The sequence below is a fragment of the Trachurus trachurus genome (genome assembly GCF_905171665.1).
Source record: "Trachurus trachurus genome assembly, chromosome: 11".
Taxonomy (NCBI): Eukaryota; Metazoa; Chordata; class Actinopteri; order Carangiformes; family Carangidae; genus Trachurus; species Trachurus trachurus.
Window position 1 is genome coordinate 30,045,277 of NC_139904.1, and position 72,089 is coordinate 30,117,365.

Sequence of the window (72,089 nt, forward strand, 5' to 3'; positions counted from 1 at the left end):
GAGCTTGCTATTTGATAAAACTCAACTCATGAATGTTAAAATAATGACCAAAACAACAAATATTAATTCATCAGCCATATATTTTGCTCTTTAATATGGCAGGAAGTTCCCACAGGCAGTCCCAAAGCAAACAGAATTTGAACTGTGACATTCACGTAGCAGGTCTGATCTAAACTGTAAGACTAGATGGCTCTTTAGCTGCTGAGCTAATGTTTGCTAATATTGTAGTTGACACAGACTGACAGGTCAGCCTGCTGCTGATGCAGGAACATCTTCATGTGCTCTGGATTGTTTTTTCACAAGCAGTACACACACAGATCAGCCTCAAGTCAGCACACAGTCAAACATGGCTGACTCTATACTATGATCAGTCTCTTTATGTCGACATTACAGCTGAGACAAGCTTTACTTTCCACACAGCACCGTTATGGAGGTACATGTTGTTGTAGCTGCAGGCAGTCTGACTGAATATCAGTCAATATCAGAATTACACAACTGTGACTTCATGACATTAGATCGGTAATCAATAACAGCAACAGTCTGCTGAATGTACAGATGGGAAACACTGAGTTTGTAAAGGTACAACTGATGGATTCCAACTGTTGTTTCCTATCAGCAAAATGAACCTGAAAATGAACCTGAATCTTGTTTATAGGACATTCATGCAGCATGCTAGTAGGCAGGCCAGCTCTTTCCACCACATCCACTGGATTAATTAAATCCTCTGTATTGCGGAAATTCATTGGCGCTGTCCTCACATCTCCTATATTTGGTTGAATTTCTGCTAAACGAGGCCCGTAAATAAAGCTCCTATGGTCACACGTTGGTACAGTGAACAAAAAAAAATAAATAAAAAATAAAACATAATACAGAAATGGACACACATAACAAATAAAAACTTTGCAAAGACAACATATGAACAAAATAAAAAAAATAATTGAAAATAAAGATTTTGATTTTTTTGTTTGTTTGTTTTTTTCATATCCGAAAAGGATTCGGAAGAAGTAAAACTTATTTACTCCCACCCCTTATTCAGAAATGATCTATCAAGTTATCTAGTCATTATAGTCTATACAATAAATTAATTTATGAGTTATTTAACTGGATTTATTCTAATATATTATTATATTTATATACATATAGACTTATTCCAACATATGATTACTAATCTTTATCTCTCTATATAGTCATATACATATAAAAACATATACAAACACATTCATACAAAGTAATACGAACAGAGCAACAAATAAACTAAGTCGGTAAATAATACCCAAATAAATAATAATAAGCACCTTGTGGTTGTCAGACACCCTCATTTCTGTACATACTGAAAATAATTTCTTTGCATTTCTTTTTAAACTAGATTATGTTATGTCAAATCAGACAAGTTATCACCACACACATTTAGTTCTATTAAACAGGCAAATGCGTACATACATACACAGGCCTGTTTGGTCCATAAAGCTACAATTGTACATATGGAATTAGTATGTTATTGGAACATTTGGTAGTAGGGTCTGAACCGGCACCGCCCACCACAGCCCAGCTCTGCACAACATCTGTCAACATGGTCCACTGTAGGGAAGTCAGGGCGTGCTGCTGCTGCACGTGGGGCCTTTTTTTTCTTTGTGTGTGTGTCGAGACAGTTTTTAGCAGGCAGAGCAGCCTACTACTACGTGTTGGTTACGCTGCTGCTTTCTGTGGCCGGCCGGGCCGGTTGAGGTCGAGAGAGGGGGAACTGTTCCGTTCTGGTTGGCGGTTGTATGGTGGGAGTGGTGGTGGTGGTGGTGGTGGTGGTTGGGGGGGAGGAGGGGGGGTCTCTGGTCTGCCTGTGGCTGGCTGTCTGGAGGGAGGGAGGCAAGGGGACCTGTGGTTGTGGTCGTATGTTGGGATTTATTGGCTGGGTTTACACACATATGCACACAGATGCAAAAAAAAGGGTAGACATCAACCTTTAAGATCTGGACGCTGGTATTTTTAGTCAGGTACACACACTGAACATTAAAGGGCCTCTTCTCTTTAAAGGGATAGTTCAACATTTTGGCAAATTGGCCCATTGCCATAATCCCAGTCTCAGGAGTAGGTTTGTTACCTTTAATTGTCGGTGCAAGCTGTTTTTAGAATGGCGGAGCAGAGCCGTGAGCTGATCAGAGCTATACGCTACAGAGTCTGATGGAATTTCTTGGTTTCTCTCATCAAACTCATGAAATTCACAATCCAACAACTCCAAAACACTCTGGTGGACAAGTTGTGACCTGCACATTCACCACGCTATGAGATAATAACACAACGTTATGAGACAGAGTTGTTTTTGAGGTAAATTAATTAATTCAAAACCGCTGATGCGTGTTCCCGTCGGGCAGTTTTTCAGCAAGCAGTCTCTGCATTTGTCTCTAAAACAATTCTGTGTGGTAACGTTGTGTTATTATCTCATAGCGTGGTGAATGTGCAGCTCACAACTTGTCCACCAGAGCGTTGTGGAGTTGTTGGATTGTGTACTTGATAAGTTTGATGAGAGAAACCAAGAAATCCCATTAGCCTCGATAGCGTTGCTCTAAGCAGCTTGCACTCTGCTCCGCCGTTCTAAAAACAGCTTGCACCGACAATTAAAGGTAACGAACCTACTCCAAGGACTATAGGGATCATGGCAACGGGCCAATTTGCCAAAATGTTGGACTATCCCTTTAAGATACTCTGTAGAGTTGATACTTGATTCATTTAATGTGTTGTCAGTTACTCAATTACATATTACATGGTAATGCTTGTGTAATATCTATTAACATAATCTAATGGATTACAAAAAAACAAAAACAAAAAAATTGTTGTAGATAATTTTGAATTTCTTTAAAATCGATCACTGAAAACACCTTATTCTAAGGAGGAGCCTGGCTCAGCATCAGATGTCATTCATCTACTTAGAAGGTGAATTATAGATGATATGATCTATGATATATAATACACAATCTGTTTTGTAAACGCACTCACGCAATCACTACCTGCTCTTTGCAAGAAATCACGTTAACCACTTACAAATATCCCCCAGACAACGTAACTGTAATCTCAGTGGATATTTTGAAATGTAATGTGGTTTTATAGTTACTTATATTTTTTTGTAATCTGATTACAGTACATAATCCCGATTGCAGGATTGAAGTCTGGTTCTGTCCTACCCTGTTTTAATGGAGCCACATTCTAAACAGACAGTTGTAATCCAGTGGAGAGATCATAGAGTGCCACAGGGTGACGGGACCACCCTGTGCTGTCACAGGCTCTCTGGACCATATGTGAATCCCTGGACTGCTGGGATGCTGCGGACGGAGGACACTGTCTGTGTTTTCTCTCCTCTGACAGGTGGCACGTTGCCCAGAAACTCCCTCTGTGGCACTGCAGGGCGAAGCCACCATACTGTCCTGAGCTGGGATGCTGCTGCTTGTGCTGCTGACACTCCACCCCCAACCGATCAGGGTCAGACCAGAGTATCTGCCATTATTGGCCTTTTAGGTGAAATCAAATATTGATAGGTCACTGTCGTTAGCCTCCAGTTTGATGGAGAGTCTTCTCTGAGTGCAGCAGGTCTGTTAGACGTCTATGGAGAGAGACCAGTTCATTGTGTTGATGTTAACTGAACTGTCCTTAAAAGCTGCACAAAACAATTTGCCTACAATAAATATCTCATACCTTAAAGGGATAGTTCACCCAATTTTAGATTAGGGGTCTCGGCGTAGCAGTGCATGGTTGCAAATGGATACCAACTGTCTTCGTAACAAAAAGACACACCAAAAAACATCCAAATACCTCCATGCTGCTCGTATGTAATGTCCGTCTTGTATTGAAGCCCCGAAATGCGAAATTGTCCCGAAAAAAATGAAATAAGTCTATATTTCAAGCTTGTTTTGTAGCGGAAGCTCCTCTTCCCAGTTCGTCCAAATTTGACGAACCGGGAAGAGAAGCTTCGAGAAGCTTCCGTCGGGATGTTAATTGCAGCAGGCCAACAAGGTAGCAGCAGCTGAGAATTTCTAATAGAGACTGGCTCTGGTAGCAGGCTGCCGGGTTCACACCGGACGCCGAAGCGCCGCGAACAGCGCGGAACGGAGACCGCTTCCCTTCTGTGCTCAAGTACCGGTTGTGTAGTTCAGACCAGAAGCGACTCACGCCCTGCAGCGATCGGTTCGGCGCCTGGTCAGTTTTGTACGCGAGCCGTTAGCAATCGCGTCAATCTTGGCAGGAAGTCACACATGAAACAACGAGAGAATCCGGTCAATTGTCAAAATAAAGCACTTTTCAAAATAAAATACAGCGATTGACAAATGCGATCATATTTGTGTGCGTTTTATAGCTTATGTCAGACTCGAGAGAGATGAAAACACACACACACTTCTCAGCTCAACATTGAGCATGACTTGAGAGTGGCAGTTTCAAGCCTGCAACCCCGTTTTGAGAGGATGTGCAGTGCAAAACAGGCACATTGCAGCCACTAATACAGGGACAGTTCACTTGTTTATGTTTTTGTTTTTTGCACAGATTGCAAATGAAACACTGTTTCATTATTTGACTACTGTAGCCTACTTTTACTTTTCGTTTTTGATCTGCACTTTTATTTTCTCTTTTTGAACTTTGTGTTATTTCATGTTTTTGATTTTGACTCATTATGAAATATGACTGATAGGCTACTTGGTGCTAGTAAGTTCAATTAATTTGGAGTAATTTGTCAAGATTTTTGTTGGGGCGACGGGAGGAAGTGTGGCTTGAAAATCCCCACTTGGGGAATGTGGGGAATGACGAAAAAAGTTTGAGAACCACTGCATTAGATGTTGTAGCATCTTAGATTGTGTTTAGTTTTCCAGTGCGTAGCAGGCGGCTGAACAAACCAACACCACAACTTATGTGTATTTATGTTTGGCATTCTTTACGCCATAGAAAGCGATATAAAAACTAAATGCAGGTTTTGAACCATCTACCCTATCAACTATTACCTTCCACTTACATCAGGACATGAAATCATAATACAGAGGTGGACAAAACTGTTGCTAAATTGTCACTGAAACAACTTGAAACTGACAAAAGTAATAATAATAAATAAAAATGTGGTGAAAATTAACTGACACAAATCAGACATTGCTTTTGAATTGTGGTTCAACAGAATTATTTTAAAAAACAAAGTAATGAAACTGGCCTAGACAAAAATGATGGCACCCTTAAGTTAAACTTAAAGGTAGGGTTGGGGATCTTATACTGTGACATTTTTTACTGAATTGCTTGAAATCTTTAATGCTTTTTCACAATAATACATAGGCCTACACTTTACCTGTAAATCAGTGTTTACGGTGTGTGTGTAAAGTGTGACCTTCCACCAGTGGTGATTTCTACATACACAGTACTGTCTTTTGTCATATAGCAGTTTTATTCAATACCGAGTGATGGGATGGAAGATAAACAAGATTATAGTTAGGTAGCATCCTTTGTTTGTAGGCTGATTATTGCACAAGTAGTGAAAAAATTCAGACAAAACACTTTTGTAGATTTGAAGAAAAGCAGTAGCCTAGTTTGTGATTATTTCTTCATTTCAGCGCAGGTTTGTGTTTAGAGGTTATAGCTGTTCTACAAAACCAAACAAAAAGAAAAGAGAGAGAGAGGAAAAAGAGAGATTTATTCTGCATCTGCAGCTTTAAAAATAGCACATCATTTCTATTCAGCTACTGCTAAATGTTAATGTATTGTGTAGCTCGAGGTGCAAAATGAAAATCGCAGTGCTGGGTTTAGAGAAAAGAGGTCAGTATTATCTTTTTTGTTTTCGTCCCGTCTCGCCCTGCATTCCTAACAAATAGAAATATTCCCGTTAAGGAAATGTGTTTGGTGGCGCGATGTTCGCGGCGTGACAAGGCCATGCAGACGAGCTCCAGCTGCACCCAGGCCCGACTCCCCTGTGAAAGAGCTCAACACTGGCAGCTCTGTCACCTACAGAATGGGCTGACAAGTGCAGAGAGATTTACTGAGCCAATATTAGTCCAGTCAGAACGTACGACAACAAACCCAAATATGTTGAAAGCAATAACCACCTTTATTTTCAGCAGATTCAGGCCTCGGTAAATATCATTTGTCATCAATGGGAAGGTGTGTGAGACGTTTTTATAGGTTATAAAAATACACTCAATCTTGATGTTAAACATCAATATTTGCCGTGAACGACCAAGGAATATCCTGTAAGTCACATTAAAGGATTGTCTTGAAGTGATAACATTCAGGCCACCGTAATGGCAGCATTTGCAGATGCATAGTGTTGCAGGTTCTTGTAATATATAATCTAAGAACCACTTCAAAATCAGAACTAATCCCCCTCCTGGTCCTGATCGCAGCCATTAACCATGTTTATTTTGTTCTTATTAAAAGTCAAATCCATTGTGGGGAAATTCTTGGGGAAGTTTCCAAAAAAACTCAGAATTATTGTTTTTTTTTTCTTTTCTTTTGGCATTCAAATCCTGACAGCAGTGTGTTCTTATTAACAGCCAAAAAATACTAGTTTGATAAGTCAGTAATAGTTTTCCCATTTGTTGTAGCTGCAGATACCTCACCTCACTATTTACAGTGCAAACACTTATCCGGTTAATCATGAAAATAATTGATTACTGTCAATGAATTGATAAAGAAATTAATATCAAACACACGTTTATAAAGGATAGTGACTGGTGATTTACAATGACCGCTCATGAGATCTCAGCAGGGTTTTGGGAGCATCTGTGGCAGATCCAGGGTCAGTTTTTCATGATGCTGTTGACATAGGCTGTGTTCGAAACCACATACTCCATACTACATACTTCCATACTGCATACTTCCATACTCCATACTACATACTAATCGATCATACAGTATGCAGAGCGTTCACACTGCTGCGTACTATGATAACCCACAATGCATTTCGCTCCTGCCCGAGCCGAAATCAGCCGCCCTGAAGCTGATTTCACTTAAGCTCTAAACTCTGTAAATATATAACTTCAGCAACATTTGAAACATTTTCAGGCGAGAAAGTACTACTTCGTATCCCCATGGTGTTGAAAAAATGACAAAATAACACCTATTTACAATTTTAGTCGGACGAAGTCGGACTTCTCTGGCGTTAGTAAAACCAGCCGTAGTGAGCACTGTACTTCCGGTTTCTGTGTCAAAATAAAGCACCCGTTGCAATTGACCATAAAGAAAGCCGTTACAATGACGTCAGTGCTCTTACTTTATAAACAGGAAGTGAACCTGTCCCCACTGTGGCTAGCTTGGAAACGCCGTTTGGACCGACCTCGTGCTCCTCCTTCTCCGTTCTTTTTTTTTTTTTTTTTCGCGGCAAGGAAGAGGCGGTCCTTGACGTCACGTTGCGTTGCATCTTGGGTAGTTTGAGTATGAGTAGTGACCTCATGATGTATACTCAACATTTCGGCCGAATCTAGTATGCATCCGGGAACTTCTCTCCTACTGCAAATCGCATACTGCGCAGTGTGAACATACTGCATACTCAAATCGTTAGTATGAGTAGTACGAGTAGTAGGAGAAGTATGCGGTTTCGAACACAGCCATAGTTGATGCATAATGTCCCATACTACACCAGTCCCTCAGCCTATGAAACATATAGGCTGGAACATTATAAAGGTTTTGAACATCATACCAAAAGATAACTTTTCATACATAGACAGTGATGATGGTACAGTGTTTAAGACTTGGTGGGAATATTTGACCACTTTCCTGTATTTTTCTGCTCATTAGCACAAACAGCTCTTGCAGATGTAAGCACACACAAGATATAAACTGATCAGGCATAACACTATGACTGTGACAGGTGAAGTCAATAACACTGTGACACTTCATCATGGCTGATGGGTGGAGTTGGGGCATAACGTCCCACACCACCAGTCCCTCACCAGTGAAAAGAACTGAAACTATGACATGTTGAAAAACACATTGAAAGGTTTTGTACAAAAAGATAACTTTTCATATGTATTGGAATATTACACCACTTTTCAATCTGAAATCATGAAGCACAACCGGGTGGACTTTTATTAGCTCAAAACACCAGAAACATATTTACACAATGTGGATGTACATGTAAACACTTACTTTATTTTCTTCTATATCTTTCCATTCATTAGCACAAACAGCTAGCTTGTTACAGACCTTAAAGGAGACATACTATGCTCCTTTTCCACAAATTAAAATAGTTCCCAGGTGTCTTAAAGACATGTCTGTGACATGCTGTGGTCAAAATCCCCCAAGGATCAAACATCACAGCTCTTTTCCTCCTCTCTAAACAGCCCTGTTCAGAACGGCTGCTTTCAGTGTCTGTCCCTTTAAATGCAAACGAACCACTGCTTGCCCCGCCCCTTCTACTGGTACCAGGTAGGGGTGGTGTTATGCAAATTTGAAACCTTGTTACATAAAACATCTGAGGGAACAGCTCATAAAACCACATGGATTTCAACCTAGAGAGCCTGAAAATTACAGATTTCTTTTTCAGTTCTCACATTTTTGGTGCCAGAAGGCAAGACAAACACCCAAATGTATGTTAAAAAGTGATATTTCCATAATATGTCCCCTTTAAAAACTCCAACACTGATCAATTTTCTATATGTCACAGTTTTGTTTTTCGTTTTCCTCACTTGGCTGGAGGAGTTATTATGAAGGCATTTGTTTTAACTGACCTTCTGCAAGACTAAACTTGTGATTGGAAACAGCACTTAGTAGGTTATTGCAAAATCACAGCTATGTATTTGTATTACTTGATCTCTCAACATCAACAATAACAAGTAAGTCTGGAGCTGTTTGAGTGGTAACGGTCTCAATGCCCTTTATTGATGAAACAGTCCATCAACATCTTCAATCCAAGCTAGCTTCCACATTCCAAATTTCAAATTAAGAGTCTTCATACAGAAGGGCTCTGTGTTGCCTGGTGGAGGATGGACACCCCGGGCTCTCTTCCATTCCCCTCTCCGCTTCCTCACTTTTTTTTTTTTTTTTTTCACGGCCGGCCAGATGAGCGGCCGACCGCCTGCCTTCATCCCACCGGCTGGTATTCCCTCAAAGCTCCACATGTCTGCGAGCTTTCAGCCTGCCGAGAGAGAGAGAGAAAAAAGAAAAAGAAAAAAAAGGAAAGTCAGTTGGCGGAGGGGGGGGAAAACCCGTGGCATAAAAGAGCGGAGCAGTGATGTCAGAGTTGCCTGGACTCGTTTCAGCCGGACCCCTGGCAGGAGCATGAACACTGGCACTGTGGTGTGTGGACATTCTCCAGAGCTGCTCTTAAAGGGATAGTTCACCCAAAATTGAAATTTCACTCATTATCTACTCACCCTCATGTGGACTAAGGGCTGGGAGAAGTTTCAGAGTCCTCCGTGGCTTCTCTGAGTTACAGGGGGTCTCGGCGTAGCAGTGCATGTCCATATAACGGTTGCAAATGGATACCAACTGTCTTCGTAACAAAAAGACACACCAAAAAACATCCAAATACCTCCATGCTGCTCGTATGTAATGTCCGATATTTCAAGCTTGTTTGTAGCGGAAGCTTCTCGAAGCTCCTCTTCACGGTTCGTCCAAATTTGACGAACTGGGAAGAGGAGCTTTGAGAAGCTTCCGCTACAAAACAAGCTTGAAAAATAGACTTATTTAATTTTTTTCGGGATAATTTTGCATTTCGGGGCTTCAATACAAATCGGTCATTACATACGAGCAGCATGGAGGTATTTGGATGTTTTTTGGTGTGTCTTTTTGTTGGTATCCATTTGCAACAGTTACTGTATATTGACATGCACTGCTACGCCGAGACCCCCTGTAACTCAGAGAAGCCACGGAGGACTCTGAAACTTCTCCCAGCCCTTAGTCCACATGAGGGTGAGTAGATAATGAGTGAAATTTCAATTTTGGGTGAACTATCTCTTTAAAAACTGAACGCCTGAGCCTCTCTCTCTCTTTCTCTTTTTTCTTTTTTTTTTCCACGCCGGTCCTTATATGTTTTCAAATTTTCCAGGGTTTTCTCAGAAAGCAGCGGCCGTAGCGCTCCGCCTATGATGGAAAAATGAGACCTGAATGGGTAAACTGTGTTTTAAAAATATGAAGTAACCCCCTCCGCCCCCCCCTCCACCCCAGCTCCGCCCCCCTGCCCCAGCTCCCAGTCAAATGAAACCAGCGACCACTCACCCTGCCCCTCTCTACCTCTCACCGCTTTGCCAGCTGTGCAGCCCCGACACCGCTGCCAAAAGCAACACAAGCTTACGTCAACTTCCAAATAAGGAGCTGCTACTTCACTTTGACCTGAACGAGGGAGTGTGTGTGTGTGTGTGTGTGTGTGTGTGTGTGTGTGTGTGTGTGTGTGTGTGTGTGTGTGTGTGTGTGTGAAAGAGGTGGAGATAGACAGGGAGAGAGAGAGAGTGTCCCCTCCTCCTCATTCATACGCATAATATACTCAGCTACCTGTTTGCAGCCCAGTGCACGTAGAGCCGAGACTCGATTACCCCTCTCTCTACACTGTCACTCTCATTCATCCTTTCTCTCTCTCTCTCTCCTTCCCTTCACCTCTCTCTGCCTGTCCCCGCTCTCCCATCTTCCTTCCAGTCATTCACAAGCGGAGGACAGCACCACCTGCTACCAGGTAAAAAAAAAAAAAAAAAGAAAGAAAAAGAAAAAGCCAATGATATGTTTTTGTCATCATCTGCCGTGATTTTGATGTGTGTGTGTGAGGTGATGTCAGTGACGTGATGTGAGGATTGGAAAAGGGGGGTGGAGGGGGGGGTGTCCTCTCCTCTCCTCTTCATTCAGGTCTTTGTTAGTGCAGAAGGCTGTTACATCAATGAACCAGTGGATGATGGAGGAACAATTTGTGGAATCAGGCAGCGAGACGTTTGAAAAGAACTGAATGTTTTCGCCTTTTTTGAAACATTATGCAGCTTCTGCAGCGAGGGTGCTTGTGTGTGTGTGTGTGTGTGTGTCTGTGTGTGAATGAAGCAGAGCAGAGGGAGCGTGCACATACTGTAGTGAGCGGTTTTCGTGGGCTGTGTGTATGTTTTAAAGCTCGCAGCTTCAGACCGGGAAGTGAATGGAGCTCCCTGTGTCATGCATCCCATGCAGCCTCCTAATGCCTGGCATGTCCTCGTCCTTACTGTGGACTAGGGAGTTGTTCCCAAGGGGACACACACACATATACACACACACAGAGGGATGGCTGTGCATGCGCTGACTCCCAGAGGGCTCTCCTCCTCCTCCTCCTCCGTCCCCCCGGAGACGGAGAGCCTCCATCAGGCTGCTGATGAAGCTGCTGCTCTGTGACTTGACAGCATCACTAATGCTCAGCTGATACACTGACTTTTGGGAACAACAACAACAGATGAGCACATTGACACTGTTGCTCAGGTCGCATCAGGATCTCGGTTTGTTTTTTTTTTGTCAGTGAAGTTCCCACTTTTTCGCCTCTCAGCGTTCAGATGTATTGAATTTCCATTGTTTATTGTTTAAGAAATGACTTGCGTGCGTTATTTTACACAATAAATCCCTCGTGTTTGTGTTTAGGCTGCTCTTCTAAAACAAAAGACAGGTCTGAAATCGCATTGGCGGCGAGAATACAGTAACGTAGCGTGGTGTTTTCACGGAGATGGGTCCGGTGTTCTTTGTCATCCCTCATGTCTGCATGTTCCTCCCCGATTCCCCCCACCACCCTGTACCAACGGAGGAGTATCATTCAAGACTCCCAAAGTATTGATTTTCTTTCGAGATGTGTACCATTCCCCCTGCAAAAAAAAAAAAAAAAAAAAAGCCGTAGCTTCTAGGAGGGAGGCACCTTCGCCTGCTTCGTTCTCCCTCTCCCTCTCTCGCGCTCTCGCTCTGTAGTCGGTGAGGATGCTGGAAGATAAATTTAGCCCTCCAGCTCTCCTTCCATCTGCTACCACATGGTTTAGGGCCGTTACCATAGGAACCACCGCTGGGTGCCCATTAGTGTGAGAAGAGGAAATTGACAAGATTTTTAAAAAGCCATTTATACAATATTCTCCTTCTGTGTTGTGTGTGAATGGATGCAGCGTTTCTCAAATTTATAGAAGGCGTTGTGATTAACTGGAGGTGCAGTGATTGTACCTGTATAACTGTACTGTGTCCACACCGCATATATTTGCAGATACAGACAGTAAATGTTTACATTGCACATGTTGCTCCTATTGCTGCCCAGTGCTTGATGAGTTTGTTCCTTATAGGTTAACGATCATGGCATGATTTTTATTAGCAGGTTAGGATAAGTTCAATCCCTCAAACTAACCATAGCTTCATTCCATTAAAGTGTTGATTCAGTGACTCTGCTAGTGTGCCCTCTGACTCACTGCCATAGCTTCCTGGAAGACTTTAATGGAAAAAACAGTGATTTTTTTTTTCTTTTTATATGTGAAAGGTGCACGGATTTGATGCAGCAGAAATAGATTTTTTTTCACATGGTTCTTTATTGTTCCACTTCCATGACTCACAATGCAAATGCATACAGTTAGAATGTGTTAGTAGCAGCAATGTAGCCCCATACAAGAGTCAAGCACTATAAAACATAGTAGAGTAGAATTCATAAGACACTTTCATGTGTAAAACATGAGGACCCATATTTGAGTCTTTTTTCATGTTTTATTAAGTCATTTAAGTGATGATCCATAAAGATATAAGATAATAAATATGTGTGTGTGAGGACCAAAAAACCCCATCTCCATGTTGATATTCAGTTCATGCTACATATGCAGTGATTTGTCCTAGCAAACTGCAGTCTGACTGGAACACTGAGAACATTGCACCTAGACATGTGATTTATAGCAAAGGGATGGGAGGAAGCAGAATCCATGTAGAGAGAGAAGAAAAAATGCCTGTAGCTTCATTTGCACCATGAGAGGTGCAAATCAACAGTCTTTAGTTCGCTCTGGAGCGAGTGTGATGCATCGCATGAGTTTAAAAATATCATGTGATTTTAAGGTACCAAGTGCTCAAGCTGAAATTTCACTCCAGTCTCACAGCCTGAGCTCTTATTTTCAGCCAGTCTATCCTGTAAAAGCTCTTAGTCCAGCTACACCTTACCTGTATGACCTACATTTAGCCTTACCAGTGAGATTCAGGCTTTGACACCTGAATGGTCTTCTGCAAACTAAGAACATCATGCCATGTATGTTATGTCTGCTTTTATTGTTGTGAAGGAAAGTGTTTAGGGTTTTTACAGTCATCTGAGGCTAGCATTAGAATGTTCTCACAAGTTGAACCAAAGATGGTTATCAACCTGTTATCAGTCATTTGGATGCAATCCAGCATCTTTGCCGTCTTCCACCAGGACGTGGGTGTAGAAACCAGCTGGTCAGTGCGTGGGATGCCTTGTTTACTGTTTCAGTATGCTGGCACAAAAAAACACTGGGAGTTTTCTTCAGTATCTCCACTGAGTCACCTTGTGTATGCACTCACAGCTAAACAGCCATCTCTAGCTTTCATTTGGTTTGTCATTTTGAAGTGTCTAAAATCACAGTCACTCAGTAAAAATGATCTGTATGCTCTGAGATGAAGAAGCAGGTAAAGCCACGCGTTTGCTCTAGTGCTGTATTATTGCACTGCAGCTCTGTATGATCATCATTTTGAAGGAAGCATGGTGTGATATTGGATGACACAAGACATCAAATACGGAGCATTAATTAGGGCATGTTACACTGATCAGTGCTTTAGTTAGGTGTAATTAATTATGCAAAGAAAAGTTTAAGTAAAGGAATTTCATAAGGACCTCGAAAGAAAAAAAAAGTATTTTTATGACTCATTTTGATATGAAGAGGAAAGCATCACTGAAGTGATTTCCATTTACTGCTGGGAGTGATGTAACCTTCCTCAACCAGGAGGATCTTTGTATTCCCGTGTGAAAATGATAAACTGTGGGGTTTTTTTGTTTGGTTCTTTTTTTTGGTCTGTCTTGCAGCAGGAAGATGTGATCCGTTTTATTGGAATGGGTGGGATATGTAATGTGGTGCTAGTCCAACATGAAAACATTGTGCTCTGTGGCTTTGAAATAAGCAACGCGCAGTTGATTAGAAATCGTTAAAGACCATGACGATTTCAAATGAGGCTGTTATTGAGATGTTGCTGTCACAGTGGTTGGACATGTTTCCTCTCTTGGGGAGGGAAAAGTTAGAATAATCATTATTTCTACTTGCTGCATGTTTATGTCCTTTTGTACCAAAAAAAAAAAAAAATTACATAAACCAATCTAATTTAAACGTATTCAGCAGCCAGGGGAAAGCGAAAGCTGAATGTTATGACACATACAGTGGATTATGTAAGGCATGAAACATAAATATCTATATTTAGTAAGAGGAGGGTCAGGGGGTTATCTGTGTTTCAAAACTGAATTGCATGCACTGTTCTGTCTCTATAATGAGTTGTTTGTCTTCACAGATCTTCATGTTGAAAGGACAGAAGAACTACATTTTCCACTGACTGCTTCATGATGGGATACTTAAGGTTGAGAGAGGACCAACTCCACAGCACAGGACCTATCACAGCTGCACTGTTTGTTGCCATTGCTCTACATTTGATGGTGTCACTCTGATGTCAAACACTAAAGTTTGAGAAACACAAGTGGACATTATGAGGCCTGACCACCAATTTAAGAGGAAATAATTTGTTAGAATTCATCCACATTAATCTGATTACCCAGTTAATGATTTGGCTCAAACTTGATAGCCTGGCACAGGCGGACGCATCCCACGTGTCTACCTGAGGCTGTCTTTCCATTTTATGGAGACCTTGCATAGTCGCCTGACGACTGGGGAGCAGTCCGGAGATCAAGAACATTGTCAACCGGAGTCTCCTCAACGAGACCTGCAGCCCAAGTCTCCCTCCCAGCCCGGTCAGCAACAGCAAACCAGCTCCCAGAAGCCCCATGGCGCGCAACAGCAACCCAAACAGTCCAGAAGACAGCATCCTGAACGTAAGCGTCTCAGGCACCAGCGTCAGAGCACTGACTCGGATACAGTGCTGGAAGACAAACATGAAGCAACAAAAGCAACCACAGGTTCTAGTTTGTCCCCAGGAGTCCCACCTTCCTCGGCAGGTAGCCCTACCCAAGCTAAACCAGAGACCCAAGAAGGCACCCCAAAACAGAAACGAGAGCGTAAGCCTCAGAGGCCGGGAAAGTATGTCTGCACTTACTGTGGCCGTGCATGTGCAAAACCTAGTGTCCTACAGAAACACATTCGCTCCCATACAGGTGAAAGACCCTACCCCTGTGCCCCATGTGGCTTCTCTTTTAAGACCAAGAGTAACCTATACAAACACCGCAAATCGCATACCCACAGGGTGAAGGCAGGTCTGACGCTCGGGGAGCCAAGATCTTTAGAGGAGCAAGTCACCGAGTCGGAAGACGAAACCCGACAGCTGTCCTCAGCCTCTTCCCATACAGAAAGACAAAGCAGTGTGTCCTCAGCCAAGAGTCATGAAACAGACAGGGCCAAAGATAGCACTGCAGGAACTGATGACTCCTTCGCAGTGAAGAAGAGATTGGCCTTGCGTCTAAGCAGAGGGAAACATGGTCCTCAAGATTCATCAGATGAAAAGTCGTCATCTTTAATTCTAGGCAGCAAAGGCAGTACAGAATCTGGCTATTTCTCTCGCTCGGAAAGTACTGAGCAGTCACAAGACAGTCCCCCAAACACAAGTGCCAAAAGCTATGCAGAGATCATCCTCGGCAAATATGGACGTCTTGGACACCTACAGAGGATGTCCCGTCATCACAACCAGCAGCCCTCTGATCAGAAGGAAAAAAGCATCCCTTTCACAGTGCCCAAGAAGCAGGTCATTGACCACATTACCAAGCTCATCACCATCAATGAGGCAGTGGTTGACACAAGTAAAATTGACAGTGTAAAACCAAGGAGATTCTCTCTGTCCCGAAAGAATAGTTCAGAGTCTCAAAAAATCTCCACAATGAAGGAACCGCTCATTCAGAGCCCGAAACCTGGAGATCTGGTCTATAAAAACAGTGGCTCCATCACCATGGGAGTTCCATGTGAAAAATTTCATCATCAACCACAAAACGTGGAGCAGCCAGCTGGCCAAACATCCACTGCCCCTCTGGTGAGAAGCCACTCGATGCCATCAGCAGCCAGTTCATTTGACACCCCAAGTGGCGGCCCCAGCAAATTCCGCCTGAGTCAGTCCTTCGATGAACGACCGCCTTCGGAATTAGCGGCGTCCCGGCGTTATGGGATGCTTAGACGGCAACCAGCCATTGAAATCCCGCTGGGTGCCGAATTCACAAAAGAGGAACAGGATGGTCCCCATTCATTTTACCTGGACAGCATAACCACTGTGCCTGACCACAAGCAAAGTCAACCCCAGCCATATGAGTGTGAGGCCTGTGGGACTGGATGTAAAGACTGGGAAGGTTACAAGAAACACAAGCAAAGCATGTGCTTAGCACATCACCCCAGAAACGAGGTAGTAATTAGTCAAATTGAGTTCTCACAGCTAATTAACCATGCTGTCAAAGCAGGAGCCTCAGCGGTGCGCAAGAGGAGAAAAGAGGAGAGTTTTGAATTTGATGAACCCTCTTCCCCATCATTACCGTCTCCTGCCCTCTTGTCTGGGCAGGGTAAAGATGAAAGCAACATCCCTTACGAGGGCTCCAGAAGACCTACATTGCAAACTTGTTCAGTAATTCAACATACAAGTTCATTTGAAAAACAGGAATCTCTGTGCAATGAGAATCAAGTTGCTGAGGCAACAAAGAACTCTCCACCTCATGATGAACAGCTGCCTCAGAAGCAACCCCAACAGCAACCGACCAAACTAGCGACCCGAAAGCTGGTCCGCCAGCACAATGTGCTAGTGCCAGAGATACTGGTGACGGAGGATTCTAACATGAGCACGGACATCTCAGTAGATCCAATCTCCATAGCCAAACATTCAGAGAAACCTGATGAATTCCAGTGGCCTCAGAGAAGCCCTTCTCTGGCCCAACTCCCTATTGAGAAACTTCCTCCAAAGAAGAAGCGTTTACGTCTAGCTGAGGCTGCCCAGTCCTCGGGGGAATCCAGTTTTGACTCAATATCTTTGCCCCGCAGCCCCAGTCAGGACAGTAGTGCGTCTTACGCATCAAGTCGTTCCACATCCTTTGAGGAGTCGAACAGACCGGACATGGACATCGCAACGTCATCACCACTGAGGAGGTCAAGAGCTCTTCATATGCTAACGGTTCCTGGGGTGCATCAGCACAGAGAGATGAGGCGCTCGGCCTCTGAGCAGGCACCTCATGACCCACAACCAAGTGTCCTAATGGCTGAGACCCGCAGTAAGTCTTTTGACTACAGCTGTCTGTCTCCAGAGCGCTCTGCAGTTGGCTGGAGGGAAAGAAGGAAATGTCTCCTCATAAGACACACTGCAATCAGAGATCCAGATGAAGAAGAGGAAGACCAGTGTGCCATATCAAGCAGTAGTGCTGAACAAGTCACAACTAGCACATCCTCTCAAGCAAGTCCAACCTCTGTGTGTTACAGTAGGGCACCTTCTTCTCCGTTATCAGGCGATACAGTCTTGCGTAATCCTGTTAGATCGCAATCCAAAGAGATCTTCTCTCAGTGGAAACTTAGTCAAAATATTCAGTTATCAGGCAGCACAGAACTCCCTCATACCCATGGTCCTTCTGTAGATCCTCTAAAGGAAGATGCCTCAGGCATCAGTACCAGACAGCCCCCTCCCCAAGCACCACAGCCCTACTCAACACATGGACCATCAGGGGCAGCCAGAGCTCGCTACCTCCCCATGTCTACAGGGCTGAAGCTGGAGATTCCTCTAAGACATGAAGATTATTCAGACAATCGAGTAAGTCGCTCTCATATCCAACACTCTGTCCCTCACATCACATCCAGTCTGGAGTTACTGAGGCCAGCCACATCACCTTCAGTAGCGGTGCGTCTCCAAACAGACACCCTCACCCCGGCGTGTGCCATATACACCACAATGTCTCAGGCCAGCTCCCCGAGGCCCCAGGAGGCCGTCGATGCTGTTTCACACAACGTAGGTGTTCTAACAGCTGAATACAGGAACCACAGGAACTCAGGTCCAGACTTTGAGCTGTGGTCTGATGATGATGATCAGAGGTTATCAGGCTCAGGGGGCAACAAACGCATGCTTTCTCCTTCGAACAGTATAGAGCTCCTACCCGAGTCCCAGCAGCAGCAGAAACGAGTGAAAGAAGAAGAAGAGAGGGAAGTGGGATGTGTTGACAAGGCATCGGTGGACACGTGCAACCAGGAACTAAAACGTGAGGCTCAACCGTGTTTACCAGGTGTTTGTTCTCCCGTCACACATGTCGGACCTTCATACCCCAGCCTGCTGTCCAGCACCTGTAATAGCTGGTGCTATTTGAACTACGTTAAACCAAACCCTTCAGCTCTGGGTGAACAGAAGCCCTCAGTGTATTCATCATGGTCCACTAGCAGCTATGACCCCAACCCACCTGGCCTCTCCAGCAAGACGGCTCTCTCTCTGCTGCACTCTAAGCAGAGACTCAGCCCCTCCATCTACACTATATCCTCCATGTCAGTCACGACAACTGAGTCAATGGAGCAAGAGGACATCAAAAGGCCATGGTCCAGTGAGGTAATTACATTGCACCAACCACTGATTGTCACTTCTAATCAATATTGTATTAGAAAATTAAAGAATACCAACACTATTAAATGATCCTAAAGTGTTCATATACAGCTTAGATTAAGTCGGGGTTGTCCCAGGCATTGTTTATAGACTTGTTAAAGGTATTTTTCAACATTTTGGCAAATTGGCCTATTGCCATAATCCCTATAGTTTTAGGAGTAGGTTAATTACCTTTAATTGTTGGTGCAAGCTGTTTTTAGATCAGCAGGGCTGAGACATGAGCTCTGCACAGCATGCGGTATGTCCGCCTTCCCTCATCAAACTCATCAAATACACAATCCAACAACTCTGTCTTTCACGCTATGAAATAATAATGTAACATTACGAGACAGAGTTGTTTTTAACACTAGCACCGCCGTTGCACACTATATACCTATAACCGCCATGAGTCGTTCATTGGACGAACTGTAATAAAGCGTTAATTAGTGTTGTATAGGTATTACATTTGTCGTAGTCTTTTAACAGCTACTCTGGGCCATGAAGTAGGCTGCACCCCGCAGCCTCCGCGAGGCAGGGGGGGGGGGGGGGGGGGGACATACCGTAGGAACCCCGCCCCCGCCTGTAAAGCCGGGTTTCCACCGTATAAACAACCTTTTTTTTTTTTTCCCCTCTTTTACAGCAACATCCATAGTCCTTAGTGATCTTTGTTTGATATGTCAGGTGGAGCTGCCCATCATACCAACATACCGTCCCCCGCCCCGCCCCCCCCCCCCCCCCCCCCCCCCCCGCGTGCGCTCACGTCGGCGCTTTACATGAAGAGCACAGCGACTCTGTTTTTACACTAGTTTGCTCCTAAATACTGGCTTTATAAAACGAATTTCGTTTTCTTTTGATATCATATTGATATTTCCCCCCTGAATGTAGGCTACACCTCTTCTACAACTAGTCTGTCCAGTCTGGAAAATAATTTCTGCACCGTGCGTGTGTGAAGTGTGGACGTGCATCTGCGCAGCCTGCGCACGTGTACACACAGAGACACACGTACACACACACGCACGCACGCACGCACACACACAAACACACACACACACACAGAGAGAGAGAGAGAGAGAGAGAGGGAGAGAGAGAGAGAGAGCGCATAAGCCCAATAATGTCGGCGCAAATCGGTGAATTCTCTGGTCGTCCAATGAACGAACGTGGCGGTTATAGGTAAAAATGAGAAAACATGATCGATATTTTTTTGTGTGAGTAATATTGATTGTATTTAACAAAACGGGGTGCTGCCCAACATCATTTTAGGAAAAGTCACAGACTGGTGGACTTCAATGTATTTTTTAAATAAAGTTATACACAAATGAAAATCAAAGTCGTCCAATGAACGGCAGTTGGCGGTTCTAGTGTTAAGGCAAATGTGTAGCCGGAACTACATCCCAGACACGGCTGCTCAGCAGAGTGACTTCAAAAGCGCAAGTAGTTCCATTTGCTTCATGTGTCATAATGTTACATAATTATGTTATTATTTAACAGCGTGGTGAATGTGCAGGTCACAACTTGTCCATGAGAGCGTTTTGGAGTTGTTGGGTTGTGTATTTAGTTTGATGAGGGAAACGTGGAAATACCGTGAGCCTCGGTTGCGTTAGCTGAGCAGCTCACGTCTCTGCCCCGCCAATCTAAAAACAGCTTGCACCGAAAATTAGAGGTAATGAACCTACTCCTAAAACTATAGGGATTATGGCAATAGGCAAATTTGTTCAAAATGTTGAAACATCCCTTTAACTCTTTCGCGACCACACTAATTCTTCAGCACATCCGCTCAGGACCACATGTTTTTGGCTATTTGTTTACCTTTTATCTCACGTCGAACCGAACTATGTACGTCACCTAGAAACAAACCGTCTTCACTTGGTTGAAGAGTGACTTTACAACGTGCTCCACGAAAAAACGGCGAGTTTTTCTGCCGTTTCGTTCGTGAGTACAAAGGAGGAGAAGAGAGCTGGGTTTCTCCAAAAACGGAGCTCCCGCTCTAGTTTCAGAGAAAAACGCACTTTTGTGTCAAGTGGCAGTCTGCTCATTTTACCGGTAATCTGCAGTGTGGCGTCTCCCAAATCATTTCTATGGCTAAATAAATATATTTGTAGGTAAATCTGGGGGGGTGTGGCAGCTTGGAGAGCAGCGGTGCAGCGGTGTGGGTCTCTGGCTGCAGCGCAGCAGCTCCGTGACACTGCTGTGTGACTGGCCGGCGATGAGTGCTCTGGGGCGGGGGCGGCCGGTCACAGCCCCCGCTGCTCAGCGCCCGCTCCGCTGCACCGTGAAAACAGCCGTGATAACGTGCTTTCAGATCCGAGTCTACAAACCAGAAACGTTTGTAAACAACACCGGAAAAACTCGCCAGATTTGTCGTCGGTCGCTTTTGTCAAAAGAGGGTTTGGAAAGTCGCCAGATTCAGCGAGAAAGTTGCAACACTGTAGCCGACAGCCGCACAGCGCTGCACGCTGTCCCCAGAGCAGCGTTCAAGGAGACAGATTACTCAAACAAAACCAAAATCACAGAGTTTATAAAAAAACATTATGTTTTGATTTTAGTTTAAAACAGTTTTACATATCAGAGGACTACCATATTCACACACAGGGTACCTCAGAGTGTATATTATCTTAATCTGTAAAAAAACGGTTTTGACCAGTTTGCTCGTCAGTGGTCGTGAACGTTCGGCAGGCTGTGACGAGTTTACTCGTCAATGGTCGCGAAAGAGTTAAGATTTAAAACAGGGCATTGGCATGGCAAAAATTTATATTTTGAATCTCTAAAATGATAATTAATTTTTACCGTAAAAAAATGTAGACAAGATAATCATAAAAACAATCAATTACAACACACAGGGGAAACAAATGTGCTTCATCAAATGATATAAAACACAATGTTCAATGAGAATTCCCAATCTTTTGTCTCCCTTGGGCATGCTGGAGCAGAATTGGTGAATTTGCCCATGTTTCTTTCGAGTGTAGGTCTTCAACAGCCGGTCGCACCTCAGAGACCATGAAGGAGAGGGAAAGGGACAAACATCATCAGATGACAACACATCAAACAGCCAGGAGGGGAAGGAGGAAGAGAAGAAGGAAAAGGAGGAGGAAGAGGAAGTCCGGCCATGCTCCAGGAACGAACAACCTCCTGAAGTTTGGATCTCTGAGGGAGGGTGAGTGTGACTTCCCTACATGCTCTCTGCTATGCAAGAGGAAATCAGCTGCTCACATCAGTTTTACCGATGACATATTGAAGATATTTATATTGATTACTTCAAGTGTTGAAGGCTTGTGTCACATGGCGTGGTATGTTTTGGAAAATGTTTGTCTGTCCACCATGTTGGGAGAGGCCAGGGGTCGGCTGTCTGCACCAGCAGAGCCCGTCTGTTGAGGGGCTGCAGCCAGGAAACTACCCAGCTTCCTGTGCCCCCGCAGAGATTCATTTACACAAGCCGTCACAGCCATTCACATGGAGCGACAGGCAGCACATTGCATTCTCTCACACTGACACCAATGGAATGACTACATATCTATGTGCATGTGTTATTAGTCATATTGTGTTGCATTTGAATTGAAAGTCAGATTTATAATGTACAAATCTGATTCAAAAGGATTGATGTGACTCACTCTAAGGAGATATTTTCACTTTAGGTTTCACTCACTCAATTTTCATTGAATCTGATTGAGGTGTGTTCCTAATATTTTGTCCATCTCATTTAAATAAAGATTGACTAAATATTAGGAACTCCTCTCGACAGTGTGATTCTTGATAGATTTAATCTGTGTGTCACAGTCTGAATTTGAGAAACCATATTTATACTTAAGATGAAGAAGAACATGACTTTAAAGGGATAGTTCACCCAAAATTGAAATTTGTCTTCTTATTGACTTTGTCTTCGTAACAAAAAGACACACCAAAAAACATCCAAATACCTCCATGCTGCTCGTATGTAATGTCCGTCTTGTATTGAAGCCCCGAAATGCGAAATTGTCCCGAAAAAATTAAATAAGTCTATATTTCAAGCTTGTTTTGTATCGGAAGCTTCTCGAAGCTCCTCTTCCCAGTTCGTCAAATTTGGACGAACTGGGAAGAGGACAGACCCTGGTTCGTCCAAATTTGATGAACCGGGAAGAGGAGCTTCCGCTACAAACAAGCTTAAAAAATAGACTTAATTCATTTTTTTTGGGACAGTTTCGCATTTCGGGGCTTCAATACAAGATGGACATTACATTCGAGCAGCATGGATGTATTTGGATGTTTTTTGGTGTGTCTTTTTGTTACGAAGACAGTTGGTATCCATTTGCAACCGTTATATGGACATGCACTGCTACGCCGAGACCCCCTGTAACTCAGAGAAGCCACGGAGGACTTGAGTGAAATTTCAATTTTGGGTGAACTATCCCTTTAAACTTAAAATGGTGATGATGTGGATTAATGACATCAGCATAAAAAAGCAATAACCATTTACAGACTACAGGTAACAATAGACTGGAACCTAGGTGTGATTTTGATTTTCTCTTACATACCTGGCCGTCAACAGTAAGAAACATGGTGACACAGTATAAGTCCTTTTCTTCCACTTCTTAATAATTCTAATACAATATGTTTGACTTTGGATACATGCTGCCCTGCTCTCTGGGATGCTGTGGCTTCAGCTCATCATGTGTAGCTCCTCTACTGCTGCTATTAGCCATTTCCAATTTACAGAGTTTTGGTCTCTGTCTAAAATAGTGGCACACTTCAGATGCTCCTGTTCAGGTTGTGTAGCTGCTATCAGGAAACACTCATCCACCAACACTTGACAGTTGAAACTGCACTTCCTCAGGTCCTGAGCAAAACATTTGCAAAGTTTAATGCAGTTTAAGGACATACAGATCTACTATTTAGGCCTACTAGTAGGATGTTATTTTCTATTCAAGTGCACCACAAATAGTTAAAGAACCAAAATCAGAGAGAAGTTACCAATACATTAAATGACTCAAATTCACTGAAACTCTAAAATGACGCGTGGAAATGAAAGTTTGAATTAGTTTGAACACAGTTCTGTTATTTATGTGTCTTAGCTGAAGTACACACACACACACACACACACACGCATCTTATGAAATACATTTTCAGTGGTGTTAAAGCAGCCTCGCTCAGGACTTGTGATACCCATCAGAAATAAACACCGCAGCAAAGCGGTGCAGGCGACGGGCGCAGAGAGCCGCCATCTGTGTGTGTCTCTTTTTTTGGTTTTCGGGAGTGTGTCTGTGAACAAATCCCTGTTGTGGCTCATGTTGACGCTCATCACAGCTTTCCTTAAAAGAGTGAGTCACCCTCACGCCTGCTCGCTCGCTCCTTCTCCGTCTGTTCGGTCTGTCTGAGCCACAAAAAGACAAAACGGTAGGCAGAGAGGTAGTTAGTCCAATCCTGACATTTTTTATTAGCGGCTTGGGGGAAGACAAGGGCACAAACACTCAATCAATGGGTGCTGCAAGAAAAGGGCTATGAATATATAGCTGCTTTACGGTGTGGGAGCGCAGAGTCCACCAGGCAAAGTGTTTCTCCTTCATTAAACTGAGAGTTTTTTCTTCCAGACTGTAAAAGCCGCCCTTTATGATACCTGCAGAGTTTATCCAGCCGCGAAGCCTGCAGTGAAAATAGAAGAAAAAACAGCCGATTATAATCAGAACGATTGTTTGTCGTAGGAATGTGTTTTCATTTTCTGTGTTTTTCATGCTTATTTGGGGCAGCAGCTGGTCTGGGCCAGGGTTTCCCTCCCTCTCGGAGCTGTTTTTATTGGCCCGGCCGCAGCAAACCCTCCGGACCTCGGGCCACATCGTAGGCTCCCCCTTGTTTGGACACAGCGGTGGTGTGAGGAGCTGTGATGGGGGGTTATAAGGCAGAGGGAGGGGTCTGGCTTTGGCTTATGAAAGCAGCTCTGTTGAGGCTGAAGTGGGTGCCTCGCTGTGAGACCCTCAGTGTACATGCGGGGTTGGACCCCAGACCCAGCTGCCACAGTGTGAGCTCACTGCGTAGCGCTGGACTAAACAGATAGCGCACTTAACCCTGGGTAAACACAGGCTCTGAAAAGCTGCTTACAGGTGCTGAAGTGGCTGCTGCCTGTCTGTCAGCTCCTGTTACGACTCATGTTGATTATCCCCAGTGGTGTAGTCTATGTGATTCTCAGGTATATTCAGTAAACCCACTGAAAACGCATAAATATTTCAGTATACCCAGTACAACAAGTACATGTCATTCTCAAAGTGGGAGGGTTGACAGGGTTCAAGGGGGTCCCCAACTTTTTCTTGAAATTTTACCACTTTATCCTAGAATTTTTTCACTTTTTTAATTTTTTTCTTTTTTTTTTCTTTTCTTTTTATGAAATTTTCCACTTTTCCTCTCAAAATTTCTGTTCTACTTTTTTACTATTTTTTAAATACATTTTTACCCATTTTTGTGTTATTGTTTGTCCCCCCTTTTTTGAGAAATTTTACCACATATTTATTTTTTTATTTTTTTCAGTGTTTGACTTTTTTTTTTTTTTTTACCACTTTTCCTAGAATTTCTTTGAGAAATGTTATCACTTTTTCTGAGAAAGTTTTACCAGATTTTTCAAAAAAAAAAAAAATTGCTAAATTTTACCACTTTTTTCAAAAAAAAAAAACTTTTTCGTTTATTTTTTTTTTGTGAGAATTTTTACCACTTTTTTCTCGACCGAAACGTTGTTTGTTTTATTAAAGTCTTTTGCAAGTGATTTGACAGTGTGCGGGAGACCCTTTTTTCCTTTGCTCACTCCAAATCTTATGCTCCAACGCACCTGTTTTTCAAGATTTTTTAGGTGTGCATCAGCCTCCACACCTTGACCACTTTTTTCTAGAAATGTTTCAACTTTTTTGGAGAAATTGCACCACTTTTTTTCCAGAAATTTCTCTATAATCTTTAAAAAATGTATGCCTAATTCAGTTGTAGTTCAATTGTATTTCTGGTGTTTGCTTCTAAATTCTGTCCAATGGGGGTCCGTGGTCTAATTTGTGTCAATTTTGGGGTCCTCCTTGATATAAAAAAGTTTGAGAACCACCAGTGATACAAGTATGTACAGTTTACCCACCTAAAAAGCAGTATACCCACTACAAAAAATGAGACTACACCACTGATTGTCACCATCCAGAGAGCATCAATAGACAACCGACAGCTCCGGGGACCAGGCTCAACCCCTCTCGCTCTCTTTTTACGTCTACAGATCAAATGAGAAGCCGGGTGGAGCCGAGGGGGAGGAGTGCACCGCCGACCGCTCCTCAGAGTCGTCTCCGTGCAACTGCAGTCGCTGTGACGTTGCTTTTAAAGCCAAAGGTGAGGAGGGGGGCGTGGTGGAGGGGGGCAGTGGACAATGGTCAGACAGGAACATGATGCTTCTGTTCTGTCAGACATCTCACTCTCTCTGTGTCTTTACAGGGAGTCTCAGCGAACATGTGAGACCTGAGCCCCGTGGAGCAGAGACCTGTTGTTACAGAGGCGCCACAGATGAAGGTACAGTACCATCATATTCACCTCCATGAATCTTTCTACCCCTGCTTTTTTAATGCTTTAAGGCTTTTTAGGCTCCTCCTTTTCCCCGGTCAGGTCACTGAGAGGTAGTGGAGAATTTGTATAGACTAAAGAGAAAAATCAGTCACACTTTATAGTAAGTATACGCAATTATAAATACGTGTATACATAACGCTTGAATACTCATTAGTATGTAGTTTATAAATACACTCAGTGTTTATTAATGGGTAAAACATTTTTAACTGTGTTTATAAACTACATACTAATGAGTATTCATGTGTTATAAATGATGAATTCAGTATTTAAGCTTAACTAGTGTGCTTAAAAGTGTATATTTATTATAATTTCTCTGACTGATACTTATGTTATGTGTCTCTCAAACCAGACACTCCCTTCCTAATACATAATAGCCTATGTATTAACTATAAATAAATTCACAAATACAGAAAGTTGAGCCATTCAAATAATAATGAAATGAAAATAAGGGTGTGCTCACACTAGGGCCAGTTGTTCTGTACATTGCTGAAGCATGAATCTCCCTCGAACCCCCCCCCCCCCCCTCCCCGTCTCCCGCCGGCCTGCACTCACATTACCCCGAGCCCAAGTTTCCTCAGGCACGGTTGCCTCTGACACATACGTCATCACGTTGATATATGACATAAGCATGGCACGACGTCATCATTGAGTGACTGTTGTTTACACACGGTTGCAGCAGAGTTCCTGATTAATTGACCGTGTGAGGCGGCGATTCACAGTTAATTGGATCACGTGGTTTATACATCATGAGTACTAGTTGCACTCCCACTAGCCAAATAATCTGGACATTAGGGGGCTTGGGCACGGTATGACTGCTTGGTGTGAGTGAGCCCTAAGAGACTGAACAAGGGGCATTTTTGACATTCTTATACCGGTACATTTACTGGAGTAGAGAAAATACATCACAAGTAAGTTGCCCAGTGGGAGTGAATTTAGATTTTTTTTTTAAAGACAAAAAACTACTATACGATACATGGGAGCGTACCTATGTTCCCTGGGTTCTATGTTCCCCGATCAGGGAATATAGGACCCACTTTTTCAAAAAGGGTCCTATATTCCCCGTTTTTCCCAAAAAAGGTCCTAAGCTCCCTGGTTGCAATACATACCGGGGAACATAGGACCCTTTTTCTGAAAAACTCAACTTCTCACTCAAAAATAGGCAAAAATATGCCAAGTCACTCAGATGTCCACTTCCAGGTATGGGTAGTCCCCCGTCTGGACACAGCGGGGAAAAATAGAACCCTTTTTTAGAAAAAGGGTGCTATGTTCCCTGGTACCATACAAAGTGGGGAACATAGGGATGATCCCCGATACATCCAATAAGCTTATTTGTTATGACATTTCCTTACTGGCTTTGAAAGAGAGTGAATTCATATATTGTCATAGAAAGATTTCCATTCACGATCATCATGCCACAAACATACTGTATATAGGTGCTCTGGTACTTCTTCCAACATTTCTCTGGGTCTGTGGTAGGGCTGTCAGAACGAACTTCGCTATTCGAATACAATTCGAATGTTAGTCAAAATGAGAACATTCGAAGGTGGAAACTGACGTTCGAATGTTAACGAGGCAAATTAACGTAGTGCGTCGCGAGTATATTGATAAAACAAAATGCAGTTGTTGTGCACAAACATACGAGCAGAGTTTTTTAAATTGCCCGTTCATTCGGCCGCCACGGTGCGCATATGTGTCCCCACACTACACGAACACCTTTTTTTTTTTTTAATCAATAGATCCGCGGACTACTTGTGTGCTGATCACGGATCAGCTGTGATCTGTTGCACCACTACTCTGTGCCCTCCCTGCAGCCCCCGCGAGGAGGGAGGAGTGGGGGGACGCCGCCCCCGCCTGTGAAGCCGGGTTTCCACCAAATCAACTATCCTTTTTTTTTTTTTTTTTTTTTTAAATATATACCGCAACATATGGTTCACGTCAAGATAACTTATGTATTTTTGCTATTCAAACTTCCACAGTCCATAGTTCTCTTTGTTTAACACTTCAAGAGACTTTTGGTTAAGTAACCATGGACAGCTCCTATGCAGGATTGTTCTGCGTTCTGCTGTGTCGTTGTCGCCACCGTCATCGTTGCCCCCCCCCCCCCCCCCCTCTATAATGAGGTAAAAAAAAAAAAAAAAAAAAACATATTAAAAATTCGAATGTTAGTCGAATATTTAACATAAGATGGGTTAGAAATTCGAACCTGATTTGGGGGGAAGATTGACAGCCCTAGTCTGTGGTGTGTCAGAGTTGTAAGGAACAGTGGCCAGTGTTTCCCCTCCTAGTGGAGATAAGATAAGAAGCATCAAAGCTCCTTCCCTCATTATTCAGAGAGTTTGCTCAGCTCTGATCTTTGCTGCTGTCAGGAAGTCAGGAACCTTCCTGAGTCTCTTCCACCTGCAGCCTAAGTCCAGCTGATTAGATTTACAACACTATCTTTTCACTTCCTGTCTGTAGAAGTGGGAACGTGTGGTGTAGATTTGCATCTTGCCTACATTCTGAGTAGGTCTATGTTATAACAGCCAGAAGGACAGGGCTCGGAGAAAGTAAGAAACACACTTTTCATTTAGAGTTGCTAATTAGATTGTCTCTCCTGCACTGTTCTGGGATCAGCTGGTCATGTTACTTTTATAATAACCGTGGTGACTCATCATAATGTATTGCTATTAGTTTTTTTTATTATGTGTTTATAACAGGATTGAGGGTGCTGTTTAAAAAATGTTAACTGAATATTTTGTCAACCAAAGCACCGACAGGAGACTCATCTATCAAACTTATATTAGCAATAAGATATAGTTAAATTGCATATAATTGCATATTCCAGACCAACAGAATAAAACCATGTGCTTTATTCATCATTAAGGACGGGGATATTATTAATAACCTTTGTCAATGTACTGGTACATACAGTAAATCACAGCTGCTGCAACACACAGTGAGATCACTGAGGTGGCTCTCAGCTTGTTGCAGAAGTAAGCGGAATGTTTGTGTTAATATAAGTCTTAAATAGTTATATCTTCCAAAAGCAATCACTTATATAGTAGTTTTCAGCAAATTTTTGATATTTTTGTCCCAAAATCAAGTCAGGATGTGTTAAAAACTTAAGAATAACTATTCTTTTGAATTCCTTGGCCCACAATTGTGTAGAAAATGTGTTAATTTGTCTCTGAGTTGTTTACTTCAAGAGCTATGCCAATTTCATTTTCAGTTTTTTCAGCTTTGAATTTGGGATAGGTGCAGTAAAGGGTTAAAAATAAACACCGTGGGACATTTTTTTTCATCCTGGTACCTGTCAGAGTCTTAAAAAAATCTCAAAATGTTTTCATTCAGTGCACAGGATTTTGGTATAGGGGAAAATATACATACGATTTTAGAATTTTCAGCTAATTCTTGATATTTTTGTCCCAAAATCAAGTCAGGATGAGTTAAAAACTTAAAAATAACTGTTCTATTGAATTCCTTGGCCCAAATTGTGTAGAAAAAATTTGTTAATTTGTCTCTGTGAGTTGTTTACTTCAAGAGCTATGCCAATTTCATTTTCAGTTTTTTCAGCTTTGAATTTGGGATAGGTGCAGTAAAGGGTTAAAAACAGACATTGTTTCATCCTGGTACCTGTGAGAATCTTAAAATAGACACTTTAAAGATTAAGAAAAAACAGGTGGGGGAAAAATCCACTCTGTGCTTGTGGACCCCTGTTTCCATCTAGACTATAGAGTGTTTGGTCTGAAACACGGGTCTGTCAGTCACTCTGCTCTGCTGTAAGCCGAGGAGAAAACTTTCCTTGTATCCTACAACCTTTATCCAATGAGGGGAGAGAACGGCATAAAGGGGCAGTCCTCTCTGTGTGTGCAGCCAAGGGATGCGCGTGAATGTGGTGACGTAGGGACGAGGGCGGGGACTGCTAACTCCATCTGCTGACAGGAAGTTAGCCAAAACCACCGGATCGCTTACTTCTGCTTTAACTTCAACAACAGAGGTGGTCTCTTTACAACTGTTGGAACCTTTTAAAGGATATGTCCGTCAACTTACATGACATGCCACTTTGTTTGAACTTCAACTTGAAGACAAGTGTAAACATCAGCAGCATGTCAGGATCAAGTTATGAGACAGAAGATCCATGGGAACATGAAAGAGGCGATCGCATGTTACACACCCAGGGAAAGAATGTACTTGGCTGGTAGTAGCTGGCCCCAGCACAGCTCAGTGATGTCTGTAGTCAGTTTGATTTTTAGCCCGTCGACATGTGTTCACATCGGTTGCGGTGAGGAAATGTCAGGTTTTCGTAACATGGAATGAAATTTCATCCATTCCTACGATAATTTAATGATAGGGACTGAAACAAAAGCCAAAATGGGGAAGTAGTTTCAGGTGTGTGCGCTGTAGACAAGGCCAATGCTGAAAGATCTAATGCCATATAAAGGTGGATGTCAGTGTGCTCTTATAGGGCAGCTTCAATCCACAGACAAATTCACACAGCTGAGCGTTAAAACCAGCCGTCTGGACCTCTGTGACTTTGTGATGTCACAACAAAGCAGTCACCGCTGTCAGCCATCCCCATTCCCCATCTACCTGGGCCCGCTATCCAACCATACAGAATGTTATCAGAGTTCAGAGTTCTTTATTGTCCCTCAAGGGGAAATTTGGTGTGCAGTAAAAGGCACGACGACAATCATAATAATAAAAACAACAGTCACAGTTTAAGGGACCACAATGGAAATAAGCTGTCGGCTTTTTTGTGTTTTTATCCCTTTGGCAGCAGTTGTGTCCATGTATGTTTTCATGTTTAAACATTTGTCTGTTGTCAATAAATATCTCAAATCAAATCAAAGTCCGTCACAGCAGTAATAACCATTAAAGGGATAGTTCAACATTTTTGGCAAATTCGCCTATTGCCATAATCCCTGAGTAGGTTCATTACCTTTAGTTATCGGTGCATGTTGTATTGAGATCCACAGGGCAGAGACGTGAGCTGCTCAGCTAACGCAACAGAGTCCCCTGTCCCTCATCAGATTATACACAAATACACAATCCAACAACTCCAAAACACTCTTGTGGAGAAGTTATGACCTGTACATTCACCACGCTATGAAATAATAATGTAACATTACGAGACAGATTTAGTTGTTTTCAAGGCAAATATGTAGTGGGAACTACAGTACATTCCAGACACGGCTGCTGGGCGGAGTGATTTCAAAAGTGCAAGTAGTTCTGAGTTTTTGCTTCATATGTCATAATGTTACATAGTTATTCATGATTATTTCATTCAATTAAATTTAATGAACCTATGACTATATATGAATTATGGCAATAGGCAAATTTGCCAAAATGTTTAACTATCCCTTAATGCAGAAGTTAGCGGAATTTAGTTCTATCTTCCGACAGCAATCACTTCTATAGAGTGTTTGGTCTGAAACGGGTCTGTCAGTCACTCTGCTCTGCTGTAAGCCGAGGAGAAAACTTTCCTTGTATCCTACAACCTTTATCCAATGAGGAGAGAGAACGGCATAAAGGGGCGGTCCTCTCTGTGTGTGCAGCCAAGGGATGCGCGTGAATGTGGTGACGTAGGGACGAGGGCGGGGACTGCTAACTCCATCGGCTGACAGGAAGTTAGCCAAAACCACCGGATCGCTTACTGCTGCTTTAAGATAAAATTGGGTATAATGGATAAAATCATGCCCCATGTCCATAAAATAGAAGAAAAATAAGTAGATGAAGTGTGCTTTGACTCTAATTCTTGTTTATCTTCTTATAGACACCAACACTCCTAAAAGAGTAACTTAAACTCAAGAATGGAATTGGTTTGAGTCAGAAAAGTGTAGAGAAAGCAAAATGTGTTCAACAGTGGATTTGTCTCTGTCCTAGGAGTGTGTGAGGACCAGCCAGTTCACCCAGATAAACAGAAAGGTCAGCAGAGCTGTGATGTGGGAGGAGGTGGACGTGATGGGGACGACGGTGCCGAGGGCAAGGATGGCAGATGTGAAGACAGCTGGTCCAAGGTGTCTGAAAGCTGCCAGTCCTCTGATAGTGAGAGGTCTGGTTCAGGAGGCCAGGCCATGGAGCCCCAGCCCGAGCCCCAGCCCGGCCAGCCGCTCGCTTTCAACCCCACCGATTCTGCTCAGAAGACCTCGGCCCGGTCCAGGAGGGCCCTGTTCGCCCGCAGGCGCCTGGACGCGTCCTCGTCCGTGTCGTCCAGAGGTTCCCAGTCTCCCCCCGCCCAGTCCCTGACTCCACGGAGGGATCCGTCTCCACCGCATCCCCCGTCGCCCGGGCCTCAGCAGCCTCCCGCTCCTCCTCCTCCCTCCCTCTCCCCAACCGGTTGTCAGGTCTCTGCCTCCCCACTGAGACCGGCCTCCCCCGTTAGAGGTCTCTCTCCTGTAACGGTCCAGCCCCATGGATCAGAGTCCTCCGGGCCCCCGGGCTCCCTGGCAGACAGCTCTGCTCAGCATCAACCCTGTCAACACCTGAGGGACCGACCGGCCACGGCCAGACTGGTGAGTCCCCCCGTCGGGCTTCTGCTTCCAAAAACACAGCGACACAAACTGTTGGCACGGCTCTGATTGATAATAATACTTTTTTTTTTGTTTGTTTGTTTGCGTTATAGTCTGGGTTTGCCGTGTTTATAATCATTTGTGTATAATTACCAGCGGTCAGAACGTGGCTTTTGTACAAACCACCGTCTTCGCTCACCTGTGACTTGATCCATTTCTGTTAGTTTAGCCTACACAGTTTTAAATAAATCAGCGTTTTGGCGCACAAAGCTAATCTTGTGTGGCTCAGTTAAATCCCAGTAAGTCAACACGGAGAGCAAATATAGATAGGCTGGTACATATGAGGTTATTTAAAAGTCACACATTTTATTGGAAAAGGAAGGAAAGGCAACTCTTCTTGTTTTATATCAGTCAAACCCAGCCTGCAGCTCCGGCCTTAAAATAATGCAGGAGAGCTCCCAAATAGACACAACATGTTTTCCCTGGGCAGCCGCTGATAAAACGAGACGAGGGGCCGATCGTTAAACACCAAAAGATTGGAACCACATGTCGACGACGAAAAAAAAACAACATGGGCCAATATCTCAGTTCAGCCTAATAAAATAAAATAAAAAAACATGCCTACTCCAAACTTGTGGTTATGTTATGGTGTAACCACAGCACTTCCTCTGCACACTAATATAGGTCCCGGAGGAGCAGGCTCTAATTCACATTCTCTACAGGGCTGAGACCTCTGTTCATGGTAGCTTCACTTTGTCTTTGTCCTGGCTCATGGAGATCTGCTTAATGCACTTAGTTTTTCTTTTACATATTATATTATTGACTGTGTTCTATGTTATGCAACCACTGCATCTGGATTTTTAGGAAAAAAAGTTATAAACTTTTATTTAATTCACTTCAAAGCTTCCATAGTTCTGCAGTGATCAGGCACTAGTTCATGTTGGGGTTATAATAATATAAGATAATAAGATTATAGAACTTTTAAGAGGAAATACCTAAATAACATCTTGTTGATTATTTGACCACTCTCTGGGATTTGCTGCTACAACTTAAAGGGATAGTTCAACATTTTGGCCAACTGGCCCATTGCCATAAACGCCATCGTTACCTTTAATTGTTGGTGCAAGCTATTTTTAGAATGGCGGAGCAGAGCCGCGAGCTGCTCAGAGCTACGCTACGGAGGCTCATGGGATTTCTTGGTTTCTCTCATCAAACTCATCAAATACACAATCCAACAACTCCAAAACGCTCTGGTGGACAAGGTGTGAGCTGCACATTCACCACGCTATGAGATAATAACAGAACGTTAAGAGACAGAGTTGTTTTCGAGGTAAATGCAGAGACTGCTTACCGAAAAACTGCCTCAGACGGGAATGCACATCAGCGGTTTTACATGAATTCTAAAAATAGCTTGCACTGACATCTAAAGGTAACAAACCTACTCCTAAGACTATAGGGGTTATTGCAATTGGCCAGTTTGCCAAAATGTTGAACTATCCCTTTAACATAGTCTGGTATGAGCAGTAGCTTATGGTGGCTAATGTGATCTAACTCGTTACAGATACTGACCCAAACTCCTCTACTGTGATAGAACATTTCAGTGCATTACTGTACATGTAACCGTGGGAAAGTGAGCTGTTTTCTAAATGTACAGATGTAGGATAAATGCGTTTTACAGAATCTTACATTTGAGTTTTGCATAAAAATATCATAATAGAAAACATCTATCAGAAATACCTTAAAATATGTTGATGCAGTTCCAGTATATGTCTAATAATAGAATAATGATGATACTGTATCTTTGTCCTTATACCAGGTCTATATGGCACTGGACAACGTTACATAGGACTTCTTTACTTGTTTCCATGGCTGTGGTTTAAAGGCCCCGCTTGTTCTTCTCCTCACACACTGGAGACAGGATACATGAAATAATGTAATAGTTGTTATTGGCAATAGAACTTTAACACGTCAAATCCTCAACATGTGGCACAAAGTGGGTATTTCCCATGTTGATGTTAATGAGGAAAGTCCCAGTGCAGTTTGTTTCTTTGCTGGTCTTACGTGGACTCTCTGGAAGTCCACAGAAAGTGGACTTGATGATTTTAGGATTTGGACAGCCCTCTGCTCTCGTTAGATTTCCCAGGAATGTGCCCATTACCTCACTCCATCTGCAAGTGTGGGAAAATCCAGACATTTGTTTTCAACCGCAGAACCCCACCAGGAGATGTGTTTGTTGTTTCCTGTGTGTGCTGCTGCTCCTCCGGCTCTCAGGCAGCCGCCTTGTAGCGCTCCGACGTAATAAGAGCGGAAAACGCTGCTGCGCTCACCTCTGACCGCAGTCAGCATCACTGCAGGGCAGGGTGTTGCACCTGTAACCACGGGGACTAGGCTGCTGCCAGGTGATCTCCACAATCAATTCGCTGCCTGTTGCCATGGTCCCTGATCAATTTGATTCCCGATTCCATTAAATATTGATTTAGTCAGAGATACTTCAGTCACAGTGTTTTATGCTGCAATCTGTGAAACCTGTCCCTCCACCCTGGTGCCTCATAGAAAATATTAACATTGTCATTCAGAATGGAGACCAGAGTTACACTTACTTTAAAGGAGAATTGCTGTTTTTTTACAATCTGGACCTTATTTCTAGCATAAAATACCATCATTTACTCACCCAGATAACTTTGGTGTTTGGGGCAGTGCGTGGCGCAGTGGTTAAAGTGGCTGCCCCATGTAGAGGCTACAGTCCTCAACGCAGGCGTCCCCGGTTCGATTCCCGCATCGGGCAGACCTTTCCTGCATGTCTTCTTCTCTCTGCCTCCCCCTTTCCTGTCTATCTCACTATGTCAAATAAAGGCAAAAAAACAACAACTTTGCTGTCATTACAAGTCGTTCAGACGAAATTAGCTCCAGCCGAGAGACGCGTATCCGTATAATGTGAGACAACTAATACCTAAATACATATACTCAGGGCCGGCCCCTGGCATAAACACTCTATGCGGTTGTTTAGGGCCTCAGCTGACAGGTGGGGCCACATGATCAGAAGGTACTGGGGTTCAGTTCAAGTCATTTTAACACTGCGGTCGGCGCGCGCGTTTACCCGACGGTCTTGATATGTTTTTGTTTATATTTCGGTCATTTTACGCCGTAGAAAAGTGGTTTAACTGCTCCCGTGACCGAGGGACGGCTCTCCTCTTTCAAATACACCCGCCCTCGATGACCTACGTTATTCACAGCCAGGGTTTGAGAGCCAATAACAGAGCATGGTGCACGCATCGCCCCCTCTCACTGTGCGTAATTGGTTGAATCCGTTGTCCGTCAACTTGAGCATACGTGATTGGTTGAATCGCCTGTCAGTCAACTTCGGCCAACCAATTGGCACTCTGGGATCACTAAGGTCCTTCCTATCACAGTTTTAGCTCCATGGTTTACCTACAGCGGCTGGCATGAAGAGAGACGGCAGAGGAGACCGAACCTGTCAATTAAAACAACGGTGAAGCTTCAAACCCACAGAATCGATAGGAGAGAGAGAGAAGCGGTGATGACGGTGCTTCAGACACTGAAAGTTTTGACTCATCTGATGAGCATGGTTATTTAAAAAAATATATATATATATGAGAAAGTTCAGACTTAAACTCAGCTCCAGCTCTGTATACAGACCTGTTGAGCTCTACACTTTTTTTTTTTTTTTTTTTTTACCTTTCACACAGCACAGACACAGTGACAACACTATATGAACAATGTAAATTGTGTGTTTTCCATTTATTTCATTGCACAACAATTCCATTTATTTAGTAAATATTTTTGTTTTAATTTCTCATTTAAAAAATCTGATGAAGCTTTGAAGTCAATATTCAGCTTCTTTTATCTCACATTTGAGACATTTGGTGAACATAGAATGCCAGAATGACAACATTTATGCTCAAAAGGCGATTTTACAAAATTTCATTTTAGACTTGTTTTCTACACTTATCTATTACTGTATTCATATCCTATTTCAAGCACCAAAACAGTTCATTCTCATGACTGAAGGAGTGTTTTCACAAGGGATTTGAAAATTTTCAGAAAATTTGGCCTAAATTATTTCTTTATACGGTGTTCTAGGACAAATTGGCCTCAGTGTACTTAGAGCGGAAGATTAGACATAAAACACTTGAGTATTGTTACATCTGTCTATTAAACATGTCTGTATTCAGTTTTAAGCAGTGTATGTGATTTGGTGTTTGCGCTTAGAGTGGGCCACAAACAAAAATCTTGTTTAGGGCCACCAAAATGCTAGGGCCGGCCCTGCATATACTTGTATAATTACATACATATATCTATATTACATAAATCTCTCTATATATACATACATACACATCACACAGTTGACTATTTATGTACCATTTATGAATACAATTATACAATTTTATACCTATTTACACTATAATATCTCAATATTACTACATCTGATATATTTATATACACATATAAGATACATATACACAGCTGACTGTACATATTATTTTCATTTACACACTAATTATCCATATAAGATTGATCTAATGTTCATACATACATACATGTATATTCAATTCAGTATTGTACAGTATATGGTGCATTCACACTTATTCACACAACAATGTGACATATATTAATAGCTCTCTCTATACTCTCATCTCACTGTGGCTCCCTGCCTGTGTAGTATTTCATATATACAGTACTTGACATTGTGTCATGTTCTATGACAATATCACAAACATTAGTAAATTGTCACATAATGGTTTTAAAGGGACAACGAGGAGTTTTGGAAAAGTGAAGTGTTTTCACACTACATTTATGAGCCTCCGCGCACCGTGAAATTCTTTGACCGGCGCAAGACAGACTCATGTTTTCATTCATCAAGAATTAAAGTCAGAGGTTTGAAGACGATCACATACCGTCGTAGTTCCGACCATAAACGGTGATTCGGCGGCGTTATTCTCATGACTCGCCACGAAACCGAAAGTAAAGAAACGCTGGTCGGCTCGACCAGCATCTCCGCCACCACTAATAATAACAAAATAACGATAGAGACAAAACGATATATTTATCGAAAATGGGACCATTAACAAGTGTGGGTAACGTAGATTCATCCACATTAACGTGAGACTTTTTTATAACCAAATAGAAACTCCTCGTTGTCCCTTTAAAGGGATATTTCAACAATTCGCCTATTGCCATAATCCCTATAATTTTAGGAGTAGGTTTACCTTCGTATCAGTTCAACTATCAAGAAATGTTGTTGTCTGTTTTTGCTGAGAGTCACTCATCATGAGGGGAAAGTGAAGTGAATCATGAGAGTGTGTTTTCATCCTGCATTTATGAAGTTCTATAAGGATTCCAGAGTATTGCTAACACAGTGTGTAGCCACCAACAGGCTTTACCTGTTGTCTTCATAGTTTATGAATCCATAACGCAGCCACACATCTGTCTTTAGAGCCAGTTGCTATGTCTCTCATGTGAGCAGACCAGTTGCACTAGGTTGATAGGCTCATCATGTGACACCAAGAGGTCTCCAGCTTCACACAGCAACTGGAACAGACCATAGTCTGTGTCAGGCACAAATTAAATTGTCGACCTTGGGCTGCACATGGAGTGAGTTTTGTATGTTTTTCTTTCTAGACCAACCCTAGTAACCACACACAACATGATGTCATAGGGTCCTCGAGTACACCGCTATCTTTCAAACAACTGACTCAAAAATCCAGGAATTCTGTGCCTCCCTCTTGTAATTCATGTCACAGCCAGAGTGGGCGCTGCTGAGCAGACATTCCACCGTCTCGGGGATTTAAAGAATCTCTAATCAAATTTGGAGTCACAACAAAGAAAAGCTCTTTATGTAATATCCAGTGTGTGCTTGTGTTGTGTAAGGAGGAAAGGCTGTGTGTAGGATTCTGAAGTCCAGAGATGAGAGTATATTTACAGCTGCCCAGGAACTATTTCCAGAGGTTTGCTTTTAGCACCAAGGCCAAGAGATGTTTGAGTCACTGCTGCTTCTGTCTCCACTGCACTGACTTCATCTCCATTCACCAGGCACCGGCTCCCGTCGGTACTGTCTCCATTTTCTGTGAAATCCAGTGAGCACGTCAGAAACCTAGGTGTGATTTTCGACGAAGCACATTTCTTGTATTTCCAAAACTGCCTTTTATCATTTACAGAACATTTCTAAAGTTAGATCACTTTTACCTGTATCAGACTCTGATAAATTGGTTCACACATTCATTTCTAGCCGTTTAGATAGATTACTGCAACGCTCTTTTCTCCGGATTAACAAACCAATCCCTTGACAAACTTCAACTCATTCAAAATGCTGCAGCCAGAATTCTAACAAAAACAAATAGATACGATCACATCACTCCGGTTTTAAAGTCTCTCCATTGGCTCCCAGTTAAATACAGAATTGATTTTAAAATCTTACTTGTTGTTTCTAAATCTCTTAATAGTGCTGCCTCTACCTATGTTTCTGACATGCTCACCCAGCATACACCAGACAGATATCTCATGTAAATCTCTCCTCAACACCACGCATACATTCAAAATCAGCTCAAGGTGCTTTTAGTTATTATGGTCCAACACTGTGGAACTCTTTACCCATTGAACTCCGCTCATCTCCAACAATATCTTTTTTTAAAGGGATAGTTCAACATTTTGGCAAATTGGCCCATTGCCATAATCGCTATAGTCATAGCAGTAGGTTCGTTACCTTTAATTGTCGGTGTAAGCTATTTTTAGAACGGCGGAGCGAAGCAGCAGGCTGCTCAGGGCTATGCTATGGAGGCTCAAACTCATCAAATACACAATCCCCAAACTCCAAAACGCTTTCGTGGACAAGTTGTGACCTGCACATTCACCACGCTATGAGATAATAACAGAACGTTACGAAACGGAGCCGTTTTCATTAAAGGTAACGAACCTACTGCTATGACTATAGGGATTATGGCAATGGGCCAATTTGCCAAAATGTTGAACTATCCCTTTGAGTGTAATCTTAAAACATATCTGTTCTCACAAGCTTTTAATTAGCTTTTTGTTTGTTTGTTGTTGGCTTTTGTTTTAATATGTACTCACATGTATGCTATCTTGCTTTTATCTTGAAGCTATATGTGCTATATAAATAAATTGACATTGACATTGACATTGACCTCTCACTTCATGTGGTGTCGTTACAGTCTGTGGACCAGGTCGGTCCCACCCACGTGGCCCCGCCCCCCACGCGGCTCCGGGGAGCCCACAACCTCCTGAGTCACCTCCCCCTGCACTCCCAGCAGCCCAGCAGGGCCCTGGGCCTCCTGATCCCCATCGGGGGGATCCACATGATCCAGCCCAGGTCCCCCCTCCCTGTTTACAGCCTGGTGACCAGCCCCAGCCCGCCGGCCAACCCCACGGCCACGGGGACGTCCCGCACGCCCAGGGACGCTCTGAAGGGACGCTTCTCTCAACTGCAGCGGCAAGATACTCTCAAAGAGACGTCGCCCGAGGCGTCGGGGGAAATGTCCGGCGGCAGCGGCGGCCGTCCCTCGGATTCTCTGTCGCGCAGAAAGAGTCGAGGATGCTTCGGCGTCCAGCAACAACCGTCCAGTCCCAGGACAGAGACCGGGCGCCCGGAGGTGAGCACAGACGCACATGTTACAGAGAGGTGTGTTTACCACGAGAGCGCCCAAGGCCAAAAGCAGACTCCTTCCTCCCAGACATAACTGTGATAGGAGGGAGAGTCTGAAAGGGACAGTGCAAAACGAACTGAACAACCAGCCTGCGTGGGAAAATCCTGCACCGCGCTCTGGTTTAGACTCCGAGGACAAAAAGGCAAGAGCACTTGAGCACCGCTTTTGAATGACGCTGTTATGTAATTATATGAATAATATATATAGACACTATGTTAGATATGCAGTATGTTTTGTAAATCTTTTTTTACCTTCTTGTTTGATGTCATTGGTGTTAATTTATTTATGTGCTATTATGCAAATTCTGTACTATATGCAAAAGCAGCTGGAATGAAAATAGACAAAGTTTTAATCAGTTTCCCTATTAACCCTTTGACAGCTCTAATATACTATTGCTGTGTTAATGTACTGTATTACCAAAATGGATATAGAAAGGTACTACAAATATTTATTCACCCTGACCAGTATTTTGAAGTGCAATTTTACGTCAAGATTGTGGTTTGAATTGTCATTCTTAAAGGCTGTGATTATTCTTCTTATTGTTTGTCGGTTTCTTTTTTTTTTTCGTTGTCGTTTGTTGTCGTCTTGGTTTGTGTTTTTTGAAGAAGCAGGGTCACGATCGCCTCCTTTTCTAAGATCATTAAGAAAAGAAGTTTCAGGGGGGGGTGGGGACGTTTGGAGTGCACTGACAAATGATTTGATATCCAGAGGAAACCTGTTTCGCGTACATGGTAGCTACGGTACAGTTTTTTTCATAAACAGATACATGTATTTTTGTGTTGTTGCTTTTATAAATGATACAATCACTGTCATTTTCATGTTTACCATTAAACTTCTCATTTTTACAGATTTATATTAAAACCGTGGTACGCGCCGTGTGGTTTTTTGAGTCGGTCACAATGACATAAATAAACTTTCAACGTGTCAGGACATGAATGTGAGTCAATGGCTGTCTGGATGGAGGGGAAGCCTTATAAGGGGGGGGGGGGGGGGTATTTAAAGTGATAATATGACATGGGGTTATGTGAGGTACTTATCTATAGCCGTTGTACAGTTTTGTTTTGTTTTATTTAAAGGGATAGTTCACCCAAAATTCAAATTTCACTCATTATCTACTCACCCTCATGTCGACTAAGAGCTGTGAGATTATCTGTCCATTATATGGACAGATACTGCTGTGCAGACCCCCCCGTAACTCAGAGAAGGAACGGAGGACTCTGAAAATTCTCACAGCTCTTAGTTCACATGAGGGTGAGTAGATAATGAGTGAAATTTGAATTTTGGGTGAACTATCCCTTTAACCTTTATTTAAACAGGTTGAGACATGGGGTCTCATTTCCAAGAGAGAACCTGTTTCAGACAGACATTCAGTAATACAACAGCAGTTAGTTACAGAAAAAAAAAACAGACACAAGATACAGTACATACATATAACATTTACATAAAAGTGCCAAGTGGAAGTTGATTTAAAGAGAGTTCAACATTTTGGAAAATTGGCCCATTGCCATAATCCCTATAGGTTTGTTACCTTTAATTGTCGTTGCAAGCTATTTTTAGAACGGCAGAGCAGAGCCGTGAGCTGCTCAGAGCTACACTATGGAGGCTAATGGGATTTTTTTGGTTTCCCTCATCAAACTCATCAAATACACAATCCAACAACTCCAAAACGCTCTGGTGGACAAGTTGTGACCTGCACATTCACCACGCTATGAGATGTTTTAGAGGTAAATTCATGCAAAACCGCTGATGTACGTTCCCATCGGGGGCAGTTTTTCGGCAAGCAGTCTCTGCATTTGTCTCCATCGCAGCTCGCGGCTCTGCTCCACCAATCTAAAAACAGCTTGCACCGACAATTAAAGGTAATGAACCTACTCCTAAAACTATAGGGATTATGCCAATTTTCCAAAACGTTGAACTATCCCTTTAAGTTTCCCATGATTCTTTTTCCAGTGCACTGAAAAAGCTCACATCAGATAACCTTTATTTGGAATATTTCTGCTGCTTCATCTTGCTGTCAAACACTGGAACTACATTTTATTTTTCAACCATTGAGCTGCTGCCTTCCTACTCACTTCACTGTCTGAGTCAAACAGCAGGGCAAAGGAGTAGGTGTGTAGGAATAGGTGAGTTAAAAAAGTACATGTCATAGCCTACTGTACCACAGTTTTTAGACTGGACACATTAGTTCAGACACAAACAGAGAACTCAGTGATTTATTATGACTATATTATTACCAGTGGTGAGACCATATAATAGTGGAAGAATGAACCAGGCCTTAACGAGCTGAGCAGCAGGCTGATGAGGCTTGATTATTCACAGGTATGTAGGTCGTTAACTCTAGCTCCGCCCAGCTCCAATCCAACCTCCAACACACACACACACACACAGACACCGGACAGAGGAAACAGGAAACAACACTAGGTGTTCTGACAGTAAAAGGTGAGTAATATGGTAAAACATTTCAAATGAAAAGGTCCAATTAAACTGATATCACTGTTTTCAATGGGAGGGTTAGGGTTACAGCCTGTCCACAGCAGTTCAACCCTCTGAGGGTTCATGTCCTGCAGTTCATCTATCTTTGTACAATAAGCACTGAAAATCAAAGTATACTGTAGATGTGCTGTGGGTGTGAGCTGCTACGTATTATCAACCAGCTGTCTACCTACGGTCTATATCACCAGGTCTGCTCTTTTAACTTAGAATAAGAAAATAACATCTTTACAAAATACCAGCTTCCAAGAGAAATTAATGTTTGTACAAATTTCAGACTGTCTGTAGTGTGCACCTTTTGTATTTTTAAACAGATTAACAATAATCAGATTTGAGTGTGTCTGTCCCTTTTCCCTTTTCATTTTATTAACTGATATGTAAGGATATAAACTGAGGCTACAACCATGAATCACTTTTATATTAACTTTATTTCAATTTCTTCAATTAAAATTTAGTGCAGCTCAAACTGAAACAGATCTGATCTCAGGTTTTAATCACCCAGTAATAACATCTTCAACTATTTCAATTCAATTTCTGCTCTTAATACTCTGGTGTTGTGCTTATTGTTTGCAACTTAGCATCATCACTTTTCTTTTTATTACTTTTTAATTGATGGATTTCCCAACTGGGATCAAACATTTCATTGTGTTCTGGCTTTGTCCTTGATGCATAACTGGCCCATAGTTGTTTTCACACATTTATTTGAGCTATAGAACCTCCTGATGAAGACTTTTCACAGTCTGATTTAGGAGAGGTTCCTGTTGTGGACTTTTTTTTAGTGATTTCAGTCTTTTCGTTGCTCTACTGAGCCTTTAATGAGCTTCAACATGTGACCGACCTCTTATATTAGATATACATTTTCAACATATTATTATAGCAGCTTACATTCCAGTTCAATGTCTTGACTCTTTTCATTTAGCTGTTCTTCAAAATTCGACTCCAGGTAGATTTAACACTTCAGAGAAGCCAAACATGTTTCCTTAAACCTGCACCGTGTTGAGGATTGTAGCTCCACCCTGTGGCTGTGGTAGGGTCGTGCTTAACATTCAAATATTGTTTCCAATCTTGGACTCAGTAGTTGTTTTATTTTTTATTCTAAACCTATATGATGCGCTGCTTTGATGTTGTAATATTCCACTGTGGCTGCACACATGGTAGCTAAATGACATGTGATCTCCCTGCTGCTGTCTGTGCTGTCCTGAAGGCAGCTGGTCTTTGTTCCCAGCACTGGAGATGAGCCATGTGGCCACTGGGTGGCAGGAGAAAGCAACTCAAATGTCCACAGCCGTTCTTGGACAGAAAAGGATGACATCACACTGAAAGTAGGTGAAACCCTCTCTCCTGTGCTGAATTGTCCAAGAGGTGACACATGCAAGCTTTTTTTTTTGAAAAATTACTTTTATTCTGAGAGTCCACACCCATAGAAACCAGACAAAATGAAGAAAATGAAAGATTGTATGTTGCATCCTGCAGTGTGACTGAGTTTTACTCTGGGCAGCGGCCTACGGTGTGTTTGATGTCCATAGTAACAGAAATAATAAGAGTCCGTCCCACCTCTGAAAATATGTGTCAGCTCCTGAGTGATCCATAATGGAAACAAATATTATGACGAGTTTCTAAAGAAGAAATACCAAGATAAGCCTCTTACGAAGAGAGGATGCAAAAACAAATGCAATGGTTCTTAAATGAAAATATTTCTTTATCTAGATGACAATGAAACATGCAGTCGTGAGGAGGGGATTTCTGTCGTTATGGAAATGCAACAGAACAGAGTGACCCAGCTGCCGACACAGCACCTGATAACAAAGAGCAGGAATCCTTGACTTTTACCAGGAAACTGAAGGGAAAGAATACTGTAAATGAAAACTCTGCTAATTGACTTGTATTTGGCCTTGTGGTTTTCATATTGGAAATCATAACAATGAGCTGTAAGTGTAAAGGCTGTGATTTCATCTCATCTCATCATATCAACATAAAACTGAGGTTCTGTGGAGATTTCATCCAGTGTCACAAAATAATAGAATAGATTCTAAATATCTTTTCCTTCAGTTTTCTTTCTTACTTTCTGTCAACATGACTTCAAAACAGAAAACCTATAACTGACAATCATTTTCATTTTCCCCAACATGTTCCATTTGCAATAATGATTTTAAAACCCTATAGTTTCTATTTGAGCATGCGAGCATCACTGATCACTTCACTTATAAAATCCAATCAAATATACCTCTAATAAGACTTGTATCATTATGGTCTGATTGTTTTTAGTTGTAGCTGATTAATAAGATTAGTTGGTTCCTCTAATGTGGCTTGACAGAAAAGTAATCAGCAACTATTCTGATCCGATTTGAACAGATAAATTGTGTCAGTCACTCTAATGAAAAACACAACGCTGTCTTTAATTCAACTCATCTTGGCTTTGTTATTGAGAAATAGCTAAATAATTGTGACCCTTATTTGAGTCACATGCTTGTTTTCTATGTCTGTCTCCTACACACCCAGTTCCACAGCCTGAATCTGGCCCATACACATTTTATACTTCTTCCACATCTGGACCACCTCTGACGCACACACGCACAATATTCCAGCTGTCATTTCAAAAGAGCTCCATCATAAACTATGAATAATTTTGTTATAAAATGTTATTGTGCCGCTCTTGTGTTAGGGCAACCATGTAGCTACTTATAGACACATTTTTGTTTCTTTATTTGATTTTTCAGCTACATGGCTAGCATTAGCAGCCACTAATTAGTCAGTTATTAGCAATCACAAACCTTTCAGTTATTGTTGTGTTCACATGTTATAATGCTACTTCTTCAGGGCAGATTGACAGCGACTGTCAGGCAGGGAGGAGCCACACTAGGCATGGCTAACTGTCGTTAGCATGCTACGGTCAGTGGAAGAAGAGTGTGGGAAAGAGGACCCCTTTAGTTGCATCCAACCTCTGGAGACAGCTATCGATGGTCAGGAAGTTGAATTTTCAACATTTCTAGACTGATTAGTAAATAGTTGCATGCTAACAATAACCTTGTAGCAATAGTAAAACTTAAAAAGAGCTTCTTCTGACATAGATGTCATCATGTGACAAACAAATGAAGAATTTCAGTGACGTTAAATATTGTGATCATATATGGGAAAAGTGTATTTTATATTTTATTTGTATAACCCCTTTTTACACAGTTTGTGTCAACAGGCAATACACAACATCCTCTGCCCTTAGACCCTCACACCCACTGAGGAGGAGGAGAGGAGAAGAAGCAGGAGAGAAACTCAAGTGGGTGAGATGTGAGAGATGTGTTCTCTCTTCCTAACTCCTGTCAAAACTTTCACGAGACTTTTTTGGACACCCTGACAGGAGAGAGTACCAGTAGTCCAGCCTAGAAGTGATAAATACATGGACCAGCTTCTCAGCATCACTCTAGGATGTTCCTAGTTGTATACTGTACAGGTGAAAGAAGGCAACCCCAGTCACATGTTTTATGTGGGGGCTGAAGGAAAAAGAAAATAAAATGAAAATGAATATGCTCTTGTAGCAGCACTTTTATTTGTGTATGTATAGGCTATATACAGCTCTGGAAAAAATTAAGAGACCACTAATCACAAATGTTTCTTAAAAGCATCTCTATGACAGTCATTCTTTTCTTTTCTTTTCTTTTTTAAATACCAACACAAACACAACTCATTCTTCTAATGAGACACTGATGAGGTCATCACCTGAACCACATCTGACTTTATAGGAAGATTCTATAAAAATCACTGCTGGGATTAAACATTGACATTATCCCACAAAAACTGATTGATGAACTCTTCCTGAGTATTATTGCTGTGTTGTTTAGGAATACTTTGCATTATTATTATTATTCAAGGTCTGAAAAGACTTGATATTTTTGTTATTTAGTTTAGTCATTAGCCAATAGAAGCTCTAAATGACAATATTTGTTTTTTCAATTTTTGGAGAAATGTTGTCAGTAATTGATAGAATGAAACAAAACAAAAAAATAGAATTTTACTCAAACACATACCTATTAATAGTAAAACCAGAGAAACTGATCATTTTGGGAGTGGTCTCTTAATTGTTTCCAGAGCTGTATATACCGGTACAGTACATGCAACACTTTTGGTTTTTCTCCCATTTTTCATGAACTGAACTCAAAGATCTAAAACTTTTTCTATGTACACAAAATAACTATTCAAACATTGTTCACAAATGTGTCTAAATGTGTGTTAGTGAGCACCAAGATAATCCATCCACACAGGTGTGGCATATCAAGATGCTGATTAGACAGCATGATTGCTGCACAGGTGTGCCAGGCTGGCCACAATAACAGGCAGCTCTAAAATGTGCAGTTTTAGGGGCGATGCGTGGCGCACTGGTGCAGTAGTTAAAGCAGAAGTAAGCGATCCGGTCGTTTTGGCTAATGCTGTGTTCCAGGCAGGCTTTTGAAACCGTAAATTACAGCTTCAAGTCACGACTTACGACTTTGTAGCGTTCCAGGCAACCCACTCGTGTTTTTCCGACCTGTTTTACCTGTGAAAGTCACTATAACGGCCACTCGTAACTTCCGACCCGTGAACTCGTACCAGATCAAACTGGTACGACTTCACAGGTCGGAAAAACACGAGTTACGGGTTGCCTTGAACGCACCATAACAGTCCTCGTCCCTACGTCACCACATTCAGGCACATCCCTTGGCTGCACACACAGCCCTGCATGCCGTTCTCTCTCCTCATTGGATAAAACTTGTAGGATACGAGAAAAGTTTTCTCCTCGGCTCAGAGCAGAGCAGAGGGACTGACAGACCCGTGTTTCAGACCAAACACTCTATGTAAGTGATTGCTGTCGGAAGATATAACTATTTAAGACTTATATTAACACAAATATATCGCTTACTTCTGCTTTAAGGCAGCCGCCCCATGTAGAGGCTACAGTCCTCAATGCAGGCGTCCCCGGTTCGAATCCCACGTCGGGCGGACCTTTCCTGCATGTCATTCCCCCTCTCCCCCTTTCCTGTCTATCTCACTGTGCTATCAAATAAAGGCAAAAACGCCAAAAAAATATACTTAAAAAAGTGCAGTTTTACTGTACTGGGGGGTTTCAGCTTCCAGGAACTGTGTACAGATCCTTAATTGCAACATGGGGCCATGCATTATCACGCTGCAACATGAGGTGATGGTCTTGGATGAATGGCACAACAACAGGCCTCAGGATCTTGTCACGGTATCTCATTCAAAATGCCATCAATAAAATGCACCTGTGTTCGTTATCCATGCCTGCCCATACCATAACCCCACCGCCACCATGGGCCACTCGATCCACAACGTCGACATCAGCAAACCACTCACCCACACAACGCCATACACGCTGTCTGTCATCTGCCCTGAAGAGTGACGAGAACACCTCTTCAAAGTGCCAGACTCCATCTAATGTGTGCATTTGCCCACTCAAGTCGGTTACAACGTTGAACTGCAGTCAGGTCGAGACCCCGATGAGGACGATGAGCATGCAGATGAGCTTCCCTGAGACGGTTTGTGCAGAAATTCTTTGGTAAGAAATTCAGTACAAAGTGATTGTTGCAGCAGCTGTCCGGGTGGCTGGTCTCAGACCATCTTGGAGGTGAACATGCTGGATGTGGAGGAACTGGGCTGGTGTGGTTACATGTGGTCTGTGGTTGTGAGGCCGGTTGGATGTACTGCCAAATTCTCTGAAACACCTTTGGAGACGGCTTATGGTAGAGAAATGAACATTCAACTCACAGGCAACAGCTCCGGAGGACATTCCTGCAGTCAGCATGCCAACTGCACGCTCCCTCAAAACTGCAACATCTGTGGCATTGTGCTGCGTGATAAAACTGCACATTTTAGACTGGCCTTTTATTGTGGCCACCTGCAATAACCATGCTGTCTAATCAGGATCTTGAGGTGGATGGATTATCTGAGAAGTTCTCACTAACACAGATTTATGGTGTGTTTAAAATGACTCGGAAGTCGGAATTCCCAACTCGAAAGTTTCCGACTTCTGACATCGTTGTGTTCACGCTGCAGGACCTTGGAAGAGAAAAAACATGGCTACCCGAAGGAAGTTTGACATATTGTAGCTCATTGCTGAATAGGAAAAATATATGCAGCAGTAAATTATGTTTATTTTGGAGGCAAATGAAGAGGAAGAGGATGCTACAGATGAGTGCACAACATATAGCCTAGATAACTGTTAAACGTTATTTCCATTACATACAAAGACCACAATTTCACAACACAATACAATAACCACAGCTTAATATAAACATATTTCATAAACTGCAATAATACACAAAAAAATGCATTAAAACTTCAACAAATAGCTTCACATTTTTAAATTCTTACAGTTTAAGACGAAGGCCGCCATGTTTTGATCTTGTTGTGACGTCAAGTCGGAAAATCGGAGCTCTGAAATGATACCCGAGTTTTTGACCTGTAATTTCCGAGTTCGACTCCTTTCAATTCATTTTTGACAACTCTGAGCTCGTTTTTTTTCCGACTTCCGGGTTGTTTTGAACGCAGCATTAGACAGATTTGTGAACAATATTCGAGCGATATAGTTATTTTGTGTACATCGAAATCGTTTTAGATCTTCGAGTACAGCTCATAAAAAATGGGAGCAAAAACAAAAATGTTGTGTTGTGTAAAGGCGCCCCTGTATAACATTCTTATGATTAGTAGTAATGTCACATGACTTCTAAATCCCTACAGATGAGTGGCGGGTGCAGACAGGTGTGGTGTGGCAGACGCCAACATCCCAGTCACCTGAGGTGGTTGCTTAGCTTCTATCTGTTTACACCAGTTAGACATAGTGGCAGATGCTGCTATCGGAGCATCCATCTACACTTAGAGGCGTTGGGCCCACATCATCCACCACACTCACATCAGGGCTGTGTGAGTCATCGCTCAACGCTCTTCTCTTACCTCAGCCTCCAGTGACGGCTGCCAAGCCTGCTTCCTGCATGGTTTTGTCCCCAAAAGGAAAAAAAGGATGACATGGTGGTTTCTCTCTTGATGTGGTGTCTCATTACTAATGGTGCTAATGTTTAACCAAGAGCGTTCATCTGGTATACAAAGTGTCTTAAAGTTCACTGACAGTTAACTGACAAACCATGTCCTCCTCACATTGCATTCACACACACAGACCAGCCTTCCAGAATTACATTAAAGGGATAGTAGCATTTTTTTAAAGTGGGGTTGTATGATCTACAAATAGCCCCTAAGTACTTTAATTGCAATAGAAGACTCTCTACACTCCTCCCGTTAGCAACGCCAGCCCATAGCCCTGCCCAGAGATTTACAACATACACTGTTGTGAAAACGCAGTTTTTATTTGGACCTAACCAACTGCTGATCAGCGGGCGCTAACCCTGGGCTGAGGGATACGTGAGTTGGTTAGGTCCAGATAAAAACTGCGTTTTTCCTGCACTTTGAAGGGCTGGAAAAAATTATATTATAGCGAACAATGGAACTGTGTATTTTTTTTCAGGTAAAACCTCTTTTAGGCCACGAAAATAGGCCGTTTCTTTGGGTCTGTTCACAACACTTTATGTTGTAAATCTCTGGGCAGGGCTATGGGCTGGCGTTGCTAACGGGAGGAGTGCAGAGAGTCTTCTACTGCAATTAAAGTAATAGGGGCTATTTGTAGATCATACAACCCCACTTTAAAAAAATGCTACTATCCCTTTAAAATAGCCCAAATAAGCTGTGGAATGAACTGTGTATGGAAATGAAAGTTGCAGCTGCAAGATTTTTACCTCAACTATGCTACATTTTTACAGCTTCAGAGTAATTGTGATGGTTTAATCAATGACCTGTAACTAGTTCCAGGGAGAATGGAGGCTCTCCACCTTCTTGGCTGAAAACCAATCTTGTAAGATCAGAGCCTCCGACCCAGTGTCCCAGCTCTCGTCTCTGTGGCACTGCAACACAAACACGCCCCATAACCTGTAATCTCTTGTTTATGACAGATAAGACTACACAAACACATCGTAACATCGTATGATTATGAACCGCTCCATGGATTGATTTCTCGCTGGCTTCATTGAAAACAAATGCACATGGAGGAGAGGAGGGTTAGAGACACAGCAGCAAAGAGACTTGCATCCCCTTTAATCAGCCTATTATCATATCCTCATAAACAACACCTTGTGTAAATCTGGTGCTATTTTTGTAAATGTGGTTGTGTGTTTCACATAACTCTTTTCCAAAATGATTCATGTAATGTTTTGATGTCAGAATGGAGCTGGCCAGATGAATGGCAGAACGGAAGAAAAATAAGCACATATTGAATGAAATGACGCAGGATGAGCGGTATAGAAAATGAATGAATGAAATGGCATATTTTTTATTTTGCTGTAACTGGTGCATGTGTATGGTCAACTGTTTGTTGACTTGTGCTCTTTTCATCTAAGTTGGAGAAATTGTTGTAACAACTCCATGGATCATATCAGGCTACCATGAATACCTTGTTTTTCAAGCCGAGTGGCACGTAACAGATTAGCTAGAAGAAACCCTATGACACAGCATCAACCACTGTCACCACTGCCATAATTGGGTGCATGCTCCATGGAAATGCTCAGTGGATTTCCACGGAGCATACAAGGAAAGCTGCCTCACATCCTCCCAAAAAAGCAGGCTTGGTTTCATTTTTAAAACTTAATTGGCATAATGTCCTGTAACTGTTCCAACAAATTGTTTCTTTTCTTTTTTCCTCTGAATCTATACTGTACAAGCTCATCATAACAGGGTTATTTTCTATACCTCAAAACACATCCAGCTTATGATCCGGACTTAGCTTGGTAACATTGCTAGCTACTTGGCTAATTAGCCGGACATGCCGTGCGGCCTACATCAGCGCTTATCTTTCGATTTGCATTTGCATAAATGCCCGAGCGCACATGTTTGTCGCTCCGCGGTGAATGTGGGGATCCTGTTTGTGTCCTTATTGTGTCACAGCCCATATGTTTCACCTCATACCAGAGGAATTTGTCAGGATTCTGCAATCATGGCTCCGCTATTTGTTTGTCATCGCGCCATCTCACATTCCTCTGTCGCCGGAAGTGGGAAATAGATAAGGGCACTTTTTTTTTTTTTTTTTACCCTGCCCCTGCCTTGTCTGGAGAAAGCAGCAGGGGAAAGGGACAGCGGGAAGGGGAAATGAGGGGGAGGGGGGTACCTTTAGATCAAGCCCATTCCTCCAGTCTGCTCCATGAACAAATATTTGCTCTAGATGAGTTTTTTTTTCTCCACTGTAACATTGTTGGTGGAATGCCAGTCTTCCCTCATTGTCACATCCTATTGGCATTTCCCCTGCCCCCTGCCCCCTATAAAGTGTGACTGCGCACAAACATCCACTAATATGCATGTTTCAGCAGTGTTTTTTCCTGTTCCTGTAGGTGTCCCCTTTTATCTACTGTTTTGCTGCTGGAGCTCTGATGTGAAAAAAAAATTCCTCGACATTTGTAAGACTTTCCATACTCGATTTGATGCTCTTCACTGACCCAGACCATTGTACTCCTTCCTGTTTTCAACTGCGGCTTCTGGGTCCGGCCTCTGCTAGAGTTAGAATCAAAACCATTTATGGCAAAGGGAGCGTGGAACTAAATCATTTCGTGAATCTGAAAAACGGCCCACTGAAATACATTTCATTTTTGTACCATTTCCCACTACGTCTGATGCACTGGCAGGGGCACTGGAACAGTCTTTGGAACAGTTCTTTCCTTCAATAATTTTAGTTATTGAAAGTCTGGTGATACTTAATCAAATAAATACATTGATAAAAGCTAAATTTGTGAGTTCAAAAACTGAATAGGATGCAAAGCAATCAAAAACATCGAAATGTCAATTCAAGAAAATGTAATATCAAGACTTAAATGCATATAACGGATAATAACATGAGGAATGATTACCTTATATTAAAGCAGAAGTTATCCGGTCGTTTTGGCTAATGCTGCGTTCCAGGCAGGCTTTTGAAACCGTAAATTACTGCTTCAAGTCACGACTTACGACTTTGTAGCGTTCCAGGCAACCCACTCGTGTTTTTCCGACCTGTTTTACCTGTGAAAGTCACTATAACGGCCACTCGTAACTTCTGACCCGTGAACTCGTACCAGATCGAACTGGTACCACTTCACAGGTCGGAAATACACGAGTTACGGGCTGCCTTGAACGCACCATAACGTCTCATCAGCCGATGGAGTTAGCAGCCCCCGCCCTCGTCATGGATCTATTGGTCCTCGTCCCTACGTCACCACATTCAGGCGCATCCCTTGGCTGCACACACAGCCCTTCATGCCGTTCTCTCTCCTCATTGGATAAAACTTGTAGGATACGAGAAAAGTTTTCTCCTCGGCTCAGAGCAGAGCAGAGGGACTGACAGACCCGTGTTTCGGTCCAAACACTCTATGTAAGTGATTGCTGTCGGAAGATATAACTATTTAAGACTTATATTAACACAAAAATATCGCTTACTTCTGCTTTAACTATTAACTATTTAAACAACATAAAACAAAACTTTCTTTTTCACAAAATTCTAAAATTCTCTGGTTAAAATTATGACATTTGTGTTGTTAGTGTCAAAAATATCGCTTACTTCTGCTTTAACTTTACAATGTTGTAATGTGATAAATATGTTGATGGTGATGATGAACTCCATGAAAAGTGCATGCCATTTTATGCAAATTAGATATAAACAGACATTTTTGAAAACAGATCTCTTTTTTATATTTTATTAGTCTATAGACTGAGTGCACCAATAATAAAGTACCGACATATTGAGCCATAAATAATGTCACATTCAAACTTTGACCGTGTCTTTGTCTGAGTTTCATAAGTCTCATTCCAGCTCAGTCCCAGTCCGTCCCTTCGTCACTGTGGTACCTGTTATCAACACTGTATTAGTTCCTTCTGCTCCTGCATGCCTGTGGATTCACATTATATAATCCATTCTATAGGCGATAAGAGGACGGGACACCTCGGGGTGTTTGCGTGACATACTGTATGAATGAATGAATGGATGAATGGATGTTTTATTTTCGTGTCATGCCACCACTGTGGCCCATCCCATATGAGATTACAAGACACAATAACAAATACAAAAACAAAAACTAGACCGTCCTTCCTGTTGGTGTTACCTGCCACACAGGTGTGACATAAATAAACAAATTAAGATTACTTTCAGTTCTCAACTATATATCGCTCTTCGTCTCATTGCCCAAGCCTTTTCAAGAAATAAAGAAAATGCAAAAATATTCAAATGAAAAAGAAGTTTTAGCTTCTCAGCATCGTCTAACCACACAAATTCGTTATTTGGATCTACTTTACTAAATAATTTTTGTCTTATAGAATCATAGAAAGGACAGTAGAACACAAAATGAATTTCATTCTCCACCTCTTGGATGTCACATAAATTACAAATCCTATCGTCTTCTGCTGTGCCAACATATCTGCCTGTCTCCATATGAAGACCAAGAATACCAGCTCTCATAGAGCACACAGGGATCTTTTCTTTTTAGATAAATTATACAATAGTTTTCTGGGCCAAATACCTGTTTTACTGCAACAGTTTGGACTGTTTGGGCAGCCAGGCTGTGGTCAAATCCCTGTTGTCTGTTTTTGTCACTGGTACGAAATAGTGTGTGTGTGTGTGTGTGTGTGTGGGCAGCAGAGAGCTGATGTGGCAGGCAGCTGCATATCTCTTTCAGAAGGTCAATGTGTGTCACAGAGATACGGTTTGTGTGACAGTGTACGGCGATGTGAGACAATCGTGCCGTGACCTCACCATCTTGGAGGGGGGGATGGAGAGGGAGAGGGTTTGTGGAGGCGGTGTGGGGGGAGGGTGGGGGGTGGGATGGCCGACAGCTCTCCTTGACTTCATCATCTGCATATCAACCGTGCGGCACATCACACGCAAACCCCGTCTCTGTTGGTCTCCTCTCCCTCTCCACCGCCTCCGGCCTCATCCACAACCTCACAACCTTCTGTCACTTCTGACTGGATTTACCCCCCCCCCCCCCCCCCCCCCCCCCCCCCCCCCCCAGGTGAAAGTTGATATTATGATATTGTCACGTTGTCATGGCAGTAACCGTTCAGGCGAAACATCAAATGTTGTCAACCGTGACTCGCCTGCAGTGTCTGTGCAGCATTACTCAGCATGTCTGATACCTGGATGCTGGAACTGGCTCACCTGGATGGAATGCAGTTGTTTTTAATGTCATCAATCACACCCAGGGTTTTCCGTTGTGACAAACTAAAATGACTGCAGGAGAAACATAAATAGGAGGAAGATAGAAAGACATAGAAAGTGATAGATACTGTACACACACTAAGGATTATTGAGTTATAATTGTTCCCAAATGCAATCATTTTTAACTTATATACACTGTTGCCCATTAAACCCTCTTCTTTATTCCTATTATAAAGGTTATTTGTGGTTTAATTCTCACAGTGGGATGTTTGGAAGAGACTGATCAATAAAGTTTTGAAAAGATATAAATCACATTGTCACAATCATTTCATGAGAAGAGGTATTTTATTCCAACTACAGTGTATTTACATGGTGTTTATAACATAAAGTCACATTTTTATTATCATATAATTTCTTTTTTAAAATTAAAAAAAAATCATTAGTGTGTTCTGGGAACGACAACAGGTTCCTGTTAGCTCACTTGTTTTGATTTCTTTCACCTTGCTAGAGTTTGCCTCGCATTCCTTTGCTTTTCCCACCTCACCCTCAGACATGTCCACACAGACTGGCAGACAACACACACACGCCCATGGGAGATGCACCGACGTGTGCAGGCCAACCAAATTCCCTTTTTTGGTAACTGTCTTGGATTTTTTTTTTTTTTTTTTTTTTAGTTTCGTTTAGTGCATTTTGTTTTTCTCTGTCTATGTCTCATGACATCAGATGTACACCACACATGACCTCACTTTTGGTCCGCCAGCATTTTACATCTCTTTTAGTTTACATCTAATGTCCCACATGTGCTGCTTAGACACTTTTGAAATTCTACAAGCAAAGAATAAGGGCTCCAAACAAAATACTGGTGTGAAAAAATCCACTTCAAAGACAGTGAAAACCAGCATACGGTACTGTATAAAGTGCCGGCTCTTCAATCACATCACACCCTCTTAGTCTACACACGTTGTCTCTGGGCTTCTCGGCCACTTGGAGGCGCTCCATGCAGCGTGTGTGTGTTAAGGTCAGTGGTGGAATGCGAGGAGGGCAGGTGGAGTAACTATGCGCTTGTTGTGTAACAGCGTTTGTTCTGCATAGACAGATGAGTAGACGGAGGAGGTGGGAGGGGCCGTGGTGGTATCAGCCCGTGGAGGGGGTATAAGTACCAGTCCTGGCAGACGCATGAACACAAAGCACCTGTTGCTGCTCTCCAGCCTCCAACAACCTAACACTAGAAGCTTTAAGAGCTGTCTGCACCTCCTGGACTGTGTCAACTTGACTGCTGCTGCTTTTTATTTTACACATCACAACTTGAGACAGTGAGGATGAACATGGCTTCCTTCATGTGCAAGATCCTGACTTCAGTCATCATCATCTGCATGGCTCTGCAAGAGGGTAAGCAACTTTTCCCTTGTTTCTTTAGATGATAGAGTAGTTTTTTTGTTTTGTTTTTTAGATGTTTGGCTCAGTGTAAGTCATTTTTTTTGCAAAATACAGTTAGAATAATTCATTTTCTTTATATAAAATTTTCGTTTTTGTAATAATGTCAGGCCATCATTGTAAATAAAAACCTGTTCTTAATGATTCTGCCTGGTTAAATAAAGGTTTTACATTTTTTTTTTAAATTAAAAAAAAAAAAATCTGCCTGCTCTTTAATGGTTTAGAATATAATAAATAAAGATTTTAGGCTGTAAAAACCAGAATTATTACAATATTGTCCTGCAAACCACATTATTTAAAGCTGCAGCCTTTGGCCATCAGATACAAAACAAGAGCAGGGTTCAGCCATCCAGTTACTTTGATAAGCAGACCCACCTTTAATTGAAGAGTGGCCACATTAGAATTAGTGATGTAACCACCTCTGGCAAGCACTGCAGGCCTGTTTGATATGGATTAAGTGCCTTGACGTATCGTATGATAAATAGGCCTCCCTTTAATCTCTCCCTCATTTGTTGGACCACATGTGGGTGTTAGCTCCATCAGTGTTTTCCACGAGGTTAATCACTGACTTGCAAAGTCACACTGTAAAGGATTAGTTGGCGCTTTTTAATCTTGGGTTCCTTTTGTGTTTTTTCTAGGTTGCGGACTGCCCTTATCAGAGCGGGCAGAGCTGCCATCAGCTCCGGCTCAGCAGAAAGCCCACGTGAGGACCAAACGCTGCTCCTGCAACAGCTGGGACGATAAAGAGTGCATCTACTTCTGTCACCTGGATATAATCTGGGTCAACACGCCAAGGTAAGGCAGATGATGAGACCTCTTAACACCTCTACCCTGACTCCATCCTCCAGTAGAAGACGCCTGCATCCTTCCACCACTGTCCTAAGCAGTTTCATTTTGTCCTTTTTACAGTAAACTCATTCCGTACGGTCTGGGAAGTCCCCTGTCTCGCCGCCGCCGCTCAGCCGACCGTTGCAGATGCCTCAACGCTGCCGATAAAACATGTTCCGGTTTCTGTCAAAAGAGGTAAGCACCTTGCCTCTTCTTACTTCTCTACATTTCATTCCTCCATCAGACAAGAAACAAGAAACTCCCTGCCATCACGTACACTCGGGAAGCCTGATTGTATCAAAGTAGCTTTTTTTGTTGTTGTCTCCTTCCAGCGTCAGTCATGTGTGACAGGCCTGAACAGTGTGTTGATGTAGAGGACAGTCAGTCAGGAGGCTAAATGATCCAGGGGGTGATAATGGTGCGAGAGCATGAGGGTAGTGGGACAGAACGGCCCGCATCTTCACCGGAGGCCTTGAAATGAATCACAAAGTGTTATTAGCACAGCTGCTATTTTTGGAAACCGTACATTTCTGCTTTCGCTCAAGGGAATGTTTTGTTGCCATTTTTTTATTGCGGTTATGAAACTGCCAGAACGGATTAGTCACCATCTCTAGATCTTATCCGAGATGGTGTTTTATAAGGCACACCCTGCATTTCTACCCATAAGGCATCTAAAAATACATCGGCTTAGGATTCCAGGGAAATTGATCGGTCGACCTTGACATCATTTTGCTTCAAGTAATTTAATAATGTAAGACAAAATCCTGTATTGTAGGGGTTCATCCCCCTCAGGCACTGCAAGGTGGTAATGTCCTTGTTTTAATGCTGTTGTCTCTTTCTTCACAGCTCTCAGAACATAAAGACTGATGCTGTGGGTTCAACGGGACACTCAGAGAACATCAACAGACACAACTTGCTCGCATCTTTCAGGTAAATGAACAAGACACCATATGGATCAGCCTTTAATCCACATTGGGCTGTGATTGGATGCTCGTTTCTAATGCATCTTAAAGCACCTCTGACCTCTATTTTTTTCTTTTCTCCCTGCAGAGCGCTGGTTAAGTCCAACGCGGCGATAATTGCAAAAGAGGTTCTGTCAAACAAGAACGTGGCTCAAGTCAACCGGCTCAAGAACCGAACGAGGAGGTAGAGGAGCGAAGGAGCAGCAGAGGCGGTTCCATCACCGTGGGTTCAACCCTTACACCTTCAGGAGGCTCCTCTAACGGTCCGAGGCTCTCCGGCTCTGGAGGATCCAGAGATGGAAAGAGGTCGACGGAGTAACCGATCAACAAAACAGAGCTCTGGAAGACTGGCAGCTACCCAAGACAGAAGCCCCGTGGCAGGAGCAATGTTGGGTGGAGACATTAAGAGTTATTTCTTGAACTCTCCTTGAACCTTTCTGAACTCAAAAACAGAGTCCATTGCCAAGGACGGTGTTTTCAAAGAACGGAAATGGGAAACCAACACCAGGACTAGTGGGCACTGGGCAACCACGTAAAGAATTTTTACAATGACCAATCAGTGAGCAATTGTTTAGTTTCTATGGACAAAGCCTCGGTTTGACTCATCCACAAGGACAGGTTTTATACCTGCAACTCGCCCACACTGAGGATTATGGGATGGTGGAAACTCCGTATCTAGTTGGGAACTGATTGTCCATGTTTACTCAAAACCTACTCTGCAATTGCTGATGAACTTTGGTTTGCTTTAATATTCCTCTGTATCAGAGCTGGAATCCTCTGTCCCGCCTAATGTTTATGGCAAATTAGTAAACTGCTTTTTTTTTTCTTTTTTTTCTTCTTTAAGTATGACGCTTACTTGAAAATGGCAGCTTCAACCAGCGAAATGAAGGTCATCACTTTGGGATTTATCTCACAAACTGTTCACTTTATACAAGGTCTATTGTCAGCTCCTCTACATCCACATATACAGTATACCTTCATCTAGCATAACAACTACACTGGCTCTATTGTGTTGGCTTGAGTGTTTATTGCATAGCTCCTGTTTAATGTTTTGATTGAAGATAAGCCAGAAGGTTTCAATGATATGCAGCCTGCCAGAAACACGCAACAATTGTTTTTCTCCCCTGACGAAAAAAAAAAGAACACTTATGTTTTCTCTATTAGCGACTGCAAATTGTTGACTCTTGACTTGTATTATGCACTTCAAAAGCATTTTTTTTTCCTGTCCCGCACTTTTTTTTTTCTGTGCCATGAATCTATCTGCCCAGTTTGTCTGCATTCACCAAGAACTGATAGAGGCAGTGGCTCCTGACCTGGATTGTTGAGCTTCAAGTCTAAATATACTCACCTGATGGGCAATGGAATTTCCTTTAGAGGAATAATTAAGTATCTATATGTATCTATCTATATGGTCAAATAGAAATGTATAAACCGTATTCATCCTCAACGCTGTGTATGATGGATCGTTTACCAGCTTACACGTTTACAGTCAAATGCTGAATGATTGAATTTATTTATTGGCTAACTTATTCAGAGATGTATTTATATTTTTATGAATAATGCACTGGATTGTGTATGGGAAAATAAAAGTCTTATTGTATTTAATTGTTAACTGTCGATTGTTGGATCTTCAGGTGCAAATCACATGTTCCAGAAAACAGTATAAAAGTAGTAGTAAGTATGTGTGTGTATATATATATATATATATATATATATATATATATATATATCCCTTCTCTTGTGTTTGGGTCACCAGTGACACGTTTTCAGGTTTTAAATGCATAAAAGTACCACATACATTTGTTTATACTGTAGCATCAAGGCTTTTTGACTTTGTCAGGAACTATTTAACTATTAACTATTTAAACAAAATAAAACAAAACTTTTTTTTCCACAAAATTCTAAAATTATCTGGTTAAAATTATGACATTTGTGTTGTTAGTGTCAATTTCGACCTGGTTATAATGATAAGAACAATAATGAGAGTTAAAACTAGGTGCAAAACCAACCTTTTCATGGATAAAGAAGCCTAACAACGTAACCAAGAGATGAGAAACAAATGGGGTGATAAATAATTGTTTTAATGTGTTTTACAGCTGATTTAAGACTCGGGTCAAAACTGACCCTACACCATAGATGGTAGCAGAAAGCTGACAAGAGGAAGGTTACATTGAAGTCAAGGGGTAAACTGACAAAAAAGGCCCAGACCCACACTAAAAAATATTGAAACTAAAATTTTCATAACCAAGAGACAAAAAACAAGTTGGATGAAAAGTAAGTTTTTAGTGTATTTTACAGCTGATTCAAAACACAGGCAGAAAGCTGACACAAGACAAATATACATTATGCCTTTATTAGATAGTGCAGTTGAGAGAGACAGGAAATGGGGAGGCAGAGAGATGGGGAATGACATGACATGCAGGATAGGGCCGCCCGTTGCGGGATTCGAACCGGGGCCGCCTGGAGTGAGGGCTGTAGCCTCTACACATGGGGCACTCAACCTACTGTGCCACTTGGCGCCACAGAAAACTATTTGAGGTGTTAATTGAAGTTTGATATTATGATATGATATAGGTTTGCCATTAAAATGATCACCTCTGTCTAGACATACAGTAACATGACGCAGCATATAGGTCACGTGAAACATGACTTACGGGGAAGTTAAATAGCAGGTCATTCTTTGGGCGTGACATCACTCAGTATAGTAAAAATAAATAAAAATGCAGATGAATGAGGAAAAAGATTAACCTGCATGTGATTAGGATGTAGGTGAAGGGTGGAGAAGGGGGGGGGGGGGGGGGGGGGGGGGGGGGGTGGGGGGTGGAGCGGTTTGCTTTCATGAGCCGTAGTAGGGAAATTAACTTTTCAGGTAGTCAAGAGAGAGCTGGGGAGCAGACAGCACAAACAGTTATCTACTCAGCTCCAGTATACATGACAGCTACGTCTTCATTCCAAGGCAGATCTGAAAGCCTGCTATCAGATTTATCATATCACTCAGAAAAATGTTTTGTTGTAGCTGCCAGGACCTTGTCTGTCAATGAATATAGTTTATTCATTTATGGAAGCTGCTATGGAAGGTAAAAGGGAACAGATAACATAAAACAAGTGAGAACTTTTGATTAAACATGGTCTGAGATATCAATCAGCAGCACCGAGGTTATGTAGGTTTGTTTCTAGTCTAATAACCCTGACAGCGGCTGTTTGTGTGTGTACCACACGTTGGAGCATGCAAAGTAAGAAGAGTTCTCTTCAGGGTGGGGAGCAATTATTCCAAATGCTTAGCCACACTTACCCAGCACACCTTTCAACACCATGGATACCATAAATGCAGCAGGTACATTGCCAGGCTCTTTACAAAAGAAGGAGTTATCCTCCACAAAAGCCTCATGTCTCCACAGCCTGACACACACTATTAATATACTGACGGGTCGTGTCGGAAAGAGCCGCCAGCTTCTCGGCCTACGACCTGTCCTCCTTAACAACAATACACTGATTGATTAACACACTCACCAGTCAGAGTTGAATTCAGAAGCACGGTGTTGTGAAGGTGCTGGAATATATGAGTGGGACAGAATATAACCAGGACATTTCACATCTTAACAGATTCTGTCAGGACTGGAGACAGGGCCGTTGCTAAGAATTCTGGGCCCCCTTAAAGAACACTAAAGTGGGCCCCCTAATCCCCAGACTTTTCCACTTTTTTTTTCTTAGACTACGTACGTATACGCATTTTTTATTTAGCCTATACTTTGTCTATGGATATTCTCATTCATCCAGGTCATCGTTCTTTTCTGGGCAAATTGAATCGTAGCTTGTATTTTTCTGGGAAGACGTTTCGCCTCTTATCCAAGGGGCTTCATCAGTTCGTACGCAACGCAAAAAGAAAAAAATTAGCCTACTTTGTTTTGATGCTAATGCAGCATTACTATGAGTATTACTCAGGGTCTTATGCAGAACTAGAGAATGCATTTCCTGAAGGAAATACGGGGGAATGCTGAAAGCTGCTGAATGCTGAAAGCAGAATAATTCAGTCATACAAAGATTAGACTACTGGGGTTTTTTGGGGCCCTACTACTGGGCGCTGGGCCCCTTGAATTATCATCACCTTTCTCCCCTATACAACGGCCCTGACTGGAGACACTCAGCTGGAAACAATACTGGTCAAAACCTGAGCACAAACACACTCCTACACACACACATTATCTGCCTCACAGCGAACATACAGTGGCTGCATTGTCTCTTCGGGGAGAATAAACATGTCAGTCAGTTGACCTAAGGTGAAAACTTTGCTCCGCTTTCTCTGCTCCAAGTTCAACTGATGATTGTCTTCCGCTCTCCTTCAGAATTGATTTTAAAATCCCTTTACTGGTTTTTAAAGCTCATAATGGTCTCAGTCCTAGCTTATCTTTCAGATCTGCTTTTACACTATGAGCCATCTCGTGCCCTCTGGTCGTGGCTGGTAGTGGCCTTTTTAATTGTACCAAAATACAGGACAAAAACAAGACGTCTTTCTGTCATCATGGCCCTCGACTGGGACCTGAGGGGCCGGCAGCAGGCAAAAACACTGGTTTTTCATGCACTGATCAATTTTGAGATTTGGGGCTATTTTTCTTCCTGAACATGTATTCTTTCAGAAAAGTCGAAAGAAATGGTAGAAAATCCACATTAAGGTGGTTATTTTACTTCATTTTGTCTCTTTCATCAGTAGATTTCTCCTAAATTCATCAAAAGTTAACAGCTACTTTGACATAATGAGCTGTGTCTGTTGTCTGACCCATGTCATGTCAGGTATCACTGTAAAGCTCTCTCTCCTGAACAATGATGTAGGCAAAAATTGTTGTTTCCTCCGTATCTACAACCTATCGTAAAAGTACAATTTATGGAATTTTACAGTGCAAGTCTCTAAAGGCCGTTTTCTCAAAATGAGTTTTTCCTCAGACTCTGAGCCAGAAATCTCCACTTCAGCAGCACTTACAGACACCAAACCTTCCACTTTGATCCCTTTCTATATTCTGAAGGTTTTTACAGAGGGGATTGTTGATATATCATTCAAAGCCTGATTTATACAAAGTTTTGTTCCTAAAAACAGGGCGACATTGGATTTTTTTAGGTCTGGTGACAGTATTTTTTCATTTACAGAGTGATAAAAAGAGATATCCAAAATCCCCTCTGTAAAAACTTCTGACTCTAATATGTCAACAAAATAAAACAAGAATTTTGAAAGTGGCTTTATCCATTGTTCAGATTTCGGTTCTGGAAATGTATGCAAATTAGCACATATGTCATCAGATATTGCCTCATTTACATAAACATATATTTTTATAAATATATTTATAAAAAACATGACATTACGATGAAATTGACCATTATGTCTAGGCTATTTCTAGAGATTACTATGCAATTAATTGTTATTTCTTCACATTATTGCTTATTAAAGGGTTGCCATCTTATCATTATCATTCAATGTTTAAGCATGTTCTTATTTGATTTAGTTCTGTCTATATTTATTTCTCCTACTCCTTTATCTATTCCAAGTTTACTTTCACGCTGTATGTGGGTGTTGGGGGGATGAGGGGGTGGGTGGGACAGGGTGTTTTTTATTATGGAAAGCACTCTGCGTTGCATTTAAACTGTATGAAAAGTGCTATAGAAATAAAGGTTGTTTGAATGATAGATTGATGATGCAGGATGACACATGTCCAAATAGTGAACTAAGTCTGTGCAACTTCATGTTTCCAGTAAGAACTGGTGTAAATGAACCGCACAGCAGGTGTGACAGCCACTTCACCTGCTGTATCAACATAAACAAAGCATGCAGCCATGTTTTCTATCCTTCATTGCTTTTCCTGCAAAGCAATACTACACAAAGCCAAGTGTAAGACAATCCATTTCTGTTTGACAAAATGACAGATTAAGCCATTTGCATACTTTTTGTCATCTCTCCAAATGTCTATTGAAATGTTCACGATGAATTTTGATAATGCATGCAGTGATTGAAAAAAGACCTCCAAAAAAATGGATTTAAAGACAAATAACTTCATTATGAATGAGCCTAAATGTTGACAGAATTAAATAGCGACATGTTGTGGATCCCTGAAGCTTTAACTTGAGCCTGACTGTGCAGAAAAGGAGCGGGCGTGTCGTCGGCTTTGAAGCCGTGCTTAAAGTTTAACTCCTGAGCCGACACACGGCGACCCTGCAGAGGGGCAGAATGAAAAGAGGCATGTGGTTACCCAGACATAGGATTTCTTTGTCTGGAGTGTAACGTGCGGCGCTTATCTCTTCATGGTGGGCAGTCTGTCCCCATTGTCGCTCCATAAGCTGATGTTTACTTTAGATAGGCTGTTCTTGTAGCGGGACGTGAGCGCAGAAAATGTTTATTAGAGAGGATGTCGGAGACTTTTTGGCTTCCAATTATCTACAGGATGTCCTCGGTTACAGGTCTAGCGTTTAAGGAATGACAGATGATAATGTGAAGTGTCAATCAAGAGCCGGTCACATGTTTAATATGACGGGTCCTTGCTCGTTTGTTTATGGCATGTGCAGTAAAAGTGAGCGTGCAGGCAGAGAGTGCATGGATTGTGAGATAAAAAACTAATTAAAAAGTGATAATAGGCTACACACCTGTGTGTCCATTAAGTGCATGCATGCCGTGACTCCCTTAGTTATTTACCCTGACGTCAGTGTGAACTCACAGACCCCCCAGCGTGCACTGCAGAGCGTGAATAGCTGACTAAGAGCGCGGAATGAAAACAGGATGCGTTTTCTGCATTCCTTCTGAATTCCTCCAGCACAGGAGAGAACGGGGAGAGGAAAAGAAACAAAGGAAAAACAGGAGCATGTCTGCTGTTTGCACAGGGAACTGATAGGGGCTGGATGGAGGGCTGAGATTGCAACCCTAATCACGCCGTTGTCATAACACTGGCTGCATTGTTAGCCTTTGTTTTAGTCCTTATACAATGTTGTTGCCCCGATTGTTTTTCTCCTGGAGATGCTGGTTGATGGTAAATGGTGATTATGGGATTGTAAATGTTTGTGAAAGTCTTCCCGGGCTGCTGCCTGTTGTTTTCGCAGACACACATTCTGATGTTATTGGGACTTGCTTTTCATCGCTCGCCGTGCATTTGGCGGTGGAATGAATCGACTTCAAGAGTGCTCGAAAAATTGGGGCGCAGGGAAGCAGGGATTTTATTTTATTGTTCAGTTTCTAAATTAACAGAAAGTTACCTCATCATTAGTGTTGTATCTGATTAGACTAGAATACACAGTGGCTACAGTCAGCTAATATGCTACGATTCCGATAAGCAGGTATAAAGTTACCAAAGTCCTACCTCTTGCTAGTCTGGAGTGTGTTGTTCATACGCATTTTTCATGCAGCAGGTAGAAGCATAAACAAGTGTTATAATGTGATTGATGGGGCGCCAAGTGGTGCAGGAGGTTAAGCGAGTGTAAAGGCTCCAGTCCTCGCTGCAGGCCGCCCCGTGAGTTATTTGCCTCCGTTGAGAGGAGGAGCTGCAGGGAGCACGGCCATAACAGACACTCACACACACTCAGGTGAGAAAGAGTGAGCTGTGCATCATATCAGGTTAGGTGTCATTCTGCGTTCGAGACAAGTGGGAACTCGGATCATTCCCAGTTGAAAACTCTGAGTTCCGACTTGTTGGAGATGCACCATGCCAGTGTAACAGAGGTGCACTCACTCACACATATAACGAACGAGCACACCGGCTGACAACGCTTTGCAAAATGGTTTGCATCGTCGTCTGAGGGTTCGAACCCCACCGTACCGAGAAACACAACACAGAGGGCCAGATTCACATCAGCTACACCAGAATAACCAAAAACATGGCAGACTGGGACAAACTTTGCATTCCAAGTGCTTCACAGGAGGCATAAAAATATTAAAGGGCACAAAAACTATAAAAAAAAAAAAAAGAAAAGAATGTTTCAATGTACGTATTTTGGCATTTAAATGCATTTTAATTGATCTCAAGGAAATTTAAATCGAACGCAACTGGACTGTCTTAGAAGACGTTTCACCTCTCATCCAAGAGGCTTCATCAGTTCATGACAGGCTGGGATGAAGACAAATAACCAAGTCCAGTTGCGTTCAATTTAAATTTCCTTGAGATAACTATGACCTGGATTTTAATTGATGTTTTACCGTTGGCGGTGTGCCTCTGCAAAGAAGATTGTTGTGTGATGTCACACACCGTAACTCATTCTCGGTGAAATCGGGGTAGATTTGTTTCTCTGATTCGCCAAGTCGGAGCTTCAACTTGAGGTGGCATTCAATTGCACTTTTTCAAGTTGGAGGTCGAACTTGTCTTGAATGCAGCATCAGAGTCTGAATGTGAAACACTTTGATCAGTGATGTGTTTTTAAAACTGATTCTGGGGCTGCAGCTCTTTTTTTTTTTTTTAAACATGTAGCTGTGGCTGTTTACAGCGTCTGTGGTGTCTGATGTTAAAGCATGAACAACGGGCAAAAGAAATTGCATGTTGTATTCACATCACAGTCATCATGATTGCAAACAGAATATAACTGTAGAGTCTCATATAAAAGAGAAAAGAAAATGTTTCAGGGATCAATACAATGACCCATTATTAAGGCAGTGTTGTAGCTAATGGAGATATCTCATCCAGATTCAATGTGATGCACCAGCTGACACCAGCAATGTTCAAGTCAAAGCAAAAGTAATTTTACATGTCCTAATCTAACCTAACCTTAATATTCAGTAGAGTATGGAGTAGAATTAGCAATTTCTAAATCTGAAGCCAATGTGTAAAAGAAGCCTACATTGAATCAACTGGTGTACATCTGACTAAATATTAGGCAACTTTGTTTTGTTTTTTGCTTGTGTTTTTACCTTATGCAAGAGAGTGATGCATGAAACAACCTTGAGTGAAGGGGGGGTGGGGGGGGTTCCAGAATCAGGGACAGAATTGCACAATCATCTGTTTAACTTGTATAATCTAAAAAAAAAGTTTAAAATGTTTTATAGATATAAATATTCTCGCCACATCAACTGTTTTCTTGCTCCTGCACAGTTCCAGTCCAAACTGGCTGGAGATTACAGTAAGAGCCGGTGTCGGTACATTCCTCCTCTTCCTGGTTTTGTTTGCGGGGACTGGAGCGGCTCGATCGGGGACAGACTGTGGGGACAGACTGACCTATCAGCACCGCCGGGTCCAAACATGCCTGCTGATACCAAAACACGAAGTCTAGCCATCACCAGGACCATGCAGGCAGGAACAGGAAGGAAGCCGGCTCAGAAGGTGAAGTCGTTCCGCTGCAGAAATCTGTAACTTTCCAGTCATTTCAAAAACCCAAATGTCACGAGAATAAACACTTACGTAGATGTTTTGAATAGCAGGCATTCCTGGACGCTTCCTCGCAGCGGTTCAAAGGTGGGCCTCATTAAGCATCTGCGGTGTAATCATTCAAAGTGTCGCACAAAAATACTGTGTGTATATTTAACAGTGTGTGTGATCATCAGTGTTTCCTATGGAGATGACCTGCCTGTACTTTCTAATCCTGCAGCAGCGGCCTCAGACCACCAGACATTCCTCCTCCTGGCTGTAAACACACACACATCTTTACTTTACCGTGCCGGCGTGCCTGTACTGGATGGCATTCTTCACATTATGATCTAGATCATCCTCCCATCTTCTGTGTGCGGGCACACGTACACCAGATGCAGCGATAGCCCCGCTCATGCATCTGTGTCTCACATTGAGACAGTGTAAACAATCAGTGGGCCTGTGTAAACAGCCTCTGTCCCACCGCTGCTGATGAGGATCTTAATTGGCTATTCAGACACCTAGACGACGTCCCGCTGCTATCTGAGCAGGTATAGGTACAGAGCAGGTGGAGACGTGATCAACTGTGGCGGATCGGCGGCGATGAGGGCGAACGGACAGTGTTACAGTGCACGTCCATAGCACATGGTGGACAGTGTACTGTGTACTGTAATGTACAGTAGTGTGACTGTGCAAATGCTTTGTGCAGTCCTAACTGTGCCCCAGTTGCCGCCTGCAGAGCCCTGAGTTTCAAGTGGACATAGCATGTCAGACACAGAACAAGTGCACAATACAAGCTGATAACATTATGAAATGGGATATAAAATAAATCAAATAAATACATTTATTTGAAATACAAATATAAGACGAAAATTCCTTGTATAACAGAAATTATCCTTCATGTATGTTTGGAGATTACTTAAAGGGATAGTTCACCCAAAATTGAAATTGCACTCATTATCTCCTCCCCCTCATGTGGACTAAGGGCTGGAAGAAGTTTCAGAGTCCTCCGTGGCTTCTCTGAGTTACAGGGGGTCTCGGCGTAGCAGTGCATGTCGGTTGCAAATGGATACCAACTGTCTTCGTAACAAAAAGACACACCAAAAAACATCCAAATACCTCCATGCTGCTCGTATGTAATGTCCGTCTTGTATTTGAATTGTATTGAAATTACAATTTGAATTGTATTGAAATTGTCCTGAAAAAATTAAATAAGTCTGTATTTCAAGCTTGTTTTGTAGCGGAAGCTTCTTGAAGCTCCTCTTCCCGGTTCGTCTAAATTTGACAAACCGGGAAGAGGAGCTTCAAGAAGCTTCCGCTACAAACAAGCTTGAAATATAGACTTATTTAATTTTTTTCGGGACAATTTCGCATTTCGGGGCTTCAATACAAGACGGACATTACATACGAGCAGCATGGAGGTATTTGGATGGTTTTTGGTGTGTCTTTTTGTTACAAAGACAGTTGGTATCTATTTGCAACCGTTATATGGACATGCACTGCTACGCCGAGACCCCCTGTAACTCAGAGAAGCCACGGAGGACTCTGAAACTTCTCCCAGCCCTTAGTCCACATGAGGGTGAGTAGATAATGAGTGAAATTTCAATTTTGGGTGAACTATCGCTTTAAAGGACCCCTTAGTAAAATAATAAAAAGGGAGGTAACACTTTATAATAAGTTCACACTATTAGCATCACTTAAGCATTAATAAATACTGAATTCTTCATTTATAACGCATGAATACTCATTAGTATGTAGTTTATAATACAGTTAGTGCTTATCAATGATGAGTACAACATTTTAACTGTGTTTATAAACTACATACTAATGAGCAGTGTTGGGTAGTATCGCGTTATTAGTAACGCCGTTACGTAACGCCGTTACTTTTTTCAGTAACTAATAACGTAACGCGTTGTTTTTTAAAAATCAGTAACTCCGTTCCCGTTACCAAACGCTGCGTTACTCCGTTCCTTTCCGTTCTTTTTGGTGAGGTTTTACAGCGGCACACACTTCCTATAACATTTCAGCGATCAATAAAGTTTCATTGAATTGAAAGAAAGACGGAGCACAGACAGCACTTGGTGGCCGCCCTACACGCTACATGAAGAGGACTGGACCGGTCAGGGCAGGGCCAGAGCGATTCTCTGGGCACGGCATGACGGCGAGCTAAGGTAACTTTGCTAACGCAGCATCCGACCGAGACCGAAGCTGTGTGTCATTTCAGGCTGCAGCCCACATCCATGCTGCAGCCCCTGAACTGGGACAGTCACAGCGAGCACACACAAGCGCCCACTCCACCGAGCAGCAGCGGTTTGAGTCCGACAGACGAACTCCAATTATGACGCCTGAAACTAAACACAGCTGATCGATCGATAAAAAATACAGCTGGAGTGAATTTACTTCCGTCACTGAAAACAGGTTCTTGAATGTAACTCGAGATTTTTTTTGCAGTTCTGTTAGGTCAAGCTGCTGCTGACATCATGCAGCATGATGATGATGATGATGGTAAAATAGATAAAAAAAACATGTGCTTTTTCATCAGCATCAGTACAGAACTGAAATGAGGGTTAGAGGGGAATTCAATCAACCTTTATTTAATGGGAGCATTGGAGGAAAAAAAAAACGTTTTAAAGTAACGAAAAAGTTACTTTCTCAGTAACGCATTACTTTTTGGTTTAAGTAACTGAGTTACTAACTGAGTTACTTTTTAATGAAGTAACTAGTAACTGTAACTAGTTACTATTTTTCAGTAACTAGCACAACACTGCTAATGAGTATTCGTAAATTCAGTATGTAAAGCTCATAGTGTGTACTTATTGTGTGATGAACTATATCAAGATAAATTAATATGACATTTTATTTCAACTGTAACTAGGAAATCCACTGATATTCAACACATAGAGGAATGAAGGATAAGGAAAGAGGAATGCTGGTATTCCCTGGCTTTTAAAAAAAATATCATTCATTCAAATCATGGTTGGAGCAGGCAGAGGTGCAGAGGAAACAACAGCAGACGGTATCAGGTGTGCAGGGCAGGTACACTGCTGATGTCATAGATCTACTGTTTGTGAGATTGAAAAACAAGATGAAAAAAAAAAAAAACAGCAGAGAAATCCCCGGGACTGACATACAGTACTGACATCTGGAATTGTGGAACCTAAAATCTGCAGCCGTTTGTATATAAAGTTACATCAGCAACAAAGGTCTGAATACTCACTTTTCAGAACAGACTGTGACTTCCTCAATCATTAGGGCCCGAGCCTGTGACAACGTCCCAGGGAGGACCCTATTGTAATTCGACATGCACATAAATCAACGTGGCAGCCGACGAGTAACAACAAGTAAGCAAGCAAGTAACCAAGTACTGCATAGACCTGGCAGCAAAAACCCCAGATATTGTAAAGTTTATTATTATTATTATTATTATTATTATTCTTTTTTGTCCACTTCGAACGCCATTTGGACCCCTTTCCCAAGCCGAGAAACGGACGACATTTTGCACGCACGTGGGGCCTGTGGCAACTTAGCGTTGAGTGGTGGTCTCGCATGTGGGCGTGGCCAAATGGCACCACAGCGCCCCCTAGACCGCGCATAGGGAATGAGGGTCTGCGTCACCGATTTGTCCGAAACTTGGTAAACATATTCATCAACCCGAGATCTTCAAAAAATCTCAGTATCGACATACCCGAAAACCAACAGGAAGTCGGCCATTTTGCTTCAAAGTTGGTTTACGCAAAACGAACTCCTCCTAGGGGTTACGCCCGATCGGCTCCAAATTGGGTAGAGAACATCGTCAGACCTAGCTGAGCTTAACTTGTGCTCCGCAGGTCTGTAGCTCAAAGGGCTTGGCCTCTGGCGTGCCCCAAAGTTTGGCGACTGTTTCGGTGCTCGCCATGTAAATACGATTGGCTCTCATGCCCACATACTTTATCGTAGACGATTCAAACTTGGTGCAAAAATCTATGGAGAGACCCTGAACGATCCGACATATTATTTGCCTACGTCGCTCATAGCGCCCCCCGGTGGTAACAGGAAACGTACAAAAATTCGTTAAAAATACGTAGTTGACCAAATTGACTTCGTTCCACTTCTAATACATGAAGACCCGGATGGTTAAGCTACATCATGAACGCTTTGACCCTACGAGCAACGGCGTCCGTGTGCCGCCGCGGCGAATGTGTATCTTCCCAATTTAAATTACGTTTGCCAATTACGCGCACATACTTCGTCGTAGCCACTTGAAATTCAAAGGACATGACGTTGGCTCCTCCCTGAACGTTTTGATGTATCGACTTCCTGCCTGGCTCATAGCGCCCCCCGGTGGTAACAGGAAGTACGCAAAAATTCATTAAAAATCCATACTTCACCCGATCAACTTCATTCCACTTCTAATACATGCAGAACCAGTTGCTGAAGCTACATTATGAACGCTGTGAAGATACGACGAACGGCGTCCGTGTGCCGCCGCGGCGACTGACGATTTTTTATCGTACAATTACGTTTGCCTT

At 42.4% G+C, this 72,089-nt stretch overlaps 2 protein-coding genes across 2 annotated transcripts; both read left to right on the forward strand.

Annotated features, from left to right (window-relative positions):
- Nucleotides 1-14,757: 14,757 nt before the first annotated feature.
- hivep3a (HIVEP zinc finger 3a) lies at nucleotides 14,758-40,399 on the forward strand (the record flags this gene model as incomplete). The annotated part of the gene is made up of 6 exons (XM_083981574.1): nucleotides 14,758-18,616; nucleotides 24,369-24,456; nucleotides 25,859-25,968; nucleotides 26,071-26,145; nucleotides 32,062-32,690; nucleotides 39,875-40,399. 6 exons carry the CDS (start codon nucleotides 14,758-14,760, stop codon nucleotides 40,397-40,399), a joined length of 5,286 nt encoding a protein of 1,761 aa, XP_083837700.1.
- A 15,871-nt stretch (nucleotides 40,400-56,270) lies between these two features.
- Nucleotides 56,271-59,422, forward strand: LOC310993167 (endothelin-2-like). The gene is made up of 5 exons (XM_083981482.1): nucleotides 56,271-56,444; nucleotides 57,128-57,284; nucleotides 57,399-57,512; nucleotides 58,164-58,247; nucleotides 58,368-59,422. Exons 1-5 carry the CDS (start codon nucleotides 56,375-56,377, stop codon nucleotides 58,465-58,467), a joined length of 525 nt encoding a protein of 174 aa, XP_083837608.1. The 5' UTR covers nucleotides 56,271-56,374; the 3' UTR covers nucleotides 58,468-59,422.
- The last annotated feature ends 12,667 nt before the right edge of the window (nucleotides 59,423-72,089 follow it).

What these genes read in the sequence shown, in the direction of transcription:
- LOC310993167 (XM_083981482.1), top strand. Translation starts at nt 56,375, where the DNA reads ATGAACATGGCTTCCTTCATGTGCAAGATCCTGACTTCAGTCATCATC. An exon ending in ATCTGGGTCAACACGCCAAG is followed by an intron (nt 57,285 to 57,398) that starts GTAAGGCAGATG and finishes TCCTTTTTACAG; the next exon opens with TAAACTCATTCCGTACGGTC. An exon ending in TCCGGTTTCTGTCAAAAGAG is followed by an intron (nt 57,513 to 58,163) that starts GTAAGCACCTTG and finishes CTTTCTTCACAG; the next exon opens with CTCTCAGAACATAAAGACTG.